This window comes from Ictalurus furcatus, chromosome 19 (assembly GCF_023375685.1).
Source record: "Ictalurus furcatus strain D&B chromosome 19, Billie_1.0, whole genome shotgun sequence".
NCBI lineage: Eukaryota > Metazoa > Chordata > Actinopteri > Siluriformes > Ictaluridae > Ictalurus > Ictalurus furcatus.
In genome coordinates, this window is record NC_071273.1 from 11,313,198 (window position 1) to 11,372,642 (window position 59,445).

General features: G+C 38.3%; 1 protein-coding gene across 1 annotated transcript; it reads right to left on the reverse strand.

Moving 5' to 3' along the window:
* Positions 1-850: 850 nt before the first annotated feature.
* Positions 851-47,193, reverse strand: LOC128623133 (mucin-19). Its single transcript, XM_053650019.1, has 43 exons — positions 47,179-47,193; positions 46,939-47,061; positions 46,729-46,778; positions 40,081-40,377; positions 39,325-39,454; positions 36,053-36,116; positions 35,821-35,909; positions 34,876-35,062; positions 34,664-34,783; positions 32,788-32,872; positions 32,500-32,746; positions 32,243-32,355; positions 30,634-30,647; positions 29,964-30,194; positions 29,535-29,684; positions 29,293-29,387; positions 29,041-29,208; positions 27,929-28,269; positions 26,495-26,642; positions 25,328-25,482; positions 24,181-24,319; positions 23,901-23,999; positions 21,205-21,405; positions 20,627-20,869; positions 20,318-20,474; positions 19,759-19,872; positions 19,422-19,557; positions 19,306-19,334; positions 17,324-19,150; positions 16,991-17,197; positions 16,442-16,680; positions 16,077-16,263; positions 11,175-11,379; positions 8,837-9,015; positions 8,356-8,425; positions 8,135-8,244; positions 7,781-7,812; positions 7,374-7,524; positions 6,684-6,721; positions 4,001-4,108; positions 3,859-3,898; positions 3,392-3,494; positions 851-1,789 (listed from the first exon to the last, which is right to left on the reverse strand). The coding sequence occupies exons 1-43, from the start codon at positions 47,191-47,193 to the stop codon at positions 1,627-1,629; spliced, it is 7,599 nt and encodes a 2,532-aa protein (XP_053505994.1). The 3' UTR covers positions 851-1,626.
* Positions 47,194-59,445: the final 12,252 nt, after the last annotated feature.

Below are 59,445 nucleotides of genomic sequence, written 5' to 3' on the forward strand. Positions count from 1 at the left end.
CCACACCTCCTCTTTCTTTTTCTTTTTCCCCCCAAGCAACACTCCCTCTCCATCTATCTACAGTGCCCTCCACTAATATTGGCACCCAGAAGTCATGGTTGAACAATTTCCTGTTCCTAGTCGTCCAGGTGTACGAAAAAAATGTAAATATCAATGGGAATATACTTCAAATATATTTTTCTCACATGAATTCATAGGGGTGCCAATAATTGTTGCACAGCTATATTTAACAAAGATATTTTTTATAACCTTGTGTTTGCAATTGTTTGATATCTATGATAGCATGATTTTAGCATGATTTTTTTAAACAAAAGGTCAAAAGGCTAAACAGTAAAGACAATTTTCACAGGATTCTTTGCTCATATTTACCAAGGGTGCCAATATTAGTGGAGGGCACTGTACCTGTATCACTCCTATCTATTTTTCTACCAGTTATGCTTTCTCATTCTGTCTATCTATCTGTATCACTCTCTCTCTCTCCATCTCTTGTTCTATCAGTAACACTGTCTCAACACATAGTAACCACACAGAAATCAATTGCAGCCAATGCCTTTGTCAATACTGGGGTTTAGATCCCTGACCCAGAGCATTAACCACACAGTGAAAGTTTTATATAAATACATAAGTAAATAAAAAGGTAAAAATAAAAGCTTAAATAAATCTGTATCTTCGCTATTATTTTGAAATTAACACTTAAATAATAAAATACATAGGAAATGTATGGTAACACAAAATGTCTGGAGTGAAAAGCTGAGTTTGAAAGTCTTTAGCCTAGGTCTACGTAAACATTTTGCCTCAACTATAATCACAGCCATCCTGATATCCAGTACAACAGCACATTTGAGTATGGTATTGCTTTTATACAACAGTTCTATAAATAAGAAATTAATATTGCTTAACTGACATTTCAGAGTCAATATCACTTTAAATGTAATGAACTATTGCTAGAATTGGAATTTTATATATAACGAACACACACAAGTTGAGCGATGCAAACAGTGAAATGTACCAGTGTGGTTATTACTAAATATCAGCACTCTTGGAACACCACTTGTCCAATCAATTTAGTTGGCTGGAACTAACTGTTTTATAACATGCTATTAACATATTATAAAACTTCAAGGCTGTCAGACCAGTAATTGTGCTTCTTATATTTTAAAAATGTTGACCAGAAAATGAAATAACAACACAGTATATTGCATATCTTTATTTACTGATTATATCATATGTATATGTCAGGCATTAGATGATCATTTACCACCATTCTTGAAAAGAAAGAAACAAAAAGCAAATAGTCAAGGACTTTGATAGCTATATTAGATTACCATTTAAACCTGATTTTCTTGAATTTTAGTATTTATTCAAATGACTTGGAAAATGTAATGAAAGAAAAACATCTCACAGGGAATCAATATATTTTTGGTACTGGACATTCACAGTAGAAAGCAGAAAACACCAGATATTACCAAAAAAATAAAAAATTCAAATCTTCAATCACAATGCACTGACCATATGGAAAATAACAAACCATGCAAATCAAATCGCACCACCAATATATGAATGAATTGTAGGTGTAAACACCTGGTTCTTTGAGCATTACAGTTACATTGTAAATCTTTCGAGGTTTCAGACTTCACTCTGGCACTCACAGCTGGTGATGTGTTTGTAAGTGTACTGTGTGGCTGTGTCTCCGCTGCAGACCAGATAAATATTTCTCATCTCTGAGGTTTTCTCTCGGCAGCAGACCTGATTATGCTTCAACTGCAAATCTTTCCCAGACCTCGCCCATCTACAAAACAACAGCACATGCAAACATTACATAACTGTCTGGCTCTGCCAGTTATTTTCATTATGTAATCAAGCGACCTCTTGTGGTCATATGATAACAGTAGCAATTTCAATTCTTCCCAGTGACTCGAATATTTTGATTCAGTTAAAAAATAAGTTTAGTTCAGAATCGTTCACTGATTTGTTCAGTGTCCCTTTCCATAAGTTACATAATTACACCAGTAGGCGGTGTCAGCGTGTGTCTTTGTCCAGATATTATAAGTCATTGTTTCATTCACTGGATACGTTCATTTTAAAATGCCAGGTTTTCAAGAGACAAGTTTTAGTATTATGATTTATTAAAATTGGCATGTCCAATCCACAAAGAGAAGGTCTGGCGTATTTATTTTCAAGAAAGACGTTTCAGTCGGCGCAGGCTAGTTTTGAGAAAGTTGTAACGAATGAGCATACGACTGTACTTTTTATATTTTAAACATTTTTACATATATGTATAAAGTAGTATTCAGTGCTACAATCATTTAAATAAAATAGCCATCATTCATATTAACACATTCATGTATAGCGGGTTATGCTATGAACACATTTTTGTATAGTGGACTATGATATGAACAACACAACAACACATAAGGCTTATCTTAGTGCTACACACTTTTCAAATGCACTGTTCCACCCTCTGTCTCTTCTTGGTAAAAGGTTGATGAACTGAACGAACGACATGCATATATCAACTGAGCCATCGCCAGTGAGTCAGCAGATCCTCGTTCGATCACCTAATTTGTTCATTTAATTCATAAACGATAATTACCATTTTGCTCATTTCGTTCATGTACGACAATTACCAGTTTGCTCATTTTGCTCACTCAGAATCAGTAGGTCTACCACTCTCATTCAGACTCAAAGTAAGGGGTGTATTCGTTCAACATGCCCAGCCAATGATATGCTCCTTCACAGCCTGCAGTCTTTAAAAAGCAGGGAAAAGCTGCCAATGCAGTCACATGTTTTACATGGCCCGGACTTAAGTGAACAAAAATATGTCAGTACATGAAGTGGACAAGCACTTAAAAGACTCGTTCAAAAACACAGATTCATTCACAAACAAAATATTACAATTCATGAAGTATAGCAGGAAAATTACAGCAAGTGACCTCATCAGTTAGAGGTGAAAAATTAGCAAATGAGCATTCTTTAATCCAAGGACATCTTCTGCTCAAAGCTATTGATGTGGTATTATTGATATTATTCATGAAGGCAAAAAAAGGGGGGGGGGGGGTTATATAACAATTCAACTATAGAACTATAGACATCATAAGTATATTTTATAAAAATGGCATGGAATTTGTTTGTGTGATGTGGATATATCATAGTGTTGCCGTGTAATATTGCAATTAATGCAGTAGTTTCCTAACCAAAATTGTGGGAAATAATGGCGGACCCAAGCTGAGTTATAGAGGTATACCAAATTGACATGGGGGAATCATGAGTTTATTATTACAAATGCACTTATTTACGTTTACATATAGAAAGTCGTATTCCTGTAGGAGTATCACTTGCTCTTAAGGTTAACCATGAACAAAAAAAAAGTTTAATAAATAGTGAGTCTTACAGGGAGCCTGAAGCACAGTTGCCTTCACAGGTGGGCAGCATCACCTCCGGAGTGCAGTTCTCAACAGTCATTTTGGACAGTCTGACTCCACACGTTGTGTTACCTAGAAGGTTTTTTACACAAGCCAAGTAAGAACAACATAAAATAGTAACTGAAGTAAATGTGTGTGCACTTGTGTCAGATTTGTCAGCACAAATAATGGCTGTGATGTCTATTTTTAACCATTAACAGGAATGAACAGGATTTCATTAGGATTTTGATCAAACCAAAAAAGATGATTGAATGAAAGCACCCACACACCATATAACTAGAAAGTAGGATTTTTGGCAAAAAGATGTTTTTTCCAATACAAAATCTCTGTGAATATATCTATCCACTATGACCCTTGTAAATGTTCAAAATCCTTCCAAAATATTGCGATCTGTTTGTTTAAAAGAGGAAGGATGAGATGAAGATAATCCACATACATGAATAGCAGCAATGATGTTCATCCCAAACACGGAGTTCCTAGATATACAGAATTAGGAAGAAGTCAGAGAGAACTTAAAATCCATATCAGTGATGCTATATGCTAAGATTGCAAGTGTGTTATAATTTGGGCAGACTCACCTCAGGACAGGTCTGCTGTGGACATACACTCTTCTCTATTTCAGTACCTTCTGTTGTACAATGAAATGTTTCACAAGGGCTCCGGGGGTTCCTCCATGTTTCACCCACCTGAAGTGTCCATGCGAAAAACATCAGTACTGTGCTCTTCATTTTACATATTTGTTGTTATGTTACACAGTGTTATACAGAATACATAGGTCTTTGGTCTTATTTAAAAAAATAAATAAATAAAACAAAAGATGGTGTGGCTGCAGATTTTCACTCCAGACAAGCAGGAGCAATTCCCGATTCCACTACTACTATTATGTGTAGCTTATCATTGGCTGGAATAAACAAACTGCAGTTACAACAGCCATTCATATTCTATTGGAAGATATTGAGCACTATGAGAACTACTTATACCGAAGGGTTAAATTGGGATTTAGAAGATAGTGGAACTCTACTTCTTTCATGCACTGAAACAATGTGGAAAAAAATCATTAATTTTGTTTATCTTCAGTAATCACTTTATCTGGGTCTGGGTTAAGAGTAGAGGTGTGCATCAGGGCCAAGGAAAAAAAGTCATTTTATTTTCATTTGGGTGGGAAAAGACGGTCAAATATGAAATTAACATCACTTTTACCATTTTCCTTTAATCAGATTCAGTAGATGCTTAATTGTGATTTTGTTCTCTGTGGTTTAAATTATTCATTTGTTTATATTTTGGAAAGTTGAACCAAATAACATGCAATGTTTTTTTTTTTGTTTGTTTGTTTTTTTTGTATTATAAAACAACAATAACCTCTGGGAGTTTGCATTATTGATCAAAATTTCGTAGGGAGTGTGATTAAAAACAGTCCTGTACACATCTCTAATTTAGAATCACTGATCCACTTACTTAGCCCAGGATCAAACCGAAGATGTTGAAGCTGTAAGGTAGCAGTGCTACACATTGTGCCACCATCTCAGCAATATGTGCACAATTTATGTTTCACTTGTTTTCAGTCTACAATATATCTGTTTTTGTTCTAAGGACTTCATTTGACCAACTACAAATGGTTGATGTGACTTAAGGTTTTCAGCTAATGTAATCAAAAGAATTCAGTGGCCCAAAAAAGTATTTGGACACTTAAGCCACACTTAAAAATGTATGAATTTCACTGCATTAGAAACAACGTCAAACCAAGTGCCATTTATTGTAAAGAAAGATACCATAAACACACTTTTCAAGCGAAACACTTCCTCCCTCCCAAAGAGGTATACTGGTCATAACATATTTGGACACTTAAAAGTGGCGTAAAAATAGTTATATAGTTAACTATAGTTAATATTTAGTTTGCCATGCTTTGTTTTGCAGAACGTCTTGAATGTCTGGGAATGGAAATTCTGAGTTTATGATGCCATCAATGAACACAAACTCCACTGTAGTGAAACATAAAAACAGCCACAATCTTTCTCCTGGCTTTCTCCACACAAAAATGCTACCATTGGATCCAAGTAAGTTAAATTTGGATTCCTCTGAAAATAACAGTTTTCTAAAAAAAAATGTTTTCTTTTTGTGCATGTTCTTTTGCAAACCTTCTTATTCTTGTGTTCAGATGAAAGGTTATATCACATTACTCTCCCTATGTACCCATGAATAGGTTGTGCATTAAGTTCTATCTGGTAATTCTCACTGATGTCTAAGGCAGTTCTTGCTGTTGTTCATCACCTGTTTTTCAAGATTTTACTCCCAATTATATCTGTATATTCTGTTTTCATTCACAAGTCCCTCATCTTAGACCTTTTTTTTTTTTTTTTTTTTCTTTTACAATATATTCAACTGTGGAGGAAGGAATATTTAGTATTTTGGTGATCTGGCATTCTTTGTGCAGATGATGCTAGACTTTTTCTCATAGATTGCGTCCCTCTTCTTAGATATTTTTTGCAATTACTTTTAACCAGCTGGTCTCAAGGAAATGTATAGTGGATGTATGTTGTCAATTATCCTTCAATTTCATACAGGTACCCCTAGCAGAATAAACTTGTGGTGCAGTTCATCACATTAACTATGTATTACCTATGAATATGATTATCTCTTGTTTAAATAATGTTTTGCTTGAAAAAAAAATGGCACTTGGATAGATTTTTTCTAACTGTTTTCTAATGTAGTGAAATTCATACATTTGTAAATGTAGTGGAAGTGTCCAAATACTTTTGGGACCATTGTATACAAAACATTTCATAATTACTTTACCTGAAGAAAAACATTCTACAATTGTATAAAGCATTGTGAAACTGTATTACATCATCATTATGTCATGCTATGATTTATCCATCCATCCATCCAGCCGCTTATCCTACACAGGATTGTAGGGGAGCCGGGAGTCTATCCCTGGAGACTCAGGGAATGAGGCAGGGGACACCCTGGACTGGGTGCCAACCCATCGCAGGGCACAATCACAGAACCATTCATACACTATGGACAATTTGGAAACACTAATCAGCGTACATCACATGCTTTTGAAATGTGGAGGAAACCAGAGTACTTGGAGGACCCCTGATGCATGGGGAGAACATGCAAACTCGAACCCAGGAATCGAACCCCCAACCTTGGAGGTGCAAGGCAAATGTACTAACCACTAAGCCATCGTGCTATAGTTTCATTAAATTATAATACCTTCTCCACTTTCCTTACACATACACTAAAGGTGGGGGAACTCACCTTATATGTTCTTCCATTGTATTTACAAGTCTTCTCAACTGTGAGAAAAGGGAAAAACAACCTAAATTAGAACAATGCAGAAATGCTTTACGAGGAAGATCTTTACAAGCAAGATGTTACTAAGTGGCACTGATCATTTGCGATAGTGTTTTAAGCTGTAGTGTATACTCTACATGGGAAGAAACATAATACGAGAAGTGTTGATTCCATGCTAATGAGAGCACACAGACATTACAGAGAGTGTTAATGATATTTTAGGCACAGTGAGTTAACTTTCATGTCATGTTCACTAGTTACCAGTGAATGCCCTGTTGATTAACAGACCATCTCTTTAGATTCGAAAACAATGTGGTATTAATATTTAATCTTAAAATATTCAGTAACAACATCTTAATACCTCTCAATAATTAGATATATAAACAATAAATAAGTAGTCAAAAATATTCCTTCCTGAACACATAAAAGCACTCTTAATTCTTAAGTTAAATTATTTAAAATGTAAATGTAAATAAAACCCAGTAATGCAGACATAATTTAAAAATCTTTATATTCAAAATTAGTTTAATTTTAAATGACAATTCAAAATGAGACATCAATGAATATAAATAGCAGAATAAAAACAAAATAAGTGTTGAAAATGTTTTTCAGTAATTACAGCACAGAGTGGCAGTTGATGAAGTGCTAAATTACCGCATATCTGGTTGTTGCAGCAGTCAGAGATGAGTGCTGAGCCAGGAATGCATGTGGGAGGTGGAAGTGAAGGTTTTGGCGTGCATTCTTCTGTCCGAGTCTGATTATTGCATGTGCACATGTGGCAATTTGACTCCCATACTGCCCCAACCTTAGACAGAGATTTAGAGTGCAATCAGAGACTTGGTGGGAAATAAACATAATTTTTTCTTACAATCCAATCAGTTTATTTTGGAGCCTTATTTGCCTTTGTGATCTGTATTAAGAAAGTGTGTGCAGTTTAGGATACATTCTAATAATGATTAGTGAATTTCTCATGCTCTCTCACTGATGGGTTCTCCCACTCATTGTGGGTAACTGGTGAACTTTTGTTAACATTGCATCATAGCTAATAGGTAATATCTCACCGGCATGGGTTCTCCCAGTGGGCCTTTACAGTCTGATGAAAAAGCAAGTGAGGAATTTATGCACATTTATCTCACACAGGAACTGTCAGTTTAAGAGCAATTACTCAACCAATTTGAAAACAAATATGAGCTAGGTAAGTACAAAGCAACATTTTATTACTACAAAAGCCTTTTACTGACACATTAAATAAATGCAGCTTTACTTCTTGAAATTGAATGTTTACCTGATATGGCTAACTCTTATAGCTTAAAGCTGACTTTCTGTACATATTGTTTCATTTTAAGTGTACTGATACACAGAGCACAAGAAAATCCTGCTGTTCTTTGACCTGTACAAAAATGGTAAGCACTCACTGGTACATTCAGGTACACAGAACTCTTTGTGTGGGTCAGCAAGTAGTTGGTTGTCTGGGCAAAAACAACCAGGTCTCATTGTATCGAAAACTGGCCCTGGAACGCGCACACTATGCGAAGAACACACATAACACAGATTCAAATCAAGCTATCTACAGCACATTACAAACTAGATAAGTTTTTTATATCAATATATATACATATAAGAAACCCGCCCTCACTTGCCACTGCAGAAATCAGCTGGAGTTTTCCGGCATTCATCATAAATCATTCCTTTAGGACAAGTGATGTCTGAGAAGAAACATTGTTTAAAAACATATAAAAGGATGGACAATTTGAAGAATTTCATTATGGCAGAGCAAACACAGTATGCTTTTATTAGTTTTATTCATTAAATGCGTGGATGCTTTTCCATGTAGTCACATTTAATTCAAAGATTAATTCATAGTGATGCAGCTTATTATCTAAACACAATTTTTATTATATTTTAACCTATAATCGATCATGCTAAAAATTACACAGTCATTTGGAAGTTTGCATGTGGGGTCAGATGTTGTTGGACCTAAAGCCAGCATTTAATTGTTAAGGAATTCTCTCTAAAATACAGACAGATATTCTGAATTAGCTCAGTATTTACCAGCCAACAGGACTTCTACATTCTCTGCATGTGTCCTATGCATGCAAGTAAAACTGATACTTTACCACAAATTCCATTGGTGAGCTTTCTCCAGGCCACACAGAAGCCCTTCTTCTTACATTCATCAGATAGAAATTCTAGTGGGGAGCACACAGTGTCGTTTTTATGGGTCTGACAATAATCAAACTCGCAGTTACGCACCAGCATCTCCACATCAATGCCCTTACTGCAGTTTCTGAACAGTCTGAGATTGAAAAAGAAAACATATATTAGTAACACTTACATAACAGGGAGAGATGTTATACAGCAAGAATGCAGCTCTACCGCACTTTGTGACCCTGGCCAAAATACTCCTGTCCCCACTATTCTGTTCTGTCACCCACTGGTCCAGGTAATCTGTTTTGATTTTATAGCAATATAATTCAGTTATTTAATTTTCCATTAAGAATACTTCATCTCAATTCATCCCAAACAATATGGAAATAGAAAAAAGGTACACGAAATTCTTTCCCATGATAGTGTCTTGGATCTATTCTTTGCTTGCTTAGGTATAGGCTTCCAGTTTTTAGTGTGCTCTTTAATAGCCTCTGCTGATTTTAGTATTATTTTAGTAAATTAGTTGTCTCAGGTGTGTAGTTAAGAGTGGTTTCTAAAATTGTGGGCTGATTGTGGCTGATCATGGGTAGTGCATCTGTATTGGTCAGAGGTGCAGCAGTTAGCGAGGCAGTTAATGTATCCCATGTGTCCCTTCTATCCTATGCACACTGAGACATATTTCTCCCAATCTGGTCATTTACCAATTCCCACTCACTAACTAGCTCTCACCTATCACACAACAGTTTCGAACCAGGAACGATGCAATTCAAATTCAATTTTATTTGTATAGTGTGTTTTAACAATGGACATTATCACAAAGCAGCCTTAAAGAAATATATACATTTTAAATTTATAACTTTATCCCTAATGAGCAAGCCAGAGGTGACAGAGGCAAACAAACACAACATGAGGAAGAAACCTTGAGAGGAACCAGACACAAAAGGGCATCTTGAAGGACACAGCTGTACACACTAAAAGGAAAATGATAACTCTGCATATGTGAGGTCACTGATGCCCACACTGAGTAGTGTCGCCCTGAATGACATCAACCAAAAGACTATCAACATTTTGCTCCTCAGATGCTCCACTCTTTCCTAACCCTGCTCAAGCTATCCTTGGTATAGTTCAGGTTCTTAGACCCTGACCTACTTGTACTAACATGAGGAGGTGCTTTTGAATGAAAATACAAAGCATGTCTGTACATTGCTCTAGAAAATGGTGATTGCCAAATGCTGTAAATGTAACAATATTCTCAATAATATATGTTGAATTCTTAGTTTATTAATTATTATTTTGGTAATCCTAGCAAACTGGCAACTCAGGGTCTGATTTACTTTAATTCCCAAATAATTATAATTAATTTGCTATAATAACTAATTATTAAATAAATAATAACCTGTCAACTTTGTGTAAATATGAATTCTACATGATGATATCTAGTTTATGTCTGCATACTAAGCAGACGCAAAGATATCTTGTTTTAAAATCATACACAATTATTTGCTTATTGTGTACATGTGGTTCAGTGCATATATTGTGACATATTCTGACAAAAACAAACAGGGAAAAAAGGAAAAAACACTCTTGAATCTGCTGGATATGAATTAATCAATTAATTTACTCAGAAAAGTACTTTTAAAACTGCGATTTAGTAATAGTCACCTCATTCTCTTGATGAAACAGATTTAGTACTGCTCACTCAGTAGTAATTCATCTGAAATGTATATGATGTGGAGCACCAAAATACAATATTTGACACTGAGCTGTAATACTGCTGTATAATAAACATTCTTACATCACTTCCATTTAAAATGAGTGTAAAAAGAGGCTATTATACAGGTTATTTGCTTTATATTATAACGCTTGTTGCTTGCTGCTTGTTTATTACTTTATGCAGATTAGATTCTATAACAAACATTTTAGTTTTTGCTGAACTAAATGTTGTTGTTTTTTTCATAAAATGAATAAAAATATATGATTTTTTCCCCCCATAGGCATTATTTTTTTTCTTTTTGTGGGTTTTGGATTCTCATTACAGTATCTAAAAGTAAAAAAATAATAATAATAATAAAAAAATAAAACCTGAGGTTCTGCTGAAAACCATGACATCAAAAACATTTTTAAGATGGTATAATATAACTATATCTGTTGCAAGCATTCAGAAATACCTTAGATTCCAGAGGGTTAAACCCTTTTCCTAACCACTGTTTATGCAAATAATCTCTTATGTATAGTATATTAGCAAATCTAGCAACTCTTTTCAAAAACCTTTAAGAAAAATGTTCCAAAAACAAAGCTGAAGCTTACTCGTTTCTGAGGAGGTCACAGAGAGGAGCCTTGCATGGTGGTGTTGGAGAACTAGTTGGTAATATTGTGTCACAGGACACATTCTGTGGTTTACAGTATGGTTTCAGTGGATCATCCTCTACCCACTCATATGCAGTCTTATCACAGCAGTTCTTACGCTCAACTGAACCATTCCTGCGCATACATGAGACACCTCCACAAACACCTGAAAGCAAGAATAAGAGGAACCTAGAATGATACAGTGCCCTCCACAAATATTGGCACCCTTGTAAAAATGAGCAAAGAAGGCTGTTTAAACTTTTGATCTTTTGTTTAAAAAAAATAAATCACAAAAATACTCTGCTCTCATGGATATCAAAAAATTGCAAACTAAACACAAATTTATCCAAAAAAATATATTTGTTAAATATAGGAGTTCAACAATTATTGGCACCCTTTTAGTCAATATTTTGTGCTGCCTCCCTTTGCCAAGATAACAGCTCTTCTCCTATAATGCCTGATGAGGTTGGAGAATACATGGCAAGGGATCTGAGACCATTCCTCCATACAGAATCTCTCCAGATCCTTAAAATTTCAAGGTCCACGCTGGTGGACTCTCCTCTTCAGTTCACCCCACAGGTTTACTATAGGTTTCAAGTCAGGGGACTGGGATGGCCATGGCAGGACCTTGATTTTGTGGTCAGTAAACCATTTTTGTGTTGATTTTGATGTATGTTTTCGATCATTGTCCTGCTGGAACATCCAACCACGGCCCATTTTAAGCTTTCTGGCAGAGGCAGTCAGGTTTCATTTAATATGAAATACGAGCCTACGAGCTGAGCAGTAGGTACTGTCAGTAGGCAAGATGGCAGCGCACACAGTTGCTGCGGCTCACGGCTCTCCTTTCCAGTGCTCTTTTTTGTTGTTTTTGTATTATTTCTTTATTACTTGTTTGAGCATTATCGGTTCCACGAACATCCGCTATACAAGTCAGAACCTTATGGATATTGGGGACCAACACCGAATACCTATTTCAAGAATGTTTCATCACACGCACAACACCCCAGACGACATAGCGCGATTGCCGGGCTCTCCGTGGATTGTTGTCGGGTCCAGAAGGCGGCGCAGACGGAGGAGGGAGAGGAAGCAAAAGCGGGGATGCAGGTCCGGTATTATGTTAAGGCTAAGAAAACAAACAGGCTTACCCCGACGGTGTTCACATAATTGCAGGAGACTTTAATAAGGCAAACTTGAAGACTGTACTCCCGAAATTCTATCAAAATGTTAAGTGTTTTACTAGAGGGGCGAACACTCTGGATCATGTTTACTCCAACATTAAGCATGCGTATAGAGCCATACCTCTCCCCCACCTCTGCCAATCAGACCATCTCTCCCTACTGCTCTCCCCTGCCTACACCCCCCTCAGACGCAGTGTCAAGACCACTATAAAGACTGTTACCACCTGGCCTGATGATGCATTCTGCAAACTACAGGACTGCTTCGAACAGACAGACTGGGATTTGTTTGAACATCAAGAGCTAGAAACATTAACAGGAACGGTACTGGACTATATCAAGTTCTGTATCGGAAATGTGACTGTGGGCAAAAACATTCGGGTTTTCCAAAACCAGAAACCATGGATGACCAAACAGGTCCGCACACTACTCAAAGCCCGCGACGCTGCCTTCAGGTCTGGTAATAGAGCTCTGCACAGAGCTGCCCGTGTCAACCTGAAAGGTGGTATTAAGGAAGCTAAGGCAGCCTATAAGAGGAGCATAGAGTCCCACCTGTCCAGCAAAAATAAACGGGAGGTGTGGCAGGGCATACAGAACATCACGAACTACAGAGGCCGTGATGCGACAACAGGAGACCTGAGTGCGATGCTGGCAGAAGAGCTAAATTGCTTCTTTGCTCACTTTGAAACATCACAATAACAGCACTCATCTGCTCCAGCCCCACCTCCACCCTCATCTGGACCCCGTACCAGTCCAGCCCTGCCTCCATCCCCTTCTGGTTCCTGCACCACTCTACTTACTGTGAGGGAACACGATGTTAGACGGATGTTTCTGGCAGTGAACCCCAGGAAGGCTGCTGGCCCAGACGGTGTACCTGGTAAGGTGCTCAGATCATGTGCCCACCAGCTTGCCCACATCTTTACCAGAATTTTCAATCTCTCCCTGGCCCAAGCAGTCATCCCAGCCTGCCTAAAATCAGCCATAATCATCCCAGTGCCAAAGAAGTCGCCCACCATTAGCCTGATTGATTATCGTCCTGTGGCCCTCACTCCAGTTATCATGAAGTGCTTTGAGAGATCGGTTCTTCAGCACATCAAGGACTACCTCCCCCCAGATTTCGATCCTTTTCAATTTGCTTATCGTGCAAATAGATCCACAGAGGATGCTATCGCCGTAGCTGTCCACTACGTGTTGAGACATCTAGAGCAGCAACAGCGCTACGTCCGGATGCTTTTTGTGGATTACAGTTCGGCTTTTAATACAATAATTCCGGACATTCTCATCACCAAATTGGTCACCCTTGGCCTCCCCCGCCTCACGTGTGCCTGGATAAAGGACTTTCTCACCAACCGGTCCCAGACAGTGAGACTCGGACCCCACCTCTCCTCCACTCGCACGTTGAGCACAGGTTCTCCACAGGGCTGTGTGTTGAGCCCCCTCCTGTACTGTCTCTACACATACGACTGTAGTCCAGTCCACAACAATAATCTTATCATCAAGTTTGCTGACGACATCACAGTGGTCGGACTCATCTCAAAAGGAGATGAGGCAGCCTACAGAGAGGAGGTCCTAAACTTGGCAGCCTGGTGTTCAAAGAACAATCTGACTCTAAACACCAAGAAAACCAAGGAACTCATTGTAGACTTCAGAAAACACAACACTGAGCTTGCCCCCCTTTTCATTAATGGTGAGTGTGTGGAGAGGGTCCACACCGTCCGGTTTCTTGGCGTCCTTATCTCTGCAAACATCTCCTGGACGGACAACATCACAGCGGTTATCAAGAAGGCTCAAACGCGGCTACACTTCCTGAGGGTTCTCAGGAAGTACAATCTGGACTCCAATCTGCTGCTGATCTTCTACCGCTCGTCCGTCGAGAGCCTGCTGACATACTGTATCACGGTGTGGTACGGTAGCTGCACCGCAGCAGACAGGGAAAGGCTTCAGAGAGTAGTAAGAGCAGCACAGAAGATCATTGGCTGCCCTCTCCCCTCCCTGATGGATATTTACACCTCCCGTTGCCTCAGCAGAGGAAAAACCATCATTAAGGACAGTTCTCACCCTGGCTTTGATCTGTTCAATCTGTTGCCCTCAGGGAGACGTTACAGGTGCATCAAAACAAGGACTAGTAGATTTAAGAATAGTTTCTTCCCGAAAGCTATTACCATTATAAACACATACATGTACTGAGTTCACAGCATATGTATATAGTGTCTCAAAACTGTGCATTTCATAGTACCTCCCCCATCCACCCCAATATCTTGTTTATTTATCTTGTTTATTTATCTGTTTATTCTTCTTGTTTATTGAATGTACATGTTTGCACGGAACAAAAAGGAGTGGCTCTTAATTTCATTGTACATGTGTATAGTGACAATAAAAGGCATTCGCATATCTGTTGATATTTGATCGAGTCCATGATGCTATGTATCCTAACAAAATGTTCAGGTCCTCTGGCAGAAAAACAGCTCCAAAACATTAATGAGCCACCACCATATTTAACCGTGGGCATGATATATTTTTTTCCATATGGCTACCTCTCTGTGAGCATCAACACCACCTCTGGTGTTTATTGCCCAAAGGGCTATTTTGGTTTCATCTGACCATAGAACCCGATCCCATTTGAAGTTCCAGTAATGTCTGGCAAACTGAAGACCCTTGAGTTTGTTTTTGGATGAGAGTAGAGGCTTTTTTCTTGAAACCCTTCCAAATAAATTGTGGTGATGTAGGTGGCTTCAGATTGTAGTTTTGGAGATTTTCTGACCTCAAGACACAACTAACTTCTGCAGTTCTCCAGCTGTGATCCTTGGAGATTTTTTGACCACTCGAACCATGCTCTTCACAGTGCGTTGAGACAATATAGACACACGTCCAATTCCAGGTTGATTCATAACATTTCCAGTTGACTGGAACATCTTAATTATTGCCCTGATGGTGGAAATGGGCCTTTTCAATGCTTGTGCTATTTTCTTATAGCCACTTCCCATTCTTTGAAGCTCAACAACGTTTTACTGCACATCACAGCTTGGTCTTACCCGTTGTTATGAATGACTAAGGGAATTTGACTTGTGTTAAGTCATATTAATACCCCTAGTCATGGTTGAACAATTTCCTGTTCCTAGTCACCCAGGTGTACTAAAAAAATTTTAAATATCAATGGATCAAATATATTTTTCTCATATGAAAACATGTTGCGCCAATAATTGTTGCACACCTATATTTACATTTTTTCCCCCCCAATAAACCTGTTTTGTTTGCAGTTGTTTGAAATCCATGAGTATTTTTGTGATTTGTTTTTAACAAAAGATCAAAAGATTAAACAATAAAGAAATTTTTTTCACAGCCTTCTTTGTTCATATTTACCAAGAGTGCCAATATTAGTGGAGGGCACTGTAACATTAAATTGTACAATTAAACAAACATTTTAGAAATAACTATTGCTATACCATACAACTTCATTAAGTTAATAAGTACAATAATGACATAATATGTAATATGACTACGGCAACCTGTATGACTATGGTACCTGAAAATACAAATCTATAAGTATAACCATACAGTACATCAGTAATAATTAAAAACTTACAAAATTTGCAAAATTTGGTTATTGTAGCTAGTGCCTCTTGACCTATACTATTTGGAAGAAGGATATTTCACAACTACAAAGCAAGCCAAAATGCTGGACACCTACCACACTGTCCCTGTGTGTTATTAAAGAAGTTCTCCTCTGCCAGGTTGATCTGCAGTGTGCTCTTTGCACTGAGAAAAATGTATGAGCGGATCTCATCAATGTAAATGTAAACCATTGTACCTATGCTCTCAAACCTAAGTCCATCTGCTTGATAAGGTGGTTTTATTGTTACATGATTCAGAGTAACCTGGAAAACATAACAGATTCAAACTAACATGGCCCAAACATGCATCTTGCACAACACACACAGTACCATATTGCAATATGTACAAACAATAAAATAGAAAGCACTTCAAAGGCACAGGAACCAAATCATGATGACCACTACCTGATTGAACAGCTTAAGGGCATTCATATAGACCTACCTCTACTATGGGCAGTTTTTCAGGAAGCACTTTTAGTATTGCTGTGCTGTTACGGTACTTCAGAATGATGCCCTTGACACAGGAAGCAGATGGTTCACAGTAATAATTATCAACACTGATTCTGAGATGGTGACGTGAAGTCCTTTCCTCCACCAGAATATATGTACAGTTTTCTAGGAAGTCAAAGTTTGTTCCTTCAAAGGTAACATAATGTGGGTCTCCGTAGACATCACATCGACCTGAGGAAACATAAACATTGGAGAAATCTCTGCATAGTATCAATTCACAAAACAGGGAGAGAAATACTATTAGCCTGTTTTAAAACTTCTATACAGATTATAGCATTGTCTATAATATTAAATAAAAATGAAGTAAATAAAAATGAAACATTGTTAGAAGGTTTCTTTATATACTACAATGTTCAAAATAATTTTACTGAGGAAAAACTACAAGTTTGAATGTCCTTAAATGGACATTTTCCTGAAGAAATACATGAGTTAAAGGCTTTTTATAGTATTTTTAAACAGCAGAAAGGGCCACTGCACTCACAGTAACATCGCTGGGTGTAACAACAGCCATCTTTTACCATCGCTGGAGTTCCTCTGGGGCACACTGGAATGACTGGAGTTGGACATGTCACAGATGTCATCTGAATACTACCATTGTTGCAAGCATAATTGATGCAGTCCTTAGTCCATTTGGCACCATCTGGCCATGTTTTGTTGTCCTGTGGATTCTTGCAATCTGGGGTTATTGCTGTTGGTAGAAAAAGTGTATTTATATTTGGTGCAAGTTAAGAATATTTGTGAAACCTCTTATAAAACAGCTAAACATTTAAAATAATACAATTACATTCCAGAGGTAGTAGTATTTACTACTTACATGGAGTTGTGGTTATGATTACTGGAGTTGCGCTTTCTGGAGTTGTGGTTGTAACTGAAGTTGTGGTTGTAGTTGAAGTTGTGGTTTCTGTAGTTGTTGTTTCTGGAGTTGTAGTTTCTGTAATTGTTGTTTCTGGAGTTGTGGTTGAAGTTTCTGGAGTTGTGGTTTCTGGAGTTGTGGTTTCTGTAATTGTAGTTGTTGTTTCTGGAATTGTGGTTGAAGTTTCTGGAGTTGTGGTTTCTGTAGTTGTTGTTTCTGGAGTTGTGGTTATGGTTACTGGAGTTGTGCTTTCTGTAGTTGTGGTTGTAGTTGAAGTTGTGGTTTCTGTAGTTGTTGTTTCTGGAGTTGTAGTTTCTGTAATTGTAGTTGTTGTTTCTGGAGTTGTGGTTATGGTTACTGGAGTTGTGCTTTCTGTAGTTGTGGTTGTAGTTGTAGTTGTGGTTTCTGTAGTTGTTGTTTCTGGAGTCGTAGTTTCTGTAATTGTAGTTGTTGTTTCTGGAGTTGTGGTTTCTGTAGTTGTTGTTTCTGGAGTTGTGGTTATGGTTACTGGAGTTGTGCTTTCTGTAGTTGTGGTTGTAACTGTAGTTGTAGTTGAAGTTGTGGTTTCTGTAGTTGTTGTTTCTGGAGTTGTAGTTTCTGTAATTGTAGTTGTTGTTTCTGGAGTTGTGGTTATGGTTACTGGAGTTGTGCTTTCTGTAGTTGTGGTTGTAACTGAAGTTGTAGTTGTAGTTGAAGTTGTGGTTTCTGTAGTTGTTGTTTCTGGAGTCGTAGTTTCTGTAATTGTAGTTGTTGTTTCTGGAGTTGCGGTTGAAGTTTCTGGAGTTGTGGTTTCTGTAGTTGTTGTTTCTGGAGTTGTGGTTATGGTTACTGGAGTTGTGCTTTCTGTAGTTGTGGTTGTAGTTGAAGTTGTGGTTTCTGTAGTTGTTGTTTCTGGAGTTGTAGTTTCTGTAATTGTAGTTGTTGTTTCTGGAGTTGTGGTTATGGTTACTGGAGTTGTGCTTTCTGTAGTTGTGGTTGTAGTTGTAGTTGTGGTTTCTGTAGTTGTTGTTTCTGGAGTTGTAGTTTCTGTAATTGTAGTTGTTGTTTCTGGAGTTGTGGTTATGGTTACTGGAGTTGTGCTTTCTGTAGTTGTGGTTGTAGTTGTAGTTGTGGTTTCTGTAGTTGTTGTTTCTGGAGTTGTAGTTTCTGTAATTGTAGTTGTTGTTTCTGGAGTTGTGGTTTCTGTAGTTGTTGTTTCTGGAGTTGTGGTTATGGTTACTGGAGTTGTGCTTTCTGTAGTTGTGGTTGTAACTGTAGTTGTAGTTGAAGTTGTGGTTTCTGTAGTTGTTTCTGGAGTCGTAGTTTCTGTAATTGTAGTTGTTGTTTCTGGAGTTGCGGTTGAAGTTTCTGGAGTTGTGGTTTCTGTAGTTGTTGTTTCTGGAGTTGTGGTTATGGTTACTGGAGTTGTGCTTTCTGTAGTTGTGGTTGTAGTTGAAGTTGTGGTTTCTGTAGTTGTTGTTTCTGGAGTTGTAGTTTCTGAAATTGTAGTTGTTGTTTCTGGAGTTGTGGTTATGGTTACTGGAGTTGTGCTTTCTGTAGTTGTGGTTGTAGTTGAAGTTGAGGTTTCTGTAGTTGTTGTTTCTGGAGTTGTAGTTTCTGTAATTGTAGTTGTTGTTTCTGGAGTTGTGGTTTCTGTAGTGGTTGTTTCTGGAGTTGTGGTTATGGTTACTGGAGTTGTGCTTTCTGTAGTTGTGGTTGTAGTTGTAGTTTCTGTAATTGTAGTTGTTGTTTCTGGAGTTGTAGTTTCTGTAATTGTAGTTGTAGTTGTTTCTGGAGTTGTGGTTGTTTCTGGAGTTGTGGTTGTAGATGGAGTTGAGGGGGTAAGTATGCACTCCAGTATGGACATTAATACACAGGGGTTTTTTTTGTTTTGTTTTTAAATGAGTACATTAAAATGATCAAAACTGACACGTTGTAAGTATAAACAAATTATTATAACTCACCGCAAATAATTTGCCCTCCAATGCAAGTACTATATCAAATGAAAACAAATTATAAAGTATTAGGCCATGTAACAAAACATTTTACTATATTTGCATATAAAATAAAAACTAATCACCATTCACTTGGTGTCACTGTCGCACCAGGTTCGACCACAGTGTTGTTGAAGTAACAGGTGCAGTTGTCCAAACTGGAACAAATTCTTCTGTTCTCATCATAATATGGCATCTCAGTAGGGCACCGTGGGTAACAACCTTAGCCAAAAATGTGCCTGTTTAATTACTCATCACCATATAAAAGTCAATCATTAATAAACTCTTAATAAATATTTATCATCTCCCCTACCAACCAAACCAGTACCTAAACCCAGTTAATGGATTTATTTATTACAGTCCATAAAGCGGAACTAGGGCATTTGAAATAAACTGAAAAAATGCAAAGGGAAAAATGAAAACCTTCAAGCTTTCCAGAGAATTTGTTGTTTTTCCCACAAGTCTCAATTTCTTTAGGACATGCCTCATAATGCCAGCTATACTGACTCTCTTCATTGTAATAGTCACAATAGACCGCTGTGGAAGAAAGAGCACACACACAAAACATTTTGATCTCATCACTTAGCAAATAATGTAGGATTACATTTCCACCCACTAGGAAGTAATTTTATAATTACTATCTGTGACTTCTGGGAAGCCCCAAACTATATTGACAGAGTGTTCTGTATTACAATGGCATATGATTTTTAACAACTCAGCGTTTTTTCCACTCTCAAAGAGATTCTTATACGCACATAAAATCTAAAAAAAAACATATAGTTTCAGAGAAGGCATCTCTTGGTTACACTATGATTAAAACTTAAAGCAACAAACACTTTGACATAATATATAATCATGGAATTGCATATGATAAAATCTCATAAATAACTGAGACAGGGACATATCTGTCTTCTTTACATAATTTTCCACAAATAAGTAAAAAATGTAACATTGAATGTTGTCAATGCTGCAAGACACGTACGGCACCGGTCTGGAGTTCTCCATTTGATACAGACATTTTGGGTTGTGCAGGCATCAGCGTATGCTGCCACAGCTGTGCAGAATCCCAGGAACTTGCCCTCAAAATCACAGGAGCATGACTCCAGAATACAGGCCTGGTAATAAGGTGCTGGATCAACCTGCAAGTTATTAGAAAGCTATACTGAAAACTTCTTGAAAAAGTTGATCATGTAATGTAGATGCATTCATGTTTGTACAAAGGCAAAACAGAAAATATTATTTAAAAAAAATTAAATATAAACATTGTTTAAAAACATTATTGGTAAAGAACCTTTAGGTGGCAGGCTTCAAATGTGTCACTGTGTAAAATCATGCAGCGTCTCTGCGCCCAAGCAGCACAGTATGAGTGGTGTTCACAGGGAAACAATTCCTTGGTCACATCTGAACAAGGGGGTACAGCTGTCTTCCAGCTGTTCCCAAAATCCAGTGTGCTGACCACTAGAGAGGAATTGCTCTTCAGCATATCATTCATTAACTTCCCATCAAAGTCACCACACAGGCCCTGCACTTTACCCTGTCAGTACACACAAAGGAAACATGAACAAGACAGACTTGGGAGACACAAGGAAACCTGGTCACAAGGAATTTGGATTCACAACTCTGAAACCAGCATGCAGAAAAATGCCTATAGCATCAGGATCATACTTCAAATGGAAACAGACAGTTCCCGACTGCTGAGCATGCTTTTAGCATGCAAGTTAACACCAGGCTAAACTATGGCATTTTAATAACCTTGTTCTTGGTTTGTTTAGGTCAAAAAGGTTATATCCTAGATCCATGCCATCTCCATTATTAATCAGTCAGGCCAGAAATCTATTTACATGGTAATACAAATAAACTGCTGCTTACATTCCAGTTGGTCTGCAACTCAATTTTGACTCTGGTTTGCTTGTCCCAAATCACAGTGAGGCCCAGTTTTGTCGAAGAGATAATGATATACAGACCCACAGTGTGGACAGAGTACAGTGACTGGGCACGCAACCCTTCTTGGAGCTTCTGAGTTACATTCATATTATGCAGGATTAGAGTCACTTCATTCTGTTGTTCAACCTGTTCAAGATCAACAAATTTATGTTCAGTTACAACAAACTTCAAGTATGACACAATCTATAAATATTTACTTGAATAAAATGTCATTAGTAGCATTTCAAATTTCACAACAAACCTCACAATTGCCTTTCTGAAACCATGGCCAGTCACAATCTCTCAATTTTTTGTTTGTTCAAATGTGTTTTTAAGTGGATTAATTTTATGTGCATGAATATATATACACTGTACAATCATTGGAAGAAATAGAACAAAATTTTTATTTCATAGTAAAAGTCACCCAAATTCATTTAAGACAAAGTGAACAGAAAAATCATCTTAAGGGCATGCTTATAATGGAAATGAAGTTTTCATGATTCTTACTATTTTTATGAGACTTAATGATGTAATCCTTTCCATCAAATTAATGTAGAATCCCTGTTAAAATCGTCTGGTGAACAGTAATTGAATTGAAAGTTTCCTGTTACCTAAATCAAGTTTGATCTAGGGTCATAGAGCCATGAGAAAAAGAAAGTCTTCAAGTCTACGTTTTTATTTACCAGGGCCTTAATAACAATTGTGTGGTCCTCCCCAACTTCTATAAACAAATAAATAGCCTAATTTCAATATTTCAATTGTAGTCACTTTTTCAGATTCAGATTCAGGTTACTTTTATTGTCACCTGAGATTATTTGTCAGTTTATGGAAGTTGGTGAGGACCACACAATTGTTATTTGGGCCCTGATAAATATCACCTAATTTCTTATGGCTATGATAGCAATGAATTTGGCTACTGCAGTGCTTAATTATTTTTTAGACATTCAAACGATTCTATAAAATACTGTATGGATTGAGGTGTCAACTGATTCACATTTAATATTTACAACTTGAGTTTTTTTTGTTGTTTTGGATGAAATAATTATTAGTTGGATGAAGTAGCCTGTTTATATTAAAGTGAAGTTTCTTAAAGCTGCAGTACAGAACTTTTTTAGGTTAAAAATTAACAAAAAATCAATTATTGAGCAAGTACATAAAAATTAGTGTTCAAAACTGTCTCCTTACCTTATCCCAATTCACAACAGTAAGCAAATAATAATGATTTATAAATTGAGCTGTCTGGTCAGATTTTGTGTGAAATGTCATTTTGACGACATTTGTCTTTGCATGGTTACATCACATCAGTAAACAGAAAGAAGAAGACCTGGCTACTATAGCGCGTGTGTGGGGGCTGAGGATGGTGGAGTGTAGCTTGTTCTTACAACAGTTGCTTAGAATTTAAACTTGTCATGCAATCATCGTTGACATCTGGGGAAGCACCTGTTGTCAAAACCAAGAAAGATTGAACTGCAAGGAGCCTGCAGTCAAAAAGGGAAGGCGACCGCGCCCATGCTAAAATGAGAATAAATATCAGCATGGCTTTTGAGAGGTTGCGATATCTCCAAGATCTGAAGGGATTGAAGGCTTTTTTCTGCTGAACAGGTAAGACTAGGGGTGTTGAACTGTTAATCATCCGGGGCTGAGCCCAGATTCTTCTCCATAAAAAAACTTTTTAAAATGTACTTCTAAATAGACTGTTTGCATGCATTTTTGTTCTTGCATTCGGGGGATAATTGCTTTAAAAAAATTTAAATTTTTTCAAATAAATTTCTAATAAAACCTGCCTCCGGTTTTATCATTGTTTGCAGGACTACCAGACCGATAAAATATAAAACTTTTTGGCTATCTAACATGAGATTAGGCTAGTTTGGTTTTGCTAGCTAAGGGGAGGCACAACGAAGCTATCATTGTATGGGTTTAACCGTAACAGTGACATGCAAAGTACGTTAGCTGTCCTTAAAGATATTTACACACCTTCCTGCTCAGCATCAGAGGATGTTTGTGTTTCAGTTTTAACCCCTTTACTGGTTTAAAAAAAATCAGCATATATCCATTTTTCCTCACGCTGTTTGTGTGAGCTAGCGTTTGGCAGAATTGAGAGCTGTCAGCCAATAAGACACAAGTATTTCCACGTATTTTCCTGTAAACCCTATCTGATTGGTCTCTCCTCCGTTCACTGAAGATACAAAATTACAACACCACCATCTTCTTTTACAGATGTAGAGATGGCGATAGAGAAACAAAGCGCAGTACTGCAGCTTTAAATTGCTTATATCCACAAAACTGAGTTATAAGAAATGGGAAAGGACAAGAATTGATTATTATTATTATTATTATTATTATTATTATTATTATTATCATTATTATTATTTTACATCAAGCATTTTTGACTCCATCTGCACAAACAGGGGGTGGCAGTAAGCAAGGGGTGTCAGATATGTGGTACTATATTCTGATACATGGATAATATGTCACAATGCAACCTCGATCACAACAGAAATTAACCTTGAACATATTATTTTGCTCATGGCAGTCAAAAAACAGTTATTTAAACAATAACACAGACTTGTAAAGCGCTTAACTTTACAGTGTGAACATAGCCATAAAATGCTTGTTCAGAATAACACAAAGAAAGATTTGACCTTGAGTGTCACTGAGATGGAGCGGGAACAGGTTAGAACTTCATCACAGCAAGGCACACTCTCTGCTTTAATGGAAAACTGCCCTTTGGTGCCAGCGCCCTAACACGCACACATACACACACACACACACACACACACACACACTATAGATTAACAGGTGAGCGTTCATGGAATATTACATCAGTGATTGTACCTTAACATTTTCATTAGTCATTCCACTCAGAAAGATTTCGTTTTTTTACATACAATAATTGTTTCGATTTGTAGGATCTTAACTTACCTCAACCAGTGTGTACTGACAGTGGCCGTCGAAGCGATACCATTTGGAATCGAAGGTCTTATATTGTCCATTGCCAAACACTTCGCACACTCCTGGGCATGTATCCCCTTGACAATTCCACTGGCCTCCTCTGCAAGTGCTGAGAGAAAATGAGCTTGTTCAATTATTTATTCTACAGAAATATCAAAAGATATTCTTATGTGGAAAAAGTAAGTACACCCTTGGCCTCAGAAGCTAGTATTGCATTTTGCATAACTGTCCACCAGTCTCTAAAATTGGCTTGCTGGAATTTATGACCACTCTTCCATGCAATATTCTTTCAGTTGCAAGATGTTTAATGGTTTCCCTGCATGTACTGCTTGATTCAAATCCCCCACAACATTTCAGTGGGATTCAAATCTGCCAAACATGTCTGCTGTTACTGTGGCCAAACAACTCTATCTTTGATTTGTTTAATGTCCAGAGCACATTATTCCAAAATGCCTGGTCTTTCCCTATGTGCTCACTGGCAAACTGTAGTCTTGCTCTAATATTCTTTTTAGACAGTAAGGGCTTTTTTCCTGGCATGCCTCCCATGCAGGTCATATTTGTGCAATCTCTTTCTAATTGTAGAAGCATGCACTTTGACACCAACAGTTCAGAGACTTACTAGCAGATCCTGTGATGAAATTTTGGAGTTCTTGGAGACTTCTTTTTGCATCAGATCATCTGCTCTTGAGCTGAATTTGATGGCCAGCAACTTCAAATTGGCAATCATTTGAAATGTGTGCCATTTGTAGATTATTTTCCTTACAGTGGAATGATGGGTTTCAAATACTTTTGAGATCTTTTTCAATCCCTTGCCAGATTCATAGATATCCCCAACCTTTTTTTCTGAGGGCCTTACAGAACTCAACTTAAATCTTGGCATGATGACACCACACACCTCAATAACAAAGGGAACACCAGACACTAGATGTGAGAGTTTTAAATATAACACCTGCACTCCATGAGCAGTTTCTTGAACACCTGATTCTAATTTTATGGATTTGAAGTTGTCATAAATGTAGGGGCATACTTACTTTTTCCATGTGACAGATCTGTTTTTTTGTTCATTTAAACTGTGAAAAGTACTACAAAATGTCAATTTTATGTGTCATTTGATCACCATATTTGACAGTTTGATTCCACTCTCTGCCCAGATGCATAAACCATCCCACTGAATTCACATGTGCAGTTCTCTTTGGTCACACAGCTACCATTATGGTCCGCATACTGGCCCTCTGGACAGTAACAGCCACTCATGCAGCTGTCATCATCACTCTATAAAGGCAATTCAGAAACAGAAAAAACACCAGTTTAATTTATACACTCAGTCCTGACTTCTGTCTGTCAATCATGATGTAAAGTGCATGTGCATCATAGTACTTGCATTCATTCTTTCATTTTCTGGTCATATTATTTTACGTTTCCTTATGACACATAACCTTATGCTTTTTCAACACCAATGAGCATCAATGAGGGCATTTCAATGAGCATCAATGAGGGTATTTCAATGAGCATCAATGAGGGTATTTCAATGAGCAGAAATGAGGGCATTTCAATGAGCAGCAATGAGGGCATTTCAATGAGCAGCACTGAGGGCATTTCAATGTGCAGCAATGAGGGCATTTCAATGAGCATCAGTGAGGGTATTTCAATGAGCAGCACTGAGGGCATTTCAATGAGCAGCAATGAGGGCATTTCAATGAGCAGCAATGAGGGTATTTCAATAAGCAGCAATGAGGGCATTTCAATGAGCATCAATGAGGGTATAACAGTCACAGAGACACTTTAAACAATTAAACATAGCAGTTTCCCTACATGATGTGCTTGTTGTCCATGATAAATTAGATACAGTGTATATATCTTTTTTTGTCGAATTATTTCCTTTTCACCACACTTAATTCACACCTAATTCACATTTTCTGTCTAAAGATTTAAGCATTTTCAGGTCCTTTTATATGGCTGAATAATATGTGAGTCAAAACTTCTGCTTCTGAGAAATTCCATTTCTTTCATCATTTTGTCTTCATTTCACACTTTCTGTGCATATGTGCATATGTGTATGACATAAATCAACATTTCTGAAATGTGTGTAAATCTGGCAGATTTTTTTTTCATTCAGTCTGGCCTAGGCTGTACTAAATTGTACTAAAAGATTGATAAAGATTGATATTCCATTCCAATACTCATTCCTATTTATTCTTATTTACAAGATGATGCATGGATTCAATTATATCTCAGCTAATTCTGCAGTGAGACAGCTCATGTACTCTGATGTAGAAATACTCACAGATGGCTTGCTCAGGCTTTCACATGTCCTTTGTGCTGTGTTAACTGATGTTTGTGCACAATGGACACAGATTTGTCCATTTTTACAGTCTAGAGGACAAAGTAAGAACACTTTGAAAGGCCTCACATTTATATGACACATTGAGATAATGCAAAATTACTGTAATTACCTGCAATGGCAATCCTCTATTTAGAGACAATTTGGAATTCTAATGTTTTTAGTATATATTTAACAAAATTATTAGAACGGTAATTTAAGTTAAATGCCAGTTCATTTTTGCAGTGAATTTAATTTTAAAAAAAAAACAAACAAACAAAAAAAAAAAACAAACAAACAAACAAAAAACAAAACAAAACAAAAAACAATATATATTGTTTGCTTTTTTAAATTAATGTTTACTGCAAATTGAACTGGAATATTGATTGTATTTAATTGGATTGTAATCTGAACATCTGTACCCCCTGCTCATTCATGCATTTATCCAATCAGCCATAAACTCCTGGAGATACAGGTCAGGAGCTCAGCCAAACCTGGACATTTGAACATTGGAAAAACATCACTTGATCTTTTTTTTTTTTTAAATTTGGAAACTGTCTAGTTTCAGTGGACCTGTGCCCACTGTAGCCTCAGATTCCTGTTATTGGCTGACAGGAGTGAAAGCCAATGTGGTCTTCTGTTGTTGCAGCATTTTGAGATGCTTTTCTGTTCACCACATTTTGAGTTACTGTAGATGAGCTGTTTTTGCAATATTCAAACCAGTCCATCTGGCACCAAAATCCATGCCATAGTCAGTGTCACTGAGATAACATTTCACCCACCCCCATTCTATGTTTGATTTAAACATTAATTCGAAGCTCTTGATCTACTTCTGCCAGATTTTTTTTTTGCATTGCACTTTCCCCATATGATTATCTGAATAGATATTTGCATAAATAAGCACTACACTATAACCATTAATGTCCACAGTCATTATAGCATATAGCTAGTCATTTATTGACAACTCAATATTGCATATGTAAAAGAAAATTTTTTTTACCACAATTATCTGAACACTTGAGATTTCCATTTTCACAAATGCTGCAAAACAAAGATCCAGCATAATTTACATATATCTTATTTGTATTTTTAAAATTATAAATTCAAATTTGTTGGTTGTACATGTTTCTATGAATGTAGTATACATATGATTTCACCCATACACACACACACACACACACACACACACACACACACACACATATATATATATATATATATATGTATGTATGTATGTTTATGTATATATAATATTCTAGAATATTTTTAAATGTTTCTACTCATTTTACTGGAGTGAGTACTTGTGGTTATGCATTTAGTTCTTTACTCCAACAAGGAGAATCTAAATTATGCCAGTACACCTTTTTACCAGCAGTGTGACTGAACAGCACAGCATACCATTGGCGTCCATCAATAACCACGGGCCCTGGAGGCGTTGTTCCACCTGAGTATTTGCACTGGCAGAGGGCACGAGGGCTGCATTTGAGTGGTGTGTTGAGGTGAGTGCCAGATGGGCATCCGCAGCCCTCCACTGGGTCATCTGGCATGTCACAGGTTGGGTCAGGACTAGACACTGAGCGGCATGTACGATTGCATGCCCGCATGGCGTAATCAAACCTCAGATTACTGTCGCAGGAATGAGCTGGAACACAGAGAGAAGGCAATATAAAAACCATTAGTTGCTTCCACATTACTCTTTTTGTTCTCTTATGCTTGGGACAGAATGTCCTATAATTTAATTATTTATTCATTCCTCTTTAGTAAGCATTTTATCCAGGTCAGGGTCACAGATGGGAAGCAAGCCCATCACAAGGCACCATGCACACACGCAATCAAACACAGGCTGTGGGGTGGTAATGCAATGTAGGTTGACTGGCATTTCCAGATTGTCCATACTGTGTTTATGGGTGTGCGTTTTGCCCTGCAATGGGTTGGCACCCTGTCCAGGGTGTACCCATGCCTTGTGCTCTGAGTGCCCTGGGATAGCCTCCAGGCTCTCCCACAACCCTGTGTAGGATAAGTGGTATGGAAAATGGATGGATTGATGTTGTATTATGTTTATAATATTACACTTTATTGGGAAATTGTGTAGCAGAGTGTAGGCTATGTAGCCTAAACGTCAATTCATACCCAACAGAGTATGTGGACCATGTACGGGATGAAATTGAATTGACTGCCAGTCACAACACTTATGTGATGCATCTAGCAAATATTTGGGGCAAGAGCTAATAAGATCCATAAGGTCCAGTTCTCACTGATTGGACTGATCCATAAGTGTTTATCGATAAAATGCATTCCATGTCATTAGTTTGTGTTCAACTTAAATTTGAATTTAAACTGTATTCTGTAGTGTGTATTGTTTTTCATTATTCTAAACCTTAAAACAATATTATATGATTTGATAAATGTCAATCTAATTATATCATATGGTTTGTAATGTTTTGATTGTATTGGGTACTATACAATAGTTCAGTAGGTTATGCTGTAGTTGGTGTTTTAAAATCTTGAACATTGTGCCCCTTTTTAACTATTAACAAAGACTCACTGCAGTCTGTTTCTGTTCTCCAGTCACCAATGGTGATGCCCTGACTGGCACAGGCTTTAGCGTAGTTTCCCAGACCAACACACGCACGCTCCTCTAAGCCAGAAGTAGCCTGGCAGGTTCTCTGAATGCAGGCCTGTAGATTTAAATATTGCATTTAGAATTGCTGCAATTGTTCATAAAAACATAGAGTACAATTTAACTATGAATTGTTTCTTACGTCATAATAAGTGTTAACAGGCACATAGTCATGGCACTGGGCAAACACACCACTTGTGTTTCTCAACTGGCTGCACTTATCTTCAGCAAATAACTCTACAGAGAAATAATTGACCAAAACACAATGTTATCAGTAAAAAATAACATCATACAAAAAAAAGGAAAAGTCAAGAAAATCAATGCTAATAAATAATATATGTTTTACGTGTAACTCCCTTTTATATGATAAAATATCAGCTGTACCGTTTTCAGTGTTGATGCAGACATGGGGGGTATTTGGTGTGCAGTCCCCCTGCGTCCACGATAGAGCAAAAGACTGTGCTGAGTTTTCCACAATACCACTGCTAGAAGTGAAGTCATCTTCAGTGTTGTTGTTGTATGATCCACAAAGACCTTTAATGATAAAATGTACATACACACAAACACACATAAATTCCACAATGTTGTCAAGAAACAGTGACTGTAATTGATATACATTATATATCCAAATGTTTGTGGATGCCTAATCATGACCACCATGTGGGCTTTCCCCAAACTTTTGCCATAAAATTGGAGTTATATGATTTTCAATAAAGTCTTTGTATGCTGTTGCATTTTGATTTTCCTTCACTGGAACTAAGGGGCCTAGTCACTGGCCATAGTGTGTATAGTCTCCACAGTGAACAGGGATACCTCTAGTTTTAACACTTTGTGGCAAATACAAGTATATTTGAACTTCAGGAGAAACTTGGACTTCCATCTTCATTCCAAAAGTTGTCTGGACCTTAACAAACATCGAAGACTGCCAATAGACTGTGGCATGTTCTGAAATGGAAAATGTTTTACATGTAAGAGACAGGTAACAAGCTACAATAACTCTAATACATTTACTTAAGAACCTTGACTTGGGTAAAAATGTTTGCGCTATTTAGTTATAAATATAATGCTTTTCCTATTAGCCTTTTTAAAATGGATCACTATAGATTATTAGTTGATGTGGCTTTCTGTTGGCTGTCACAGGCTCACATATAAAATCATGATAAGTTGATGTTCTACATGACTCTGGTGTTTCACCAATTAATCTGATCTAATCATGTTATGCTTGATAACCCTGAAAAAGTATTTTCATGCCAGATTGTCATCAGAATAATAATTACAGTATATAATGTGCTTTTAAGTCTATGCACCATATAAAGTGGACATTTCAGCTTGCAAAATCATATCAAGTTTCAAATCATTGGGCCTCATTTATCAAGCTGGATATGAGAGGATTTATTGATAAATCAATCATACGAGCATTTACATGAGAAATTTGGTATTCATGAAAAATCCCATAATTTTGGAATGAACATTCATATCCTACTCATGCTCCGGTGTCTGTGTAAATTTACACATAAGAAAACTAAATATAGTAAACTTCGATTGATTGACGTCAAATCATAAATTGTTTCTATACAGTTTATGCTGTCAAGTTTGAATAGCTAATGTATTTTTAGTTACACACAAATTTTATGAAACTTTTGTGAATCACAGTTATTTCATATTAATGACACTAACTAATTACAATTTTTTATTTTTTTTAAATTAGTGACCTGGTATGTTTAAAGCTGCAGTGTGCTGCATACTACTAGTGTACTGCAGACCATTCACTTCCAGTGAACACGTGCCCTTTTGCTTTTCTTTTCAAGGCACTGGGGAGGAAACAAGGGAGAGTCTCTAAAATCACTGTAACAGTTTTAACAGTTTTTCTACGAGATGTTCCTGATGTTCTCGATTACCCTATATAAGTTCCTTATTTGTGTTCTTAGAATTAAGAAACATCTGAGATGGTCAGGTGGGCATGATTAAGATTGAAGCTAAAGTCTTCAGGAAGGTAGAGCTCAAGGAACATGTTTGGTGACCACTGCTGTAGATCATCTAAATACAGTAGATAGCCTATATTGTATATTTATATTATAGTTTTCATGTCAAACCATTTTTTTTCACCTCATATAATTTTTGCCTTTTGCCTATGTTGGAGAAGTGGTAGTGACATTGGACTACTGAGCAGAAGGTTGCAAGTTCAAAACCCAGCACGATCAAGCTGCCACTGCTGGGCCCTTGACTTTGCTAGCTTCTGGACCCTTAACCTTCAGCTGCTCAGTTGTATAAATCAGCTCATTGTAAGTCACTCTGGATAAGGACGTCTGCCAAATGCCATGAATGTAAATGTAAATTTCAGCTGTATGAGCGTTGCTTTTTAAGGAGTTTTGTGGGTGTCACCAAATGCACATCAGCTGTGTAGTGTATGTGCCTGGTTTACAGATGATTATCATTCATCAACCTACACATGTTTGAAGAAAATTAGCATTTTCACAAGGTTTGTAAATTAGCTGAAAGTTTTTAGTTTGGTTTGATGGAAAGGTTTACACACAACTTAACTGAAAGATTTATATATGAGGTCCATTGTGTCTATAAAACTAGTGCCTTCTAACCTCAACTGTACCAGTTTGTAAAGTTTCATACCTGTAGATTAAATTTGTAGCATCTATATTAAACAATATTGTTTTATAGAAAACATTAAATAGTTTAAATGACATTTGTCTCCATTCATTACATTAACACGTTTTGATTTTATTATGATCCTCATGACGACTGGTTCTGAAATTAAAACCAGAGTTTATGTAACCAGTAACACAAAACTTGTGTTGTCTTTTCACTACACACTTTGTTACATTGACAGTTATTTGGATTACCTCATTACTGTTGAGAGTGTTTTTAATTGAGAAATGTTTTGGCTGCTGTATTAACCTCTGGAGAAACCAACTCCATAAGATCTAAATCATATTCATTTAGCTTTATAGAAAACCTACCAGTATGGGACAGATCTGTGATAGTGATATCATTTCCCCCTAGCTGTACACTGTTCAATGAGAAGGTGTATCGTTCCTAAATACAGAGACAAACATAGTCATCAGAATTTTTAAAAAGACCCAGGAAGAACATCAGCACGTTCATATAGCAGAAAACACACCTGAAACACATCAAGGTACATTTTTTCTATTGTCACATCAGAAAACTTGATGGTCACTGTCCAGTTGCGTCCCTGTGAAAAGACATGGCATATTATCTATCTTACCTATTTTTAATTATATATATATATATATATATATAGAGAGAGAGAGAGAGAGAGAGAGAGAAAGAGAGAGAGCGAGAGAGATAGATAGATAGATAGATAGACATTTCTTACCATTGCAGCCACATAGGTACATTTTCCGGGCAGAGAATATTGTTTACCATCAAAGGTAGTGACAGACCAGCCTTCAATGGCACATGGAGGAACACAGGTGTTAGGTGAACAATTCCATTTCCCATTGATGCATTCACTAAGACAAAAACAGAGGCAAAGTACGATGATAGGATAAAGCACTATAAACAGCATCTCAAAAGACCAGATCCAATCATACGATAAAACAAGAATATTAAAGCAAAATGTTCTCACCAAGTTTGGCACTTTGAACTGATTTTTTTGCCTGGCGCATATGTTACTCTCATGTGCACACAAGGGCAGTCCTGCACCTTAACACTGTGGTAACCTTCAGCTCGATCGTTCAGGACCAATCCTGAGAGAACGAGAGAGAGAGAGAGAGAGAGAGTGTAAAAGAGAGAGTGAGAGAAAAATAAATTAAAATAAATAAATAAACTGTGAGAAAGAAAACAATAAGAATAAATTAGAACAAAATAAGGCTTGTTCAATATAACAACTAAATGATCTTTACGCAATCTTATACTATAATAGTGTCCAGTGACATTTGCTCAGATTATATTACTTACCAGGTCTGCCAAGCTTTACACATTTTCTATAGCACCGCCAGAATTTACAATAAGAGTATGCAAGTATGAGCAATTTGTGATATTAACTGAAACCACCCCTGCCCACTTCCCCCAGTCTCACATACAGTTGCGGTCTGATGTTTACATACGCCTTGCAAAATCTCCAAAATCTTGAAACTTTTAACAAAATAAGAAGTATCATAAAAAATCCCATGTTATTTTTTATTTAGTACTGTCCTGAATACTACTAATTACTTTACTTTCATGTTACTTTCAAAACATATCAAACCTACAAGAATACACTACAAAGTGAAACTCGTAGTGCTTTCAGTCATTTTAGCGCAAGTCAATGTATGACATGATCAGAAAAAGTTGGATTTATCAGGAAACTTGCCTTGGGTGTTGTCACTGTTTGTAGGAATACCAGACCGATTAAATATAAAACTTTTCTAACTAGTCTAGTTTGGTATCACTAGCCAAGGGGAGGCACAACTAAGCTATCACTGAATGGGTTTAACTGCTACAGTGTCATGCAAAGTACATTATCTTTCCTTATGCTCTGCTCATATCATGTTCATGTAAACTGGAACTCATATAGACATTTACACACCTTCTTTTCCTGCTCAGTATCAGAGGATGTCAGTGTTTCAGTTTCAACCCCTTTACTGTTTAAAAAAAATCGGCGTATATGTATTTTTCCTCAAACTGACTGTGAGCTAGCGTTTGGCAGAATTGAGAAACTGTCAGCCAGTAAGACACGAGTGTTTCAATGTATTTTCCTGTAAACTGTCGCCTTCGTTCACTGAAGATATAAAATTACAGGCGCTCTTCTTTTACTGACGTTCAGTTACGTAGTGACAAACTGCTCCTAGTGGAGAATTATTCGGGGCTAAAGAAAAAATCTTCGGGGCAAAACGTGATGTATTTTAAAAATACATTTTACTTAATATTGTTTTCTTAACAATAAATTTGTAATGCAAGTAACGTAATTATTGACTTCAGTAACTGCCATCAAATTCCATAAATTTAAAATGCAATGTGTTACATTACAGCGTTATCAGAAAAAGTAATTAGATCACAGTAACACATTACACCCAACTCTGAATTTAGATTTAGAACTAATGGTGTGATATAATGTTTTGATATGACTGTGATAATTCCATTGATGAATTGACAAATGAATTGACATATTTTGTTAATATAAAATTAAACTCTCTCTCTCTCTCTCTCTCTCTCTCTCTCTCTCTCTCTCTCTCATTTTTGCTGCCTTGGCTGTGCTGCTGCCCTAGGCAACTGCCTAGTTCACCTATAGGTATGCACTAGCCCTGCCGGTCTGGACAATTAAATCATGATTTTTGTGGGAGTAGGAGAAAATCAACATTACACAAGCCTAAACACTGAATTTGAATCTGCAAAAAAAAAAACCTGTTGCCCAACACCGTGAGCTGATAATATGTCAAATTATGTCATTTGTTTGCTTATGTTAATCATTAGACGACCAGTGTATTTAAGAATAAAACACACTTTAAACATTGATGGTTATAATTTTCATCGCAGCACTGACAACTAGAAATACACACCATCTTGAGGAAGGCAAGTGCTGGTATTGAATTCTGTCTGAAGCTGGGGGTTGGAGCAGGTGGGAGGAAAAGCAGGACCTTCATCCTGAAATTTCAAATCTCCAGGACATGCAGGTTCAGCTGCAGAGAATTTCACATTTATTATATGTAATATAATTTGACAATATGGTGGCCCTCTAAATGATATGCTGTGTAAAAAATTGCACACTTACCACAGTTAGTTATTTCTCGCAATTTTGATTGTGGGGGAAAGAATAAGACGTCCTTGCAGAGCCGAAGGAACTCCTCAAAGAAAGAGCACTTTACAAGATTATGTACATTATAGATGTTTTGCTTGCAGAGCTTTGCAAAATCCCTGTCCACGCATTCCATGGCCTCAGAACTAAATCTTTTACAAATCTGGAAAACAAAATAGAAATGTTTGAGTTATTCATGCATGCAATTAATTGTGTCATTTCTGACATACAAAAATGGAGTGTGACTTAGTCAGAATTTATTTTGGGCAAAAAGCAACAAATCTGGGATAGCTTGGTTATGATAGGAGGTCAGTGCATAAGCATCAAGCCAACAAAAGTTTGGTAATGACTGGTATAAACAAGTCAAATACATCACAACGCAAAGGTTCAGTGACTGTGCTTATATTGTGTGTATGTTTGAGTCCAGGTGTGTACAAACAGTAGTAGGATGAACATGAATGCAAGAGTGTTTGTAATGGCTGTGAATTGTAGTCCTTGGCGGCCATGTTTGTAGGCTGCGCTGTATTCTAGGAGCAGAAGTTCGATGCCGATGGCGATGTTGACATAACAGGGACAAAAATTTAATATAATAATTCAAGAAATATTATTTGATTTCATTATTCGCAATAATTTTAAAGAAAACTTTGCTCTACTACTCTACTACTCCAGATTAAGCTGATTCATAAGGTCTTTGTAAAAAAAAAATACATATATATATATATATATATATATATATATATATATATACACTGTGTATTCAGCCAGTAAATTTCAGTAAAATTGCCAGTAAAATATATTTAGCTGCTTGTATACCCAATTTCTCAGATATCTTCTAGTTTCTAGTCAATACAATTTAGGGAGTAGTTTCTAGAATAATTCTATAATGGCTCTCTGAAGCAGGAGTGTTTTTAGAACACTTACCTTATTTGTATCAGGTACTTCTGTATTATCTTCAGTTATACAGTTTTCATTACGGATGATATTGCTATAAAGAAGCTGTGCTCTATTTTCTGTGGGGAAAAAATGGTGTTAGGACATGCTCATAAATCTCAATAAATCATAAAAGTGCTCATGAAAGAGACATTATTAACCACATTTACTATAAAGAAAAATGGACTTGTTCCTATTGTTCCTGTTGAATCTTGACACTAACCGTCACTGTTTAGTCTCCCACACATCCCAGTCATCTCATCCACTAATGGCAGGTCCAGTTGAACCTATAGCAAATATTGAAACATTGAAAACAAAAACAAAGCTTACTCCAAAATCTTATTTGTGTGTGATGGTGTATAAAAACCTGTCAGTGCAGTTAAAAACTGGACCACAAAAAAAAGGTTATTTTCTAAACTTGGTGTCTTGATGATGTCTGCAATGATCACATGTGGTAAGGAAATTGTTTAACAAAAGCAATGTTCTGCTTAAACATGTCTAAAATTGATAAGAACAATTCGATAGCTGCACACTGTTGTAAAAATGGAATTAGTACACTTATCAGATATTGGTTGTCAGAATGTGCGAATGGTCCTGCTCCATCATCATCATCATCATCATCAAAACAGTTTAAACATGAAATGTTAAATAGCCTATTAAAATACATTAATAACAAGAAAATTGAGAGAGAAAAAATTTTACATCTTTACCTCATATGATCAAACAGAGATTGATTTGGATGATCCTGGTAGTCAAGGTGATAATCATTTCCTATTGTAAACTTATCATTTTTATATGTTTTGATAAGTTATGAAATTTGTATATTTACACTCAACATCCACTTTATTAGGAACACCTGTACACCTGCACATCGATGCAGTTACAGTATCTAATCAGCCAGTCATGTGGCAGCAGCACAATGCAAAAGAGCTTTGGGTAATGTTCACATCACGTCTCTAGAGTTTACACAGAATGGTGCAAAAAATAAATAAACATTCAGTGAGTGACAGTTCTGTGTGTGGAAATGCCTTGTTGATAAAAAAAGGTCAGAGGAAAATGGCCCGATAGGTTTAAGCTGCCGAGAAGGAAATAGAAACTCATATAATTACTCTTTACACACTCTTTATAACTGTGGTAAGCAGAAAAGCATCTCAGAACGCCCAAAATATCGAACCTTGAGGTGGATGGTCAACAACAACAGAAAATCACATCAGGTTCCACTCCTGTCAACCAAGAGCAGGAATCTGAGGCTATCATGAGCACAGACTCACAGGTACCAGCCCTTCTGGTACCCAGAGCTTAATTTGCTCCTTTAAAATGTATCAGACATGCATTCCAGAACCTTTACATGTTGATCCACCACCTCTGCAGCTGGGTGTTTAAAGTCTTATGCAGCAATATAATCAAAGGAAATAGTTTTAGTTTTTAATCCACCAAAGATAAAATAGAACAACAAAAACTGCAATAAATATGCTAATCTTATAGTACCGACGCTCAAATTTTGCTACCAGCCGATCAATAGCCTCTTTCACATAATGTACTCACTTGAAGTTCAAAGTTTACCTGAATTCGTTGTCACAAAGCAAAGCCTACAGTCATGTAGCAGGTGTTGTTGTGTCATGACGAAAAGAAAGCATTTTTAAGAACACAAACATCAACAATGAGAAAACTAAATACTACTAAAAAGTCAAGTAGAGAGTGAGCAGTAGCAAGTCACTGATGAAGCAATTTGGCGACCATTTGCCAAATGACTACCAGGGCTTAATTGGCGTTAACAGCCCATGTACAGTCATTCGGGCTTTTAGAGAGTACAGGGACTCAAACGCAAAAAAAAAAAAAAAAAAAATGAAAAAAAAAAAACAGATCCAGGACTGAGACAGTTGTTGCCTACTGTGAATACCATACCACTCTTGAGTGGAGTGCGAGCAGGGTTTCTCCAAAATGAATCTCATTTGTAGCTCACAGTGTGCATCCCTTATCATCCCTACCATCTTGTCTCTGATGTTTTTGAACAATGTGCGCCCACTGCTTACAGAGTTTAATCCAGAGCCATTTATGCGCTCATACATATGTAAGAGACACAGGACTGCCACAGACACTTAAAGTAACACAGGGAAGAGTAGGAGGACACTGACATGGCAGCTTTGTGGAATATTTTGTGTTAGGTAAGATGCTTTTTTCTTTATTATGTTGTACAGTTAATGTTAGTTGATTGTTAGTAGGCCTACTGTATGAAACGTAGCTTTGTTTACAAGTGCTTTGAGCAAATGTGCTTTGTAGCTAATTGAGCTAATCCATAAATGTTTCCCTTTATACTGAGAATGATTACTGCTTGCGCTCACTCTGTGGTCCATGTGGGTCATAATGCCCCAGTATAGTGATGGGAACACTATACTGTAAAACAGCACCGTCTTTTGAATGAGACGTTAAAACGTGGTCCTGGCTCTCTGTGGTCATTAAAAATCCCAGGACACTAATCATAAAAGAGTAGGGGTATAACCCCGGTGTCCTGGTGAAATTCCCCCATTGCCCCTTATCCATCATTGCCCACTAATAATCCCCTTCTCTGAATTGGCTACATCACTCTCTCCTCTCCACTAATAGCTGGTGTATGGTGGGTGTTCTGGCGCACTATAGCTGCCTTTGCATCATCCAGGTGGATGGTTTGAGTACCTATAAAAGTGCAATATAAATCTAAGGAATTATCCATCCATCCATCCATCTTCTACCGCTTACTCCTTCTTTAGGGTCACAGGGGAACCTGGAGCCTATCCCAGCGAACATCAGGCACAGGGCAGGGTACACCCTGGACAGGGTGCCAGTCCATCACAGGGCACAATCACTTACACACTCACACACCCATTCATACACTACGGACACGCCAATCAGCCTACCATGCATGTCTTTGGACAGGGGGAGGAAACCAAAGTACCCAGAGAAAACCCCCGCAGCACGGGGAGAACATGCAAACTCCGCACACACGTGGCCCCAGCAGGAATCAAGCCCCAGACCCTGGAGGTGTGAGGCAAACGTGGACTAAGCCACCGTGCACCCTAAGGAATTATTATTACTTTTATTATTATTAGGATTTTATGCATTGTGCTGCTGCCACATGATTGGTTGATTAAATAACTGTGCAGTTGTACAGGTGTTCCTAATAAAGTGGAGTATGTGTGTGTGTGTATATATATATATATATATATATATATATATATATATATATATATATATATATATATATATACACACACACACACTATCTATCTATCTATCTATCTATCTATCTATCTATCTATATATATATATATATATATATATATATATATATATATATATATATATATATATATATATATATATAGATAGATAGATAGATAGATAGATAGATAGATAGATAGATATAAACTGTTATAACTATTATCACTCTGAATAATCATTTTTAATTGAGGTTGTATAGAGACACGAGAAACGTCGTGATGTTTTTGCTGTACTAACCCAAAGTGAAGTGACACCCTCAGAAAAACTGTACCATATGACAGAAAGCGGCAGAACTTTGCTTCTAAGCTTGGTGTAAATGCCAAATGTATACACACTCTGATAGGTCTGGTCATAGGGCAGAGAGACTCTGTAAACAAATGTCATTAAAACATCAGTAAGGATCGCTTTGTAGTGATCACACAATGCTTGTATTTGACAAGTGATGTATAATGACAAGTACGTTATGTCCAATCTAAAAAAACTTTAGGATACAAAATTTTTGCATACCATAAGGTGATGAAACATTAGGTAAAACATATAAAAGTATCATTTTCCTGTAACCTGGTATAATAATTCAATATATTAGCAAAGTGTGTGCTTTTAATCATCAAAAAACAGCAAAAGAGCGACCTCTTCAATGAGCACTTAACTAACCCCTAAAATGCCAACACCACATTATTAAAAAAACAAAAACAAAAATACACCTTACTCTGACTCTTACACCTCTACTCTGCGCAGTTTGCTTCTCTACAACTCAATTACACTACTTGTATTGTTCTCCACTTGATATATCACTTTGCTTGTATTTCCTCATTTGTAAGTCGCTTTGGATCAAGGAAAGTTCTCAAGTGCAATAGTGACTCAGTTCTAATTAAACAGGAAATATGGATACTAGGGTAATGACTAACATTAATTCAGGAAAGTACTCAATATGTCATTCATGATGAATCAATATGTCATTCTTGTGTCTATTCTAGGTGTTGTCTGAGATACCTGTTTCCTTGTACAGTCAGTGTGCCATCCTGAATGATGGTAGCGACTTTATTCACCACAATCTCGACTTTCTTCATTAAGCCAGTTGGATCACGCTGCACAGAGATAAAACAGTCGACCTCCCCATGAGAGAAGTGTGTCAATGTTACAGGACATGTGGATTTCACGTAGAACAAGGTGTCATTGAAAGTCTTTATGGTCCCACCGCCAAAGGTCTTGCACACATCTAAAAATAAATAAATAAATAAATAAAGTAAATAAAAATAAATAAGTAGAGAAAGCAAGACAAGTATATGTCTGTATCACAACTTAATATACAAGGCAATGCAGAGGTTTTTATTATTATTATTATTTAAATAATTCTCATTAATTAAAATAGGATCCAGATTAAAATAATTAAAATAAAGATATATTAATTAGGAATAAAGTAAAATAAAGTAGAAGGAATGTGAATTTTAAAGTGCTGAAGGAGTAGTACACTTGCTTGAGGATTTTGGAAAACATGCATAAACTGTTTTCATTCTGCAATTGAAAATTGTAAAAGCTGTACATATCTCCAGTTGAGGGCAGCATAGTAGCAGAAATTTGTCTCACCATGCATTGTCCTAAAAAATCTGGGCACTATTAGCTGACCAGACCCTGCATATCTGAGATGCATATGAGATAGAGTTGTAAATTCTAATGTATGTATTTAGGTCCAAGGATGACTACTTACTTTGGCTTTGGGTTGAAACAGAGCCAAACTGGCCTGGAAGAAAAAATAGAATCAACATTTAAAGTGCATTATTCAAATAACATTTTAGTGTTATTGCTCATGACATAACATGCAAAGCCTCTACAATGTAGTTAGAAAATTATAATTATAAATTAGTCCAAGCAAAAGCACTTACCTGTGATAAACACTAAAACCCCTAATAGTGTCCTATACTGAGTCATGTTTGGACACTGTAACTACCAAACATGAATTAAGAGTGTGAAGGATGCCTTCCCACCATGCCTTTTATAACCAGACCCAGTTCCATACTTTGAATAACATGAGGAAATGAATTTACCATGAATGTACCAGCATAGAACCCCTCCCCTTTCAATTCAATGAATGTCTTAGATTATATATTAAATACCTTTTATCAATAAAATTCAATCAAAAGACACTGTAATTTAAATGTATTTGTCATTTTTGCTTTGTGAGGAATATCTCTGCTTTTAAGACAAGGCCCTGTCCCCCCTGCTTTGTTTCTGCATTTTCTGTGTGCAAAGCTTTGACAAAATGAAGTTTCTTCTAGGAACACAGATGCTGGGTAACTGACTATATGTTTGGCGAGAAATGTGTGTATACGGAGAACAAAACTATTAATACAAGAAGTCAGGCATCAATGGATGTTTTGATGTTTTTTTGTAAAAGAAAAAGTTGAAAAAATGATGAAAGATGAAGGAACAGGAACTGCACTGTGGGATGAATAAATGGTTGGAAGTGAGTTTTTGTGTAATCTCAATCAAGTCCATCTACAACTGAGAGCATCAAAATGTTCAAATGTTAAAATGCATATCAGAATGGGATATTTTGCTGCTCCTTTAGAAGTTACTTTTTTCAGAAATTAAATATAAACATATTTTTAAAAAATAAATAAATAAATAAAGTATTTAGATATCATCAGAATTAATTGTTGCTTAATTGATAAGTATTCACCCTCTCAGTGTTACTTGTCCTTTTGCAGCAATAACAGATTTAAGTTGTCTCGGATTTGTATCTATGAGCTTTACATATTTTGATTTTGGCATTTTCTTTCATTCAATTTAATACATGGTGTGCATGCATTCAATGCAAATCCCTTCTAACTCTGCCAAATTAGATGGAGAATGTTGGTAGACAGCTTCTGGTCACATTTCTGGTCAAGCAGTTAGATTTAATCTTGGCTTTGACTCGGCCATTCCAAAACACAAACCTTTTTTATGCTAGTCCTTTGTAATGGTTGACTTGTGCTTTGCCTTATTGTGCTGTTGGAGCATATATTTCCACCCTTAATGCAGAGGTATGGCTGACTGAAACAGATTCCCCTCAACAATTTGCTTATATTTGGAGCAAGTTTTCCATTTCCTCCTGTTGAAAAGCAACCCAAGAGCATGATGCTACCACCAACGTGCTTGATCACAGGAATGGTGTTACCAGGGAGTTGGGTTGTATTTGGTTTCTGCTGACAACAAAATCTTTTACATTTTTAACATAGCTTTTCTCAAAAGTGGCTTTCTTCTGACCACTCTCCCATAGATCTCTGTAGCTAGACTCTCGGACACTTCTCTGACAATTGCCAATCACGCCTAAGCACTTTGTTGTAATGGATTTCACAGTGCTTCAAAGCTTTGCTGAAGTTTTAATAACCTTCCCCATCTTTTTTCTTCATAACAACTTAATTTCAAAGCATCACATACAGTGTCTTGGTCTTCATTATAGCAAGACTAATTACAAATTAAGCACCTTATTTTCTTTTGTTGGAATTGATATTCCTAGACTCCGTTCTCTGTAGACGGACACTGCTTAAAGTTTAGTATCTAAAATAAATGTATACACCAACAGGACAGAAAATCACAAATAAATATTAAATACTTAAAGAAAAAAATATTATTTGAAATATGTAAAGAAATAACATATCTAAATACTCACTGATGGCTTTCATAATTATGGGGAAAATAATGATTTAAGTTATTTGATTAAGCGCAAAAAGTAAGGTATTGTTCCTCAATATATGAAATATTAACCACAATATATGAAACATTAATAACATTTTGCAAAGCAGATATATGCATATTTACTGACTACAATGCACCAACACAATGTTCATCATTTCTTGAGTTACAAGTTAAACATGTGCCAATATTAACACACAAAAACAAACAATTGTATTATGTTTAATACTTTAGTATCACAAGTTAGGCAAGGGCAACGTGAGTTTTTTTTTTAAATTGATGCTTTATTGAGAGTTTATTGAGCGCAAGGCTGCTCAAACATGCAGTGCATACAATGAATATTTTATACAGACTGTGGTTGAAACAGAAACCGTCACAAGTGAGGCAAAGTAAACACCAGATAAGTAACTTATTTGATAACCATCAGAAGGTTGATCATTCAGAAATGAACCAACCTCATAAATACACAAAGTTGTCAAAGAAAAATGTTGATAGATAAAGCATGTAAATATTAGCTGTTTTGAATTATAACTGAATAAATAGCAGCATCCTGTAAAGGGGATCATATAGCCAAATGTGATTAGTAAAGAAATAGAACATGAAAAGTACCAAAAGAGCAGTGCAATTGCTTATGTATTTTAAAAGGCACAAATGAACAGAAATGTTTTCAGTCTGACGTGGCTAAGATAAAAGTTTGAGGTCATGGTTCTCTTCCTGAAAAGATTGGGATGTCCTATTCAGGTGAAAAGACCTTACTTCTGTGGATGAGTTTAAATATCTTGGGATCTTTATGAGTGATGGAATAAAGTGAAGAGTCAGGGACAGCAGGATTGGTTCAGCAACAGTCACGCTACAAGTCTGTGCTGGTGAAGCAAGAGCTCAGTTCGAAGTCAAAGTTCTATTTCTACTTCAGTGGTGTAATGCAAAATTACCGGGTATGCTGCAAGAGCAAGGGAGAGGTCCCTATGGGACCAGGTGGGGGAGTAACATTACCGGGCCGAAACTACATTGCAAAAATATCATTGATGAGCACTGACTCAAGCTGGCTGGCTTCTGTCCATTCAAACTGAGAGGTCTCATACTTTAGACATTTACTACCAGTGGTTTTAAGCTGCCTCATAAAATGTTCACCCTAATCCCGGCCAAAAGAACAAAGAAATTTTATTCTCACAAGCACATCAGTGTGAAATTTTCAAATGCTACTACTTAGATGTCCATATTTGTAAACATGGAATTGTGGAAAAAGTATGCTACATTATTACCTTTAACTGTGATCAAAATATGCTTTTCTTCTTTCGTTAATATCCATGATCCATGCAGATAATTAAGGGTGCTTTTACATATGCAGTTTTTTGTCTGGTTGAATTGAGCCCCGGTGCAATTTCCTCTTTGTTGCTGTTCATTTGTGCAGGTGAGAGCACAGCAATCACACTCCGTAGTGGACAACAGCAATCTTGCTGAGATGGTGTCGGTAAGGTTTAATTTGAATTCTAGCGTGAGTCACAGGCAGTGCGAAAGTGATTCAGTCCTAAATTGAGCCAAATGCAGTGAGTGAAACCAAACATGCCCTGTGTTTTGGGTTGCAGGCGACATTTATATATCCATGTAAGCTGCTAACATAAGCAACGAGTCACAAAGTAAGCAAATAGAACAGAAATGCTACTGAAATGTGATATGATTTTCACTGATTTGAACTCAGAAACTGACTACTATGTAAAAGCACCTTAAACTTTTTGTGTGGTTGTTTTTTCCTGTCCTGATCTGGGGGCCTCTGAATGCTGGGGCCCCCCTGCCCTACATGCTGTGCTTGCTCATCCTCTACTCCAGTGTTTTACTTGTCAATTTATGTCCCTATCCTCACCTATGGTCAAGTGTACCCTGTTCAAAAGTTTATATCACCCTGCTCTTAATGTAGTGTGTTTCCTCCTTTAGCATCAGTGAATGCTTGCTGCCTTTTTTGCACAAATTAAAGCTCAAGGACTTTGGATATCTAAAGAACATGCTGATTGTAAATTTTGACTTTTAACTTTATTTTTTAAAGGTCCAATTTGTCTTCAGTAGTTGTGCGGCAACTGCTTAATACAAGATTCATATATTTTTTAAGACTCATATTGCAGCTTCCTTCGCATGTCTGGAATTATCCTACATAAAGTCTCATGCCCCTGCCACAAAACATTTCTAATAGAGATGCACCGATACAAAATTTCTCAGCCGATACCGATAATCGATTATTCAGAGTGATATCGGCCGATACCGATAACCGATACCGATAGTTATACCTTCTTTTAAATTTATAATAATTAATTCCACAATTCTGAAAGAAATGCAAAAAAAAACCTTTATTCTCTCCAAGTTGTTCCATTTCAAAGGGAACTCCACATTGCGTTTAGCATAACACTATGGGAGCACCCTTGTGTGCGACCAGCCTCTGAAGCTTGTGTAAAATCATGCCTATTTATAGGCCTGCCGTGATCAGGTGACGTGGCAATTAAACGCGTCGCGTGATATATATATATGGCACTTGTGAACCGCACCGTCAGCCTTATTATCTTCAGCGAGACTGCATGTTGGTTGTTTGTGTAAAGAAACAAAAAGATGCTTCATTTCCTCTCTATCTTTTCTCAAAATCTCTGGACTTTTCTATCCCTTTAAAAAAAGAGAAGGAAAAAAAGGAAAGAGGGAGAGAGAAAAATATGAGTGAGAAAATTCAGGAAGTGTGTTCCACCTTGGTCCAGTTTCATCATGGGGAGTAGTGCACACTTTCTGTGTGAAGTGTCTAGACAGGAGCATGCGATGGCAGCCCTCAAGAGGTCTGACTGTGCATTATAACGCCTATATTATGCAGCTCCACTTGCGACTTGCTCTTTTCTCGGAAGCCGTAGCGAGTTGTGTTTCAGAGCCTCGCGGATCTGGGCCGGCTGCTGCCGAGGCAGCAAGCTGTCTCAGGTCCGGGGGATCTCTTATGGATCCAGAAGAGGAGCCAAAGATGAGCGCTGCTCTATCTCTTGCTCTGTCTTCCGGGTCCGGCTAAAAAAACACACACAAAAATAATAGTAATAATTCCTCTCTGACTCCGAGGAGCCGGAAGGGTGTGTTAAAAACTGAGAACAGCATATAAAGAGCTGCATGAAGAGATTACTATGGTTGGATGGGCTCTTTTTCTCCCCAGTGAAAATAAATCCCTCACACTGCAGAAAACCCTGTTACTACATGTAAACCTGTTAAGGGAACAAGACGTTGCATTTAGCATAACACTATGGGAGCGCCCCTTGTGCGTGACCGGCATCTGAAGCTTGTGTAAAATCATGCCTATTTATAGGCCTGCCGTGATCAGGTGACGTGGCAATTAAGTGCGTCGCATGATATATATATATGGCACCTGTGAACCACGCCATCAGCCTCTATTTTCTGGAGTGAAGATGCAATTGACAGGCCTACCCTGTTATGACAAAGCTACGCAATGTCTCGTTCCCTTCTCAGGGAACGGGGTTACATGCATAACCCAGACATTCCCTTTCAAAGGGAACTCCACATTGCGTTTAGCATAATACTATGGGAACGAGAATACCCACTCCGTCATACCGAGGGTACGGCCTGTTCAAAAAGACCCAAGCCCGAGGATCACTGCAAGACACTCGAGCCCAGGGCAGAATGAATATCCAGGCTGCAATATCGAATGAATGTGTGTGGCGTAGACCACCCTGCAGTAGAACATATATCCTGTAAGGATACCTCGTTGGACAAAGCCTTCGAGGAGGCGACCCCCCTAGTGGAATGAGCCCTTATGCCCAGAGGCATAGCGAGACCGTGCGCCTCATAAGCGATAGAGATTGCTTCCACTATCCAATTAGAGATGCGCTGCTTTGACACAGCATCACCTCTACTGTCGCATACCAAGCAGACCAGCAGCTGCTCTGACTTATGCCAATGGCTGGAGTGGTGGATGTAAGTACAGAGAGCCCTTACTGGACACCGCAGGTGCTTTCTCTCTTGTTCTGGTGTGAGGGCATAAAAACCTGCAACACCACAGGGTGGGCAGCAGATGTATATATAATCCGGCCTAGGATACAGGAAAGCTTTGGCTAATCCAGGGGTAAAGGCAAGGCAGGAAGGGCAACTGTAGATCTTGTAGATCTACTACTCATTGAGAGATGTCAGGGCCAGCAGAAGAGATACCTTTAGAGTTAGAAGCTTCTCAGAGGCTGACTCTAAGGGCTCAAATGGGGTGCCTGACAGACATTCCAGGACCACAGAAGGTCCCAGGAAAGTATGCGTGACCTGCAGAGGAGCCTCAGCCGCCTGACACAACGCATAAACCTCGAAATTAGAGGATGTTGCCCCACAGAGGCTCTATCAACAGGGGCGTGGATGGCCAAACTGGTGGCCACATAAACCTCGATTGTAGAAGAAACCCACCCCGCTGAGAAACATTCTTGTAAGAACTCCAGGACTGTAGCTATTGCACAGTTCACTGGGTCTACAGTGGATCCCTGCGAAAGGGAATCTCCAAAGGAGTGCCATCTAGCAGGGATATCATCTCTCAGAACCATATTCAAGCTGGCCAAAGAGGTGCTACTAGCAGCAGACATAGACTGTCTTGGCGAACTCGCTAGAACTTGTGGGAGCAGAGCGATCAGGGAAAAGCGTACAGATGTGACCTCAGCCACACGTGCACCATGGCGTCCAGCCCTAATTGTGAGGGAGGAGTGAGGGCAAACCACAGTGTGTTGTCTCCTCAGAGGCGAACACATGCAGTCCTGCTTGGCAAAACCTCCGCCATATGGACTCCACCAGTGCACCCTCCAATAAAAGAAAAGGGAAAAAAAACACACACAAAAATAATAGCAATAATTCTTCTCTGACTCCGAGGAGCCAGAATGGTGTACTGAGAGCAGCATATAAAGAGCTGCTTGCTAAGGCTGGATGAGCTTTTTTTCTCCCCAGTGAAAGTAAATCTCCCCTTTCTTCCTGAAGTGGAAGAAATACAAAATATCGGGCTTCTGGGGGAAAACCATGCATAAGCCATATTTATAAGTCCACGATGGTGGACTATTTGGCCATTGGTGGGAATGAACAGCATGGCTATTTAGCTATGCTGAAGGTGGAGGAGGCGCTTGCGAGCTACCTCTCTCCATCAACAGCAGGTAATTTAGGGGGGCTGGCTGTGCCATCCAAGCCACCATGTAAGGCCACTGTGGCATTGGTGGGCAAGGCCTATGCAGTAGTAGTCTTGCTTATGGTCACAGCAGACAATGACAGTGTTGCAGGCCTAACAAGAAGACCTGCTGAGTGAGTTTGACATATGGCAGCATTCAGCCAGTTCCTTCCGTGTTGTGTCGAGTTCAGCCGGGCATGCATGAGTGGAGCCCAGGTCAGCGTTAGGGCGAGGGAGACACAGAAGGCGAGTATGGCAGCCAGCCAACGCCCGCAAACAGCCAGGGGAACCGGTCGGCCACAGTCGCGGCCTGCAACTAGGCTTGATCTGAGAATGGTCATAAAGGCCAAGCAGAAAAAGAAGAGCAGTCCTGAGGGGCCATGGAGGGACGCGTCAGGGGACATGAGGTTGTTAGGGCAGTTAGCCCCAGTGCTACTATTGGGCCTCCCCTAGCCAAGGCTGTCCCAAGTTTTCAGTGTTCTCTGTTCAGCGAGCTGTCACAGGGCAACGAAAAGCTTATGCTTTCCCTCCAATAGAATGTGTAATAGTTAACATCACTAAAAGACCGTCTGGCAGCATGGAAACTACTGCCAAATGTGTCTCCATGGGTTCTGTCTACCATAGAAAAGGGTTACCGGGTCCAGTTTAGAGCTCAACCCCCCTGGTTCAGAGGTGTGCTCACCACAGTAGTCAGCACAGACCAGAGCCCAACATTAGAGCAGGAAGTAAGATCCCTCTTGGACAAAGGGGACATAGAACGTGTACCCCGTTCTCTGAGGGAGGGAGGTTTTTACAGCCATTTATTCCTGGTCTGCAAAAAATAGAGGAGTATGCAGCCAATTTTAGACCTGCGTCATCTGAACTGTACTTTTCAGACATACAAGTTCAAGATGCTGATGCCCAAACTTATTGTTCCACAGATTCAATTTGAGGACTGGTTTGTGACGATAGATCTAAAAGGTGCATATTTCCACATAGCCAAAATCGGGTTCTTCCCTTCTGGATAGCTTTATCCCCTCGCACCTTCACAAAGTGCATGTATGTCATTCTGGCTCCACTGTGGCTCCAGGGCATACATGTACTAAGCTACCTGGATGACTGGTTAATTCTAGCACAATCCAGGGAACTGGCGGTTCAACATCGAGATGTTGTTCTTGCCCACATGAAGAGCTTGAGGCTCAGGTTGAACCTCAGAAAAGTATGCTTTCTCCACTGCAGTGGACAATTTTTCTAGGGGTTACATGGATTCTACTATGATGATGGCGTTTCTATCCCCAGCATGCGTAGGGTCAATCCTATTAACATTGAGCAAGATAAAGCTGGATCTTGGCAGCCAACGTCAATAGCAGCCAATGTCAATTGAGAGGTCACCATAAGTTTACAGACAACACAGCGGTGGTCTTATATATTGACTACCAGGGAGGATTATGTCTGTGCCCCCTGTTCAGACAGGCGCAACTAATTCTCTTCTGGGCAGAGGGAAAGTTTTGGCAGTGAGTGCAATGTACATTCTGCTCAACTGGAATGTGGGGGAAGACATCCTATTGAGGCAGGGGCTGAGGCCCAGGGATTGGTGGCTCCATCCACAAGTGGTGGAGTCCATATGGCGGAGGTTGGCCAAACGGGACTGCATGTATTCGCCTCCGAGGAGACAACACACTGCCCGCTTTGGTTCACCCTCACTCCTCCCACACAATTAGGGCTGGATGCCATGATGCACATGTGGCCAAGGTCACATCTGTACACTTTTCCCCCAATCACTCTGCTCCCACAAGTTCTAGCAAGAGTTCGCCAAGACAGTCTACATCTGCTGCTAGTAGCACCTTATTGGCCAGCTCGAATATGGTTCTCAGAGATAATATCCTTGCTAAATGGCACTCCTTGGGAGATTCCCATCCGCAGGGATCTACTGTCTCAAGTCGGAGGGCTGATTTATCACCCGCTGCCGGAACTATGGAAATTGTGGGTCTGGCCCCTGAGGGGCACCTGCTCATAGATTCTAGTCTCACAACTGAGGTTGTAGAGAGCATGTTGAACCCTAGAGCACCATCCACAAGGAAATTGTATGCGCTCAAGTGGCAGCTTTTTGTCTTGTGGTGTGAGGAACGCCAGCTAGACCTAGTGAACTGCACAATAGCTACAGTCTTAGAGACCTTTCAATGACATTTCTCAGCAGGGTGGGCTTCTGACTCTAAAGGTAGCTCTTCTGCTGGCCCTGACATCTCTCAAGCGAGTAGGAGATCTACAAGCTATGTTGCCCCTTCCTGCCTTGACTTTACCCATGGATTAGCCAAGGTCTTCCTGTATCCTAGGCCAGATTATATTCCTAAGGTGCCTACATCTGCTGCCCAGCCTGTGGTGTTGCAGTCTTTCTGCCCTCCTCTATTCCTCACACTGGAACAAAAGAGAATGCACCTGCTGTGTCCAGTAAGAGCTCTCTGTACTTACATCCACCGCTCCGGCCAGTGGAGTAAGTCATAGCAGCTGCTGGTCTGCTTGGCGGCAACAGTAGAGGTGATGCTGGGTCAAAGTAGCCCATCTCTAATTGGATGGTGGAAGCAATCTCTATCACTTATGAGGCCCGCAGTCTCGCCACACCTCTGGGCATAAGGGCTCATTCCTCTAAGGAGGGTCGCCTCCTCGAAGGCTTTGTCCAATGGGTTATCCTTACAGGATGTGTGTGCTGCTGCAGGGTGGTCTACGCCACACACATTCATTCGATATTACAGCCGGGATATTCATTCTGCCATGGGCTTGAGTGTCTTGCAGTGACCCTCAGGCTTGGGTCTTTTTGAACAGGCCGTACCCTTGGTATGATGGAGTGGGTATTCTCGTTCCCATAGTATTATGCTAAACACAATGTGGAGTTCCCTTTGAAAGGGAACGTCTGGGTTACGCATGTAACCCTGTTCCCTGAGAAGGGAACGAGACGTTGCGTACGTTTGTCATACCGGGATAGGCCTGTGAATTGCGTTTTCGCTTCAGATAATAGAGGCTGATGGCGTGGTTCACAGGTGCCGTTTTTACATCAAGTGATGCGCTTAATTGTCACGTCACCTGATCAAGGCAGGCCTATAAATAGGCATGTTACATAAGCTTCAGATGTTGGGCGCTCCCATAGTGTTATGCTAAACGCAACATGGAGTTCCCTTCTCAGGGAACAGGGTTACATACGTAACTCAGACGTTTCACAGTAACTGGTCTCATAAACAGAAAACACATTACTCAAATTAACATTAACACATGCACTAAATTCTGAAGATTAAAGTAAGATTTCTTAACGTATTGAATGTTATTAATTCATATTAACATTGACTGAATTATAAAAAACCTCCTGTTAGGCTCACATTCACACACCACAAACAAAAGCATTTCTACTTCATCATTGAACATCAAACAGGTAATATATAATATAAACTTTCTTATATATTAACATTACCTGGATATGAAATACACTACAAATATATTTTTCTTTGCAATATATACTTTTTTGTCAACTCATCTTCATTTAAATCTTTCAATGGTATACTGGCCCTTTAATTCAGCTCGAGCAGCACAGCAAAAAAATTAGAATAAATTGACTCCTACCCAAACTCCCGCTTCACTGCTGTTCACTTCCGGTGTAAAATTTTAGCAGTGCAGAGATTACAGAGATTACAAACTGCAGTCTTGTCATCATTCCACACAAGAGACATCTTCTTTACACACAGCATGAAATCGATGTGTTTTCCCACCCTCTTTTGAATGCTAGGATATAATCGGCCCTGAACATCGGATGTTTTTGAACTATCGGCAGATAGTGTGAAAAATAGCCTTTAGAAATTAGAAATTAGAGATGCACCGATGTATCTGCCGATAATCGGTATTGGCTGATACATCAATGTATCTCTGATTTCTAATGTGGTCTCATTCTGCTGAGGTGAAGGGTTGTCATCAGTCTATTAAAATTAGTGTCATAGAGCAAAAGAAAGAACATGTAGGCATGTTTTTGAAAAGGAGCTGTATTTCTGCATATTGCAACATCTCTAGTTGTTCCACAAATGGTCTTGGTAACATCAAATGTTTATGTACTTGAATTGAAATTCTTTGACAGAATGGAGGACCTCATCAACTTCTTCAGGGCTGTTTCTGAGTCCACTGTTGAGAAAATAGAAAAGATATCTGGAGCACAATAATCATATATTATTTAATTATTAATTTCATGCAACATAGTATAGTGAGAAAAGACAGGTGAGCTGATGATTGCATCTTTTGCAATACTACCTTTCAGTGCCAATGAGAGAAAGATTACTTTATCTTTACATTCAAAAATTTTTTTCCATCAATTCTGATAAACCAAATTAACATTTACATTTATGGTATTTGGCAGGTGCCCTTATCCAGAGCGACTTACATGAGCAGTTGAGGGTTTAGGGCCTTGCTCAAGGGGCCAACAGTGGCAGCTTGGTGGTGATGGGGTTTGAACTCATGATCAATACTTCTTAACCACTGTGCTATCAGGTTTGCAAAGAAAAGCCATCAGAAAGAGGATGACCTCTACATTATCAAGTCAGTCCAAAATAATTTTAGATTCCCAAACATTAGTTTTCTAGCACAAAATTAAATGTTACAGAAAAAATGTTATGTTATGTTATGTCATTAAAGAAAGCAGCATATTATGTAAGAGACACTTTTCAGGCAAAAAACACAATGAAGGCTGCTGGGTTTTGCCGCAAAAAAAAGAAGTGAGTGTGACGGTCAAAGTTTCCAGAAGAACCGTGGCTGCTTCTGTAAGATGCTCAATAAAACTTACAGCTCATTTCCTTATAAAACTGCACAAAGTGTACCAGAGACTATTATTTTTATTTCTATTTTTTTGTCACACCAAATATTGACTTTGATTCATTTACTACTGTTTAAAAGTAGAAACATTTAATTTGATTATTTTGAAGGCATCTTTGCTCTACAGCATTTCTTTGCATGTGCCTAAAACACACACACACACACACACACACACACACACACACACACACACACACACACACACACATATATATATATATATATATATATATATATATATATATATATATATATATATATATATATATATATACACACAGTGCTGTGAAAGAGTATTTGCTGATTTTTTCTGTTTTTGTGTATATGTCATACTAAATAGTTTAAGATCTTCATACGAAATACATCATGAAACAAAGGCAACCTAAGAAACCTTTATCTAGGCCACTCCAAATCTTTAATTCGGTGTTTGGTTTACAAACACACATACACCTCAATATGTCAACTTTGTGAGTTTATTTGCTTAAATAGCTGATAAGCAGAGGTAAACCAGCGAAGGTATTTTTGTGTATTTCTTTGTTTGAAGAGTTGATAAAGTACATTCGCTTGAAACATCCTGTTTCTCTGGAAATGTTGTTAAATTCTTAGATTTCATAGCTAGTAAAATAAATGTATTGCTTCTTTGTAACCTTTATCTACATGTTTGCTTTGTGATGAAGGACATTGATCCAGAAACATCGTGTTTCTCTGTAAAATTTGTTTACCATGCTAAATTTTAGAGACACCAACACACAAAAAAAAACTGATTGTATATTTCAAATCTTTTATATACAGGACAGTTTGTCCATAACACACAAACAACTTTGACAGCAAAGTCACCAAATATTTATCTTCATATGACCTATTCATATATGGAGATACAGTTCCCTCCGATAGTATTGTAATGGCAAGGCCTTTTCTACTGTTTTTGCTATACACTGAAGACATTTGGGTTGGAGATCAAAAGGTCAGAATTTCAGCTTCATTTCCTGATATTTACATCTAGTTGTGTTAAACAACTTAGAACATGGGACTTTTGTTGGCAGTCTACCAAATTTTAAGGTGAGCAAAACTATAGGATCAGATAGTCTTAAAGTACATTTTAAGTAAATAACACTTAATATTTGGTTGCATATCCCTTGCATGCAATAACTGCATTAAGCTGGCAACCCACTGGCATCACCAAACTGTTGCATTTTTCTTTTGTGTTGCTTTTTGAGGCTTGTACTGCAGCTTCTTTCATTTGTTGTTTGTTTCGGGGGGTTTCACCCTTTAATCTCCTCTTCAGGAGTTGAAATGCATGTTCAGTTGGGTTAAGGTCTGGTGGTTAACTTGGCCAGACTAAAACCTTTCACTTTTTCCCCCAGATGAAGTCCTTTGTTGAGTTTGCAGTGTGTTTTGGGTCATTATCTTGCTGTATGATCCTCTTAATAAGATTGGATGCATTTTGTTGTAAATTGGCAGACAGTATGTTTTTGTAAGCTTATGAATTCATTCTTCTGCTACTATCAAGAGCTACATCATCTATAAAGATTAGTGAACCGTTCCAGAAGCAGCCATGTCACTACCTCCACTATGATTGACCAGTTAGCTTGTATGTTTTGGATCATAACCAGATACATGGGAAACTTGCTTGCTGTCATTAAGACAACAACGAACTTTTATACCAGAATATTGTTTAGACAAATTTGAAGTCATCTGTCCAGAAGCTTAAGCTGGATCGAAATTTGGTCATGCAACAGGACAATGATTCCAAGCACATCAGCAAACTGACATCTAAATGGCTAAAGAAGAAAAAATCAAGCTGTTGGCCAAGTCCAGACCTCAACCCAACTGGGATGCTTTTGGTGGGTTTTAAGGGAGTTGTGCATAAACAAATGCCCTCAAACATCACTGAACTGAAGCAATGTTCTAAAGAAGATTTGGCCAAAATTTCTGAAATAGTGTGAGAGACTGATAAAGTCCTACAGGAAATGTGTATTATTAAATGTGTAGTTATTTTTTGCCAAAGAGGGTTGTACATAGTATTGAATTATAGGGTATACTTATTTTTCCCACCTGGTTTCTAAATATTCGTTTACTTTGTGTAAAACTATTGGTACATATTGAAATCTGTTCACCTGAGATCATTTGTTGGTTTGTAGAAGTTGGTGAGGACCACACAAATTGTTATTTAGGCCCTGATAAATAAAAAGATAAAATTGAAAGAGGGTATACTCTTGTTTTGTGTGTGTGTGTGTGTGTGTGTGTGTGTGTGTGTGTGTGTGTTCACTAAATATTGTGAAAGCTTTTTTGCAACTATGATTTTTTTAAATTGTTTATTTTCATTTCTATTTATTGGCTTTATCTCTTATTTCTTGAGTAAACATGTTTTTCATTTTTGTATTTGACACAGCTATACAGTGGAGCTTGAAAGTTTGTGAACCCTTTAGAATTTTCTATATATCTGCATAAATATGACCTAAACATCATAAAATTTTCATACAAGTCTTAAAAGTAGATAAAATATATTATACTTGGTCATTTATTTATTGAGGAAAATGATCCAATATTGCATATCTCTGATTGGCAAAAGTATGTGAACCTTTGCTTTCAGTATCTGGTGTGACCCCCTTGTGCAGCAATAACAGCAACTAAACATTTCCAATAACTGTTGATCAGTTCTGCACATCAGTCTGGATGAATTTTAGCCCATTCCTCAGAACAGAACAGCTTATATTATGTAAGACACACTTTTTAGACAAAAAACATAATAAAGACTGCTGTGTTTTGCATGCAAAAAAGTGAGGGAAAAGAACCACACATGTGTGTGATAGTCACATTGCAATTGTAGCCAAAACTTGTTTTTAGCCTCATTTTTTAAAAATCTGGATATGATATGTATTACCTTGAGCAGATCTAATCAAATTATGCAGCTGTAAAATAGATTTGATATGTCATAAATATTCTCTCCTTGACAATTTAAAATGTCAAAATTCTTTTTGTTATATGCTAATGCACGCATGTCTCTTAGTTCAATGCTTTGTTCTTTACATGGTTTTCTCAAGTTGAAGAGCAGAAAAGCAGGATAAAGTCATATTTTAATAAAAACAGAAACCACAAAAGAACTAAAGACAACATGCTAAAGCTATAATTTCACACTATCCCAATGTAGACGATGTACCGTTTTGAAAGAGTCTTTGGGGTGAATGTGCATGTTGGAGCCGTTTGGAGACTCAGGCATGTAGATGAAGCCGTTACTCGCGCAGTGGAATGAAGGATTATGCATTTAGTCTCAGTGGCCACTGTGACTTGAAGTGATTTTTACTGACCGGTTCAATGAGTGCTGTCAGCAACACTCACTGCTTGCAAGATCTTCCACAGATTACTGTTAAAGATGTCAGTCACATTGTGAGGTTGGCATCTATCACTCCATCTAGTAAGAAGGAGAATGGCTTTAAATGCTATGTTTCGACTTATATCAACAACTTTGAGGGTAAGTATTCTCAAGGTTTTTTTTGGTTTTTTTTAAAAACGGATATGGATTAATTCACACACCATGTTTTTAATCCAATGTCAGTTCAATCGTGACAGAAGACCCGCCTGGACTGAATGAAGATCTCTGTGAAGTAATCACGTGGTCGCTATGCGGTGACATTTTCACTTAGGGGTGTACTCACTTTTGTTGCCAGCGGTTTAGACATTAATGGCTGTGTGTTGAGTTATTTTGAGGGGACAGCAAATTTACACTGTTACACAAGCTGTCCACTCACTACTTTACATTGTAGCAAAGCGTCATTTCTTCAGTGTTGTCACATGAAAAATATAATCAAATATTTACAAAAATGTGAGGGGTGTACTCACTTTTGTGAGATATCGCGTTCAGTGATCGCAACATTTAGCTGGTGGCTGAATGATATGTATGTCGAGCCGCGGTACCTGTGAGTAATCCTACAACTTCGCGTCTGGTGTTTGTTCAACCCTATGGTAAGTACATCTCTCCCTTTTTCACATTGGGACTTGGTAGATTTAGTTTGACTCCACTCTTTGTGTTAAGGTGAGAGTGGGGAGTTGAGCATCTAAATCTAATCTAAGGCAAATCCCTAGCCAAAGACGCTACATGTGACGCCGCTGCTGTTTTGCTTGAACGGTTTCTGGTTCTACTTACTGTTTTGCTTCATGGTTTTATTTGTATTGTTTTACTTCAGTGTTTTGCGCTACCTCATTGTTTTGTTTCACCCGATCTGCTTTACTTACTGTTTTGCTTGATTGGTTTCTTGTTTTGTTTTCACGTTATTCTTTCTTGTTCTTGTTGTTTGCTCTAGTCTTTTCTTTTTCTCTTATTTTTTGTCGTGTTAGTGTCTATTTTGTTGACTTTAGTTTTGGATGTATTTTTGGTTTGTTTTGTAACCACATATAGTATGAGCGGCTAAGCAGTAAATTAGTGTTCCCTTTCAAAGGGAGTTTCGACGTTGCGTTTAGCATAACACTATGGGAAGTGCCTCTCGCGTGCAACCGGTATCTGAAGCTTGTGTAAAATCATGCCTATTTATAGGCCTGCCATGATCAGGTGACGTGGCAATTAAGCACGTCACGTGATATAAATATGGCACCTGTGAACCACGCCGCCAGCCTTATTATTTTCTGCTAGACTGCATGTCTGTTGTTTGTGTAAAGAAACAAAAAGACGCTTCTTTTCCTCTCTATCTTTTCTCAAAATCTCATAACTTTTCTATCCCTTTAAAAAAAAAGAGAAGAAAAAAGGGGAATGAGCGAGACAGAGAAAAATATGAGTGAGAGAATTCAGGAAGTGTGTTACGCCTTGCTCCCATTTCATCACGGGGAATAGTGCACACTTTCTGGGTGAAGTGTTTAGGAGTGTAGCATGCGATGGCAGCCTCGAGAGGCTGCACATGGTAATGCCTACATTAAGCAGCTCGGCTCGCGACTTGCGCTCTTCTCGGAACCAGAAGCGAGTTGGGTTTCGGAGTTTCTCAGCGGGGTGGGCTCCTTCTACAATCAGGGTTTACGTGGCCGCCGTTTCGGCCAGCCATGCCCCTGTTGATGGAGCCTCTGTGGGGCAACATCCTCTAACTTCGAGGTTCATGCATGGTGTCAGGCAGCTGAGGCCCATCTGCAGCCCGCGCATACCTTCCTGGGACCTTCTGTGGTCCTGGAAGGTCTGTCAGGGACTCCATTTGAGCCCTTAGAGTCAGCCTCTGAGAAGCTTCTAACTCTAAAGGTATCTCTTCTGCTGGCCCTGACATCTCTCAATGAGTAGTAGATCTACAAGATCTACAGTTGCCCCTTCCTGCCTTGATTTTGCCCCTGCATTAGCCAAGGCCTTCCTGTATACTATGCCAGATTATAGTCCTAAAATATCTACATCAGCTGTCCACCCTGTGGTGTTGCAGGCTTTCTGCCCTCCTCCATTCCCCACACTGGAACAAGAGAGAATGCACTTGCTGTGTCCAGTAAGGACTCTCTGTACTTACATCCACCGCTCCGGCCAGTGGCGTAAGTCGGAGCAGCTGTTGGTCTGCTTGGCGGCAACAGTAGAGGTGATGCTGTGTCAAGCAGCGCACCTCTAATTGGATAGTGGAAGTAATCTCGATTGCTTATGAGCCACGTGGTCTCACTACGCCTCTGGGCATAAGGGCTCATTCCACTAGGGCATTCGTCTCCGCAAAGGCTTTGTCCAAAGGGATATCCTTACAGGATGTGTGTGCTGCTGCAGGGTGGTTAACGCCACACACACACATTCATTATTACAGCCTGGATGTTCGTTCCATCCCAGGCTCGAGTGTCTTGCAGTGACCCTCGGGCTTGGGTCTTTTTGAACAGGCCGTACCCTCGGTATAACAGAGTGGGTATTCTCGTATAGTGAATCCCATGTTATCAAAGTGTTATGTTAAATGCAACGTCGAAATTCCCTTTGAAAGGGAACGTCTGGGTTACGCATGCGAGACATTGCATAGCTTTGTCATACCAGGGCAGACCTGTGAATTGCGTCTTCCCTTCAGATAATAGAGGCTGATGGCGCAGTTCACAGGTGCCATATTTATATCAGGCGACGCGCTTAATTGCCATGTCACCTGATCATGGCAGGCTTATAAATAGGCATGATTTTACACATGCTTCAGATCACGGTCAGGCACTTCCCATACTGTTATGCTAAACGCAACGTCTCGTTCCCTTCTCAGGGAACAGGATTACATGTGTAAACCAGACGTTTTCCAGCCTCAAACCTGTTTCGGGTTTGTTTTTCCACACAACCACCTTACTATTGAGAGGGTGTATGTTGTGCCTTATTGTCTCCATGCTATAGTGGCTATATTTTTCATTTGTACTGTCTACCATGATTCTGGTTCTGCTTAGGTGCTGTTAACTGCCTCTATTTCGTGTGGTGGTGTCAGTGGGCCTGGGTGATCTAGCCACCACCCTATGGTGTCTGCAATTTGCTTCTTTCTGTTTATTGTTTAGTGTCTGTAATTTTGGGTTAACCGGTGTCTTCTTACTCCCCAGGAGCCAGTGAGTCTTGCTGGGACAGGGGAGGCTAGCTGCATTTATTTGGTGGTGTGTTTCACAGTGTGCTCAGTGTACCAACACAACAACTTCCTTAGGGTATAGGTAGTGTTTGATGATTTTGGTGTGACTTGCAGTGGGTTTGGATGCCCTCCCAAGTTGTAGCTGGCCTGCCTTGTCCCTGCCAACCCTGGGCCTGGAGAAGT

Excerpts from the sequence above, each read along its gene's own strand:
- LOC128623133 (XM_053650019.1), bottom strand. Across the intron at positions 35,910-36,052 it reads TGGGAGACTAAACAGTGACG|AAAATAGAGCACAGCTTCTT; the intron begins GTTAGTGTCAAG and ends TTTTCCCCACAG. Across the intron at positions 8,426-8,836 it reads GCTCACCAATGGAATTTGTG|ACATCACTTGTCCTAAAGGA; the intron begins GTAAAGTATCAG and ends GTTTCTTCTCAG.